Raw genomic sequence first — 72,089 nt, forward strand, 5'->3', positions numbered from 1 at the left:
ACTCACTGCTGTTCATGACCTCTTTCTCACTAATTCCTTTAATCTACTTGGTCTCACCGAAACCTGGCTCTACGAACATGACACCCCTTCTCCTGCTTCCCTCTCCCAGGGTGGCCTTCACTGGACTCACTCCCCTAGGCCTAATGGACGCAAGGGAGGTGGAATGGGATTCCTCCCATCCCCCCAGAGCACCTTCCAGGTTATTCACTCTCCTCCCTCTTTTTCCCTCACTTCATTCGAAGCCCACTGTATACGTATATTCTCTCCTACTTCCCTAAGAATTGCTGTGATCTACCGGCCCCCTGGACCATTATCGACTTTCCTTGATGAGTTCTCTGCCTGGCTACCCTACTTTCTCTCTTCGGAAATTCCCACAATCCTTCTCGGTGATTTCAACATCCCTGCTAATACAAACACTCCTGCTACTTCTAAACTTCTTAGTCTAACCTCTTCATTTGACCTGAAGCAATGGGTACAGGCTTCTACTCACTCTGATGGCAACACCCTTGACCTTGTATTCTCCTACCTATGCACTCCATGCAACTTCTCAAACAATCCTTTTCCTCTCTCCGACCATAACCTTATTAGTTTCTCTCTCCCCCTGTTTTCCACCACTTTTCCCTCCAATCGCCTAACCATCACCCGTAGAAACTTTCGCAACTTTAACTCCTCTCTCCTCTATTCTGCTACTGACCACCTCTATGACAAAATCTCTCCCCTGTCCTGCCCCAACCAAGCCACGTGCATCTACAATAAATCCCTGTCCTCCACCCTGGACAAGCTCGCTCCCCTCACTACACGCAGAATCAGGCCTCGACCCCTACAACCCTGGCAAACAGATGACACTAAAATTCTCAAAAAACATAGTCGCGCTCTTGAGCGTCTGTGGCACAAGACTAAGTCTCTCAAAGACTTCAACCAATACAAATCTGCTCTCCAAAAATACTATTCTTTCCTCCACACTGCCAAGCAAACCTATTTTACAACTCTTATTAACACCTTCTCATCCAGTCCCCGTAAACTCTTCTCTACCTTCAACTCTCTTTGTCCTCCACCGCCTCCACCCACTGACTTACTCACTGCCCAGGAGATCGCTAATCACTCCAAAAACAAGACTGATACAATACGCAATGAAATCTCCACTCTACAGGTATCTCCCCCAGCTAAGACCCCATGTCAACAGGTACAACTGACACTCCCCCTATTCAAAAAGCCGTCCTTGGACCCCACCAACCTTAACAGCCTACACCCTATCTCTTTGCTCCCCTTTTCCTCTAAACTACTTGAGCGCCTGGTTTACAACCAACTGAGTGACCACCTCATTAAAAACAACCTTCTTGATCCCCTTCAATCTGGATTTCACCCTCAACACTCCACAGAAACTGCTCTTTTAAAACTCACAAATGACCTACTAACTGCAAAAACCAACGGACGCTATTCTGTACTCCTACTTCTGAATCTTTTAGCTGCCTTTGACACGGTTGACCACCCCCTCCTCCTCAAAAAACTTTACTCCCTCGGTTTCTGTGACTGTGCTCTTCAGTGGCTCTCATCCTACCTATCCCAACTCACCTTCAGTGTCACTTACAATTCTACTTCCTCCACTCCTCTTCCCTTCTCTGTCGGGGTCCTCCAAGGTTCTGTTCTTGGACCTCTTTTATTTTCAATCTACACCTCTTCCCTGGGTCAGCTGATAGCCTCTCACGGCTTGCAATATCATTTCTATGCTGACAACACACAGATCTATCTCTCCACCCCTCAACTCACTCCATCAGTCTCCTCACGCATCACTAACTTTCTAACCAACATATCTCTATGGATGTTACACCACTTCCTCAAACTCAACTTGTCCAAAATCAAGCTTATAATATTTCCTCCCCCACGTGCCTCTTCCCCTGACTTCTCTGTCAAGAGCAATATCAAAACCATCCACCTGTCCCCACATGTCAGGGTGCTAGGTGTTATCCTGGACTCTGAACTCTCCTTTCAGCCCCACATCCAATCACTTTCCAAACCTTGCCGCCTCAATCTCTGCAACATCTCTAAACTACGTCCCTTTCTAACCAATGAAACCACAAAGCTCCTGATTCACTCCCTGGTTATCTCTTGCCTCGACTACTGCAACTCCCTCCTCATTGGCTTACCTTTAAATAGACTATCCCCACTTCAGTCCATCATGAATGCTGCTGCCAGACTCATCCACCTTACAAACCGCTCAGTGTCTGCTACCCCTCTCTGCCAATCCCTCCATTGGCTACCACTCACCCAACAAATTAAATTCAAAATACTAACAATAAGTTACAAAGCCATTCACAACTCTGCCCCCAGCTACATCACTAACGTAGTCTCAAAATATCAACCTAATCGCCATCCCCATTCCTCCCAAGACCTCCTGCTCTCTAGCTCCCTCATCACCTCCTCCTATATCAGCCTCCAGGACTTCTTCCGAGCCTCGCCCATCCTCTGGAATTCCCTACCCCAGACTGTCTCCAAATTTATCCACCTTTAGGCGATCCCTGAAAACTTTCCTCTTCAGAGAAGCCTATCCTGCCTCCATCTAACAATTGCACTATTTTCTCCATTAGCTCATCCCCCACAGCTATTACCCTTTTGTATAACTTGACCCTCCCTCCTAGATTGTAAGCTCTAACGAGCAGGGCCCTCTGATTCCTCCTGTATTGAATTGTATTGTACTTGTACTGTCTGCCCTAATGTTGTAAAGCGATGCGTAAACTGTCTAAATCCTGTATTATAATAATAATAATAATAATAATAATAATAATAATAATAATGTCCTGAGGCAGGCCAGGAAAGTCTGTGTGCATTTCCACAGGTCATATAATGCCAGTGCTCGGCTGGCTGACCTCCAAAAGGAATTTAACCTGCCCAAGAACCTCCTAATCTGTGACATGCCCACCAGGTGGAACTCAACGTTGGCCATGCTGCAGCGGCTGTACACGCAGCAGAGGGCCATCAATGAGTACCTATGCGACTATGGCACCAGGACAGGGTCAGCTGAGCTTGTTTTTTTTTCCCACGCCAGTGGGCTATGATCAGGGATGCATGCACTGTCCTGTCACCATTTGAGGAGGCCACGAGGATGGTGAGCAGTGACAGTGCATGCATCAGTGACACTGTCCCTCTTGTCCACCTGTTGTAGCACACACTGCGTGGAATAATGGACAGGGCACTTGAGGCAGAACAGAGGCAGGAAGAGGAGGACTTCCTTACCTCTCAAGGCCCACTTTATCCAGACAGTGTTCCTGCATGCCTGCCGATCACACAGGAAGAGGACGAGGAGGAGGAGGATTGTGTCAGCTTGGAGGTGGAGTCTGGCACTCAGGGATCATTTACAGTCTGAAGAAACTCATTGACTTGTACTTGGCTGGTAGGAGGTGGCTGCGGATCATGTCGTCCTTAGTGACCCAGAGGACTCCGGACCGAATGCCTCAGCAAACCTACGCTGCATGGCCTCTCTGATCCTGCAAAACCTGCGGAAGGATCCTCATATTCGAGGGGAGGGATGATTACTGGCTTGCAACCCTCCTTGATCCACGTTACAAGGGTAAGGTTGCGGACCTTATCTTGCCGTCGCAGAGGGAGCAGAGGATGAAACCTCTTCGGGAGGCCTTGCAGAAAGGTTTATGCAACGTGTTTCCAGAGCCTGGGAGGTTACAATTTCCTGGTCCTCCTGGACAACATGTTGCTGAGGCTTCGGTCAGTCACAGAAGGAGTGGTGGAGAAGGTGGCCGTCTGACTGATGCGTTCAGACAATTTTTTAGTCCGCAGCCCCAAGGTCTGATCGGTTCCAGCAACCATCGCCAGCGTCTGATTCGCAGGATTACCTAGGGGCAAGATCAGACTTGGACACCTTTCCCACCGAAAATCCTCTGGGTTACTGGGTCTTGAGGATGGCTCACTGGCCAGAGTTTGCACAGTATGCAATTGAGCTACTGACCTGTCCTGCATCCAGCGTTCTTTTGGAACGCACATTCAGTCACACAGGGTGTGCCTGTCCACCGAATCGGTCGATCGGCTGACCTTCATAAAAATTAGTCAGTCTTGGATCACCAGCTACCAAGCACCTGATGCTGATGTAACCGGTTGATTTTTTTTTAATGTGAGATCCCTCCATCTCCTCAATTTTCATGCTGATAGTTTGTTTTCTTGTTTTTTTTGGTTCTGGGCACTGCCACCAGTGGCCAAGACCCAATTTTTCTGCCCCTGTTTAACAGGGGCGTGTAATTACAATTTTTGATGCAATACTTTGCAGCAGGGCTCGTTCCTGCGCTCCAACTATACCATCTGTGAGGGGTTGCAGTGTTGTGGCACCAGTGCCTAAGAGCCAATTTTTCAGCCCCTGTTCAACAGGGACATGTAATTACAATTCTTGATCTAATATTTCACAGCAGGGCCCATTCCTGCGCCCACCAAGAGTAATTGTGAGGGCTTACAGTGTTGTGGCATCACCTCCAAAGGCCCAATTTTTCTGCCCTTGTTCAACAGGTGCATGTAATTACAATTCTTGATATAATATTTCACAGCAGGGCCCGTTCCAGCGCCCACCAAGAGTAACTGTGAGGACTTATGCCCCGTACACACGGTCGGACTTTGTTCGGACATTCCAACAACAAAATCCTAGGATTTTTTCCGACGGATGTTGGCTCAAACTTGTCTTGCATACACACGGTCACACAAAGTTGTCAGAAAATCCGATCGTTCTGAGCGCGGTGACGTAAAACACGTACGACGGGACTATAAACGGGGCAGTGGCCAATAGCTTTCATCTCTTTATTTATTCTGAGCATGCGTGGCACTTTGTCCGTCGGATTTGTGTACACACGATAGGAATTTCCGACAACGGATTTTGTTGTCGGAAAATTTTATCTCCTGCTCTCCAACTTTGTGTGTCGGAAAATCCGATGGAAAATGTCCGATGGAGCCCACACACGGTCGGAATTTCCGACAACACGCTCCGATTGGACATTTTCCATCGGAAAATCCGACCGTGTGTACGGGGCATTACAGTGTTGTGACACCAGCACCATCACCACCACCACCAAAGGCTCAACTTTTCTACCACTGTTTAACAATGGCATGTAATTACAATTCTTGATCTAATATTTCACAGAAGGGCCCGTTCCTGCGCCCACCAAGAGTAACTGTGAGGACTTACAGTGTTGTGGCAACACCAACACCTAAAGCCCCAATTTCTGCAAAGTATATATCCAACTTACAAACTACTCCTACTTGCAAATGGAAGGAGACAACAGGAAATGAGATGAAATCTACCCCTAGGAAGGGAAATTCTCTCCTGTAAGAGTTAATATGGGAAAAACGTGTCTCCTCTTCGCTGATGCTTTATCACCAATCCTTGTTTCACTAAAAACCCCAAATTTTCAAAAACATTTGTCATTGGGACAGAAAGTGAGGTGAAATCTTCTGAAGAGGTGCACATACAGCAAAACAAATGTTACAGAGGTGATAACCCTTCCCTATGTTTTCCAAAAAGCTTAAAAATAGATTTTTTTGGCTGGAGCTACACTTTAAAAATGTACCAGTTCAAAATTACAAACAGATTCTACTTAACAACAAACCTACAATCCCTGTCTTGTTTGCACCTCCTGTATACTGCTGTTTAGAGTATATAGGGCCTGAGGGCCCCACACCTTTCCTTTTTTTAATTTGGGGGCGGGGTTCCCTTTAGTATCCATACAAGATCCAAAGGGCCTGGTAATGGACTGGGGGGGGGGGGGTACCCATGCCGTTTGTCTCACTGATTTTCATCCATATTGCCAGGACCCGACATTACATTAAAGCCGCAAGCAGTTTTAAATGACTTTTATCCCTTTAAAAATGTCATTTTGTGCAGGGACTGTTCTAAGCATGGGAAACACGTGCCACTTTACAGGCATACTATAGACACCCCCCAGGTACAATATTTAAAGGAATATTTCACTTTTATTTTTTCACTTTAAGCTTCATTAAAATCACTGCTCCCGAAAAAATGGCCGTTTTTAAAACTTTTTTTGCATTGATACATGTCCCCTGGGGCAGGACCCGGGTCCCCCTACACTATTAAAAGGACAATAACTTGCATATTAGCCTTTAAAATTAGCACTTTTGATTTCGAACGTTTGAGTCCCATAGACTTTAATGGGGTTCTAAAGTTTGCGCGAACTTTCGGTCCGTTTGCAGGTTCTGGTAAGAACCGAACCGGGGGGTGTTCGGCTCATCCCTACTATTCAGCATTGACACACTGTACGCAAATTACATTTTTTAATTTTCACACAAATAGAGCTTTCTTTTAGTGGTATTTAATCACCACTGGGTTTTTAATTTTTTTGCTATATCAATAAACGTAAAAATACTGAAAATTTGTACAAAAAACAAGTTTTTCTTAGATTCTGTTATAACATTGTGTAAACAAACAATCTTTCTTTATAACTTTAGGCCAAGATGTATTCTGCTACATTTCTTTGGTAAAAATAATTTAAATCAATGTATATTATTTAGTCTGTGTGAGTGTGCAAACTATGGTATATATATATTTGAAAATTGATCAGTCCTGATATACTGATGGCCCTAAAATTCCAGGACAGTATATATACCCCCCTTTTTGGAAAACAGACAGTCCAAGGAATTTAGTAAGAGGCATGGCGAGTTTTCTTAAGTTGTAATATTCTGTGACAATTTTTTAGAAGATGCAGAAATTAAAGAATACTGTATGTAAACCCAACATTTCATATTTCTGGTATGTGCCTGCTGTACCATGTACTTGTATGAAAAAGCATCCTGTTCTCTTTGTATTGCTTCCTTTGTGTGAAATTCCTTTTGTTCCTGCCAGTCCCACTGCTTTCCTATTAAAAACTGACCACACTAAACAGGAGAACACATCATGTTCAGTTCTCTAGCTATGCTGGGAACTCAGCCTGCTTTCCTCCAATGATCAGACTTGTCCTGCCCCCCTCCTTCCCCCCCCCCCACACACACACACACACACACACACACACACACACACACACACACAGCCTTTCACTGGTAAGCCTTATGCCGTGTACACACAAGCGGACTTTTTGACCGGACTGGTCCGGCGGACCGAGTCCAGTGGACAATTCGACCGTGTGTGGGCTTCATCGGACCTGCAGTGGACTTTTTCGGTCGAAAATCTGACGGACCTTAGATTTGGAACGTGCTTCAAATCTTTACGACGGACTCGAGTCCGGTCGAAAAATCCGCTTGTCTGTATGCTAGTCCGACGGACAAAAACCGACGCTAGGGCAGCTATTGGCTACTGGCTATCAACTTCCTTATTTTACTTCGGTCGTACGTCATCACGTACGAATCCGTCGGACTTTGGTGTGATCGTGTGTAGGCAAGTCCTGTCGTTAGAAAGTCCGTTGAAAGTCCGTCGTAACTCAGTCTGATGGACAGGCCAGCGGACTTTTGGTGCTGAAAAGTCCGAGCGTGTGTACACGGCATTAGTGTGCGCCTGTTTCTCCTCCACTAGCCATTATGCAGCTGCAATCTGATCACTTATAAAAAATGTAAAAAAAGGGTACTTATAATGTTTTTTATAACTATACACAAATATTTTGACTTATATTTCTATTTTAACATGAATGGGTTGTTTTACAACATGATGATTTACAATCACTTTAAATAAAATGTGTTTATTTTTCACAATTTTTTTTTTACATACTGTCACCAGTGCAGTAAAGCGTCATCATATGACTGGTGTGGCGATGATCAGGGATACTGACTGGTGATAATATGTAAAAAAAAAAAAAAAAAAAAAAGTTATGATAATTTTATAATTCAATTTTTTTTTATTTTTTATATCCTGTCATCAAAGTAGTCCAGTTTAATCAAAGTGACACTGGACTACTCTTGGGGGGAGGGTGATCAGGGATTTTTTTTTAAGCTATTATTGCTTACAACAGTGATGCTCACTGTTATAAGCAATAGTTTTAGCTGTCATGAATGGCTTTCATTCATGACAGTTTGCTTACTATTATGATCTGTGATTGTCTACAGCTAATCATACTAATCATATGGTACAGGGTGCTGTGATTGGCCTAGGTACCATGTGATAACTGTAGGCCAATCACAGCATCACAATAGTAAGCAAAACAGTTATGATTGGAAGCCATTCATGACTGTTTTGTTTACATTGTAATCATTTGATTGATATGATCACAGTGGTCACAAGATTGCACCGATGTGCGCTGCAGGGGGCACGCCAGTGCGTATGTTCTCAGTGACATACTAGTAAATCTCTGAACACATGGGGACTGGCGCACTTCCTGGAACGTGCAGCCGCACGTGACCGCTGTTTCCACAGCACTTGGTACCCAGCCAAGTGCCGCCCGCTCGCAGGAAAAGTACTGTGAGCAGGTCAGCAAGTGGTTAAACAAGACTCGTCATTAAACCCTTTTCTGTGCTTCCATGGTGCACTACATCCATACCGCATTCAATTAAAGCCCACGATTATTTTTTTTGATCTTTTGCTTTTGAGCCCAGGTTCACACCAGTGCGATCGCAGACATTGCATGTGATTTGCACCTGCACCTGCGGTGCCAATCACATGCGATATCTGTGAGATGCGAGTTCTACCATACAGTTGTATGGCTGAGCTCGCATTAGATTCGCACAGAAAAAAAGTGCAGGGACTTGTTTTTGGGTGTTCTCACCTATACGATCCGATTCCTATGCGAGTTCACAGTTCACACTGCGATCTGTGAAACGATCTGGGGGTGTCATTAACAATGTAATGACACCCGCAGTGGTTCGCAGAGGGCAGTGTGAACTGCCTGCGGGAGAGGAGCGATGGGGGAATCGGCGCTGTAATCGCACTGGTTCCCACATCGCATCAGTGTGCACCTAGACTAAAGGTAAAGAGGAGATTTGGGGTTTCTATTGACCCCAGATCTCTCCATAAACGAGACCCGTCATCCCTTATTTCTATTACTAGGGATGTGTACATTCCTTGTAAAAGGAATAAAAAATGATAAAAAAATAAATTAATTAAAGGGACAGTGTAAAAACAAAAAAAATGTAAAGCTCCCCCCTATGTATGCATATGTAAGTCATTCATGCATATATGTAAACAGTGTTCGCACCACACATGTGAGGTATCGCCAGAAGCGTTAAAGCTAGAGCAATTATTGTAGCGCTAGGCCTCCTCTGTAACTCTGTAAAAGTTTTTAAAGCGTAGCCTATGGAGATTTTTAGGTATCGAAGTTTGTAGCCATTTCACAAGCATGCGAAATTTTAAAGTGTGACATGTTAGGTATTTATTTACTTAGCATAACATCATCTTTTTGATATTTTACAAAGAATTGGGTTATGTATTGTGTTTTTTTGCATTACAATTTAAAAAAGTGTATTTTTTTTCCCAAAAAATTGTTTTGAAAAAACTCTGCGCAAATATCATGTGACATAAAAAATTAATTAATTAATTTTATTCTCAAGGCTCTCTGCTAAAAAAAAATATATAATGTTTGGGGGGTTCTAAGTAATTTTCTTGCTTACTAATTTAAACTTGTAAAAAAAAGTGGCAGAAAAGGCTTGGTCAGCAAGTAAATATTTAATGACTTATTAAATTAATAAGAAGCAAAGAGTGCACTCCACCTTTAATATCACTTTTGTTTCCAGGTCTGCATTTTAATCACTGTCTGCACTCGCTCTTTAATCCAAATTAAACAAGCATAAAAAAACTTGTTTTTAGTTGAACAAGATTTGCCATCACAGATAATAATAACCCGGCTTGCATAGGTTGCTCTCAACCATCATGTTTTTGGTCTTGTTTGTTATTTTTGGGACTAAATCTCCCATCACAAAAACAAGGAACAAAAACAAGTAACTGTCATCTCAGTGCAGCTGGGTGCGTCCCGCCCCCCTCCTTCCCTACCGTCAGAGCAGCATGAGAATCTGGCATTTGTCTGCCAAGGACAGCCTTGACTGTTTCTATTACTGGGCAAGGTGACGATTGACGCAACTATCAGGTGAGTCCTGGCGATGCCCCCCACTATTTGTGGTGTAAGCTTAACCCCTGCCTTGCTGCCATTAAATGATTGACAAAGAATGAAACAACTTTTACCATAAAAAAAAAAATATCCAGGTATTTTTCTGAGAAAAAGCGTACCTGCTACAGGGTTAAAGTTTAGTTTGGCACAATATTAGGAAAAGAAATTGAATCCAATTTTTTAAATTGTAATTTTAATTACATTTTTTATTTTAAAAATCAGGCTACCTAGCAGGGGAAAAACATCCATTTGTGCTCTTTGTGAATATCCATTTTATTTAGCAGAAAGCTGCACTTTTTCTCTTTCTGAACAGATGAGTTTTTAGGGATGGCCTAAAGAAAGACTGAGTGGGAGATTGGATTGGGGTAAGGAGTTCCAGAGGATGGGAGAAACTCTGGAGGTGTCCAGGATATGAGCATGGGAGGGGAAGACAAGGGAACTAGAGAGCAGGAGGCCTTGGGAGAAGCAGAGAGGATGATTTGGGCGATATCTGCAGATAAGGTTGGTGATGTAGCTTGGAGAAGAGTTGTGGATGGCCTTGTATGTTGTTTTTTTTAATTCTATATATAGGGCAAGCTGGGCCAATGGAGGGATTAGCAGAGAAGAGTAGCATAGTGGTTGGTGAGGTGGATGAGTCTGGCAGCAACATTTATGATAGACTAGAGAGGGGATAGATTATGGAAAGGCAAGCAAAAGATGGAAGGAGTTGTGGATGGTTAAAAAGGGGCATATTTTTGAAATGTTACAGAGGTGACCGGCTCAATTTCATCCCATGTGCCATCCCCAGTCCACAGAAGTTTATCCTTAAAATTTTAGGGCAATTTTACCACTTTGATTGACTATAAACAGATGATTGAGGCTAGATTGGCACTATTGCGACCTAGGTTCTGCATGTAGGCAGCCCATTTATTTCAATGGGCTGCCCTACCCACAGAAACGTAGGGAAAGAAGTACCTGACTCCTTTTTTTTTAATTGCGCCACACTGAGCCACATGGTGCTGCAGCACCAGGTGGATTGGCAGGTGCGAAAGTGTGTCGATTTTGCCAATGCGTGGGGGTGCCATTACAAAATAATGGCACTCCTGCAGCTCTGCTAAAGAGCAGCACATTTGCCTACGGGTCCAGAATGCATGTGATTATGTATGCGTTCCAGACCCACAGTAATATGAACCTAGCCTTAAACTGGGTGCCCAAAACCAGCAATCTACCACCCATAAAATTAACCACTGGGATTTGGTTTATCAAACTGGACAAATTGACAACTTCCATTCAGGTTATTAAAATCAATTCGAAACAAAAAACAACTGCATTTTCGTTGAAAGTGATCTGATTTTTTCTGGGTTCAAGCATGGAAATCCATATCCCATCTTCTTTAGCTCGAACAAAATCATTTCCACATTTGCTCACCTGGGTTTTTGTTTGCAGTCCAGTTCAATAAAAAGTGATAAAAATTGCTGGAAAGTTGCCTCGTGTTTAGCCAAATTAGGAGTGCCCATAGAGGAGGAGCCACCATGGCTGTTCCCAGGCCTGTACTGGCCATTGGGACTACAGGGAGTTTCCCGGTGGGCCGATGGCTCAGTGGGCTGGTTTCAGTGACAGCCTGTCAAAGTAATGGCTTTCTTGGTTCACCCTCAACTTCAAACAGTGATGTGAGAAAGATGAGAAAAATACAGAGGAGAATAAGTGAAATAGTAAAAGAGGTTAGTGAGGACTCCTTATGTTATGCTACTTATGTTTTTTTGCACAATTGCGTATAGTTTATATACTGTTTTTGTGCTTGTTTGCACAAATAAAGTGGGCCGGTCTGGATGAAGTCCAGGGCCAAATTTTTATCCCAGTCCAGCCCTGGCTGTTCCTAGTCAGTGACCTAGCAAGTACTAAAGCCAAAGACAGCCAAGCTTAGAAGGAAGCATCCAATGGCAGCCCCCGTATTTCCATTTTTTATTAAAACAAAAATGAAATAAATTGCAACTTCTATCTATCAGATCCTTTCCGGATGCGTTTCTGCAGGTGCGTTTTTGATACATTTTTAATGCGTTTCCGAATGCATTCCAGATGTTTTTTTCCTGTTTTTATTCACTGTACTTTTTGATGCATTCCAGTGCATTCTAGTGCATTTTTTCTATGTTTTACCGCATTCCAGTACAGTCTAGTTCAGGAAAAATGCAGCATGTTCTACTTTTTTTCTGGAACTGAAACCATATAACCTACTTTCCATGCGTTCCATGATGCAGAAAAAAACACACTGGACTTGCATGTGGTGTGAACTGGCCCTTTCTCTTTCTGTTGTAGGCTGACAATGCTCACTTTTTGGTGTCTATGAAGGAGTAGCATTCTCTTTCTGAGACAGGAATAGGTTAGGGCTACAGAACACCTCCCCTTCCTTAAGAACATGTTAACCCAACATTTAAGACTTCTTATTTGTGTCTGCTGTACCATGTACAGTACTTCTATGAAAAAGTATCCTGTTCTCTTTGTATGTGCTAAGAACTCAGTTTGCTCTCCTCTAATGATCAGACTTGTGCTGACAACCCCCCCCCCCCCAGCACAATCATTCACTGGAAAAACCACTGTGCTGTTGTTTCTCCTCCCCCACCTCTCTGAGCATTTATGCTCCTTGTGCAGCTGAGAAAGAGGGAATAAAAAGGGAAAATAAGGTATTTATAAGATTTTTTTTACAGGTAGTCCCCGGGTTACAAACAAGTTAGGGACTGTAGGTTTGTTCTTAAGTTGAATCTGTTTGCAAGTCGGAACAGGTACAATTTTTAAGTGAAGGTCCAGCCAAAAAATCTATTTTTAAGCTTTTTGGATAGCATAGGGAAGGGTTAACACCCCTAAAATGTTTGTTTAGCTGTCTGTGCCCCTGTTCAGAAGATTTCACCTCACTTTCCGACCCAATGACAATTAGATTTTGAAAATTTTTGGCTGTTAGGGAAACAAGGATGGGTGATAAAGCATCAGTGGAGACACCTTTTCCCCATATTAACTCTTACAGGAGAGAATTTCCCTTCCTAGGGGTAGATTTCATCTCACTTCCTGTTGTCTCCCTCCGTTTGTAAGTAGGAGTCGTCTGTAAGTCGGATGTTTGTAAGTAGGGGACCGCCTGTATTTGTAAAATGTTATGGCTTTCATTTCTATTTTAAACTGAATGGGTTGTTTTGCAAGGTGATGGTTCTCAAATACTTTAATACCATAGTGGGAAGTGTTCTGTAGTCCTGGGGACTTCCTGATAAGGCTGCTTGAGATAAAACTACAGTGTACACAAGACAGCACTGGATTTCTGGCAGGATCCACAGGTATTTTTTGGCATTTACCAAACAGATATAACAAAAGACTTTAAATGGTATATTTAACAGACCAAATGGAGAAAATAAGAACAGTTGATCAACTGTAAAAAATGAAGATATAAACATTGGGGTCTGTTTATCAATGTTTTCACCTAAAATGTGCACAAATGTCACCCATTTTTTACCTGAAACATACAGTATGTGAGCTGGGTGAATCTTGGCTAATGAGGGCTGTGTGAATCATGGGTGAAAACATTGATCAACAGAACTTATAGTGTATTCAGTTATGGCAAAGTCCTGATTTTATTTGTAGTAACTGGCAGTTATTTACAGGAAACCAGAATAATTCAGAGCTGACGAGCACAGCTGTCATTTCCAAGACATCCTCCAGCCATGGCGATCCCATCTGTCACTTGTTTCCTGCTGATCGTATCCATTTCTAGTAAGTGAACCCAAATGTATATGCAGAATACATGGTACAAATCCATTTTATGAGGCTTGAAATATCTTTATGTTTTAAAGTGGAGCACTACCTAAAACATATTTTTTTGTTTTGTTTTGGGTGGAGGCCAGCTTTGATCCCATGCTAGGTCTTTATCAGTGAATTGTTGCTGAGCCATTATCATGACTGTAACAACCAAATTCCTGCTCCCTCTCTGAGAGCTGCATTTTTTGAAGAGACCCTGTCATCAGGCAATTCATTTCAACTATAATATGATGTAGGGATATGAGGGGAGGGGCAGAAGCACTGGGCCAACACAAACAGTAATTAGACAATCCCAGAAGAGGAGAGGGCTGTGACAGACATGCAAGGAGGGAGAAGCCTGTGCTAGTGAATTGACTGTCCTTGAGTAGTCAACTTTTCTAGCAAGTTCAGATTTCATGTGAATAAAAAGTTATTTATAGAAAGTAAAAAATGCAGCAAGTATGCATTAAAATCCTTGATTTTTCAGTAGTTTTATCTGCAATATTTTAAGTTGGTGACAGGGTCTCTCTAAGATTTTCTCCTATGGGAAAAAAGTCAGTTATGAGTCAGTGACAACAAAACACTGCTGTCGTTGGCGTCCTAGGGAATATGTGGAGCTTTGCATTGTATGCTGCATGGGAATGCAAGAATTAAAAATAAAGTCGTGCAGAAAATAGATTATGCCCCTCTTTTGGTTTAACCGCTTCAGCCCCGGAAGATTTTACCCCCTTCCTCACCAGAGCACTTTTTGTGATTCGGCACTCTGTCGCTTTAACTGACAATTGCACGGTCGTGTGACATTGCACCCAAACAAAATTGACATCCTTTTTTTCCCACAAATAGAGCTTTCTTTTGGTGGTATTTGATCACCTCTGCGTTTTTTATTTTTCGCGCTATAAACAAAAAAAGAGCTACAATTTTGAAAAAAACGCAATATTTTTTACTTTTTGCTATAATAAATATCCCCCAAAAATATATAAAAAAAAACAATTTTTTTCCTCAGTTTAGGCCGATGTGTATTCTTCTACATATTTTTGGTAAAAAAAACTCAATAAGCTTAAATTGATTGGTTTGCGCAAAAGTTATAGCGTCTACAAAATAGGGGATAGTTTTATGGCATTTTTATTATTATTTTTTTTTTTACTAGTAATGGTAGCGATCTGCGATTTTTAGAAGGACTGCGACATTATGACGGACACATCAAGCAATTCTGACACATTTTTGGGACCATTGGCATTTATACAGCGATCAGTGCTATAAAAATGCATTGATTACTGTAAAAATGTCCCTGGCAGGGAAGGGGTTAACACTAGAGGGCGATCAAGGGGTTAACTGTGTTCCCTGGGAGGTGATTCTAACTGAAGGGGGAGGGGACTGTGTAGGGGAGATGACAGATCATGGTTCATACTCTGTATGAATAGACAATCTGTCTCTTCTCCCCTCAAAGAACTGGAAACTGTGTGTTTACACACACAGATCCCGGTTCTCCGTGTGTCAGCCACGATCGTGGGAGCCCGGCAGTGATCGTGACCGCCAGGCACTCGCATCGCTTCGGGGGCGAGCAGCGGGCGCACGTGCTCCCCTAGTGGCCACAGGGCGAAGTGACAATCTGTCGCAGTAAAACTGCGGTGGCTGGTCGACAAGTGGTTAAAGCTGACCTCTGGGATCTGCAAATTTTGTCTTGAATTTTGTGTATTTCTTCCAGATCTGCGCTGTAATCTAGTGTGAAACTAACTGTTCTTCTAAAAAAGACTGGTCACTCTTTGTGCAGGGTCACTTGTCTTGTCTCTGCTCCCTCCTGTAGTTTTTTGCAGGCAACCTGTGGTGGGTGGAGCTGCTGGGCCCCTCCCAGTCCCCTTACCTCTCAGCACAGGGTATGTACAGCAAAGTGATGGGGTAGCAGCGGACGTTGAGTGGAGTCAGAAGACTCTTTACAGCTCTGAGAACATGAAACCATTGGTATTCAGAAAAACAGTCAGAAATAGTCTTTTGTGTAATACTTGGTATTTTATTGTTTGGTGTTGTTCTTAATTAGCATTCTGTTTCTAATAAATGTACACATTTTTGCATTAAAGGCACCTCCCAGTTCACAGTCAACCAATATAAACACGTTTCAGTCGCTGAAGGAAATTCGGCTATTCTGGGCTGCTTTGTGGAAGGCGAGGAGATTTGGCATTTAAGCGTTCAGTGGTTTAAACAGCTGCCGGGGAGTCCCCCCACTTATATCCTCCACCATGCCAATGACACCACCATCCACTGGGGTGACACCTCCCTGGAGCACTACCGGCCAATCAGAAACAACAGCAATACTCACTTTCTGCACATCGCTAACGCCACCACAAATGACAGCGCTTTGTACTGGTGCTTGATGACTAAGAGTCCTTATCTTCACATCTGGGGAGATGGGACCCACCTCAGCGTTTATGGTGGTAAGTGAAAATAAACTGTTCAAATGGTCTTGCAAGGCGGGCTTACTAAAAACCATTTAGTGGATCACGCTCCACACTTCACTCCACAAAAGGTTTTGTAGTTTTTTGGGGGTGTTTGTCGTGCATAGAGCACTAAGGGCAGCCCATTCAAGTGAAGTGGTTTAAACAAAAGCACATGCAAGAAAAAGTAATGGCAGTAGTGTGTATGAGGCAATCGGGGTTATTTACGAAAGGCAAATCCACTTTGCACTACAAGTGCAAAATGCACTTGAAATTGCACTGAAAGTGCACTTGGAAGTGCAGTCGCTCTAGATCTGAGGGGTAGATCTGAAATGAGGGGAAGCTCTGCTGATTTTATCATCCAATCATGTGCAAGCTAAAATGCTCTTTTTATTTTCCTTGCATGTCCCCCTCGGATCTACAGTGACTGCACTTCCAAGTGCAATTTCAAGTGCACTTTGCACTTGTAGTTTGCACTTGTAGTGCAAAGTGGATTTGCCTTTCGTAAATAACCCCCAATGTCTCATGATAGGTAGACACATACAGCGCTGAGAGGGAACCAAAGTCTTTCATTTGGGTTCCTCTAAAAATGGTGGCCAGAAAGCACAGGAAGAGATATCCCTACTACATACCTTCCAACTTTTTGAATTGGGAACGGGGGACACCTATTAGCAAAAATATGTAGGCATAGGACACACACCCTGCCACGCCCCCTTAAAGCCACGAGTGCTTTTTATTTGACCATTACACACTTTTTGATAGAGAAGTAGTGCATTTTATATACAACTATATAGATCAGACCAAAATGAGGGACAAATGAGGAGGAAAGAGGTACTTTATTTCAAATCAGGGACACTCCTATAAAGAGTGGGAGTGTCTTTCAAGGCTGGATGGGGACTGTCATGGAGGATTTGCTGGATTGTCCAAACAGTCTTTACAGCTTGAAAGGATTTCCTGCACGCCTGCTGGCCATGTACTGCTTTGCCCTAAGCTGTGTGCTATGTGTTCTCTGCTCCACATTGTCCTACTTATTTAACTGTGCTGTTGTTTCTCTATATGGCTATGCTGTGGGCGTGCTACTTGACATTATCCCACTTTGTGAACTTGGTCCACTTAATGCCACCTCACTCTGAAAGCTTTGCTCTACATTCTTTACTTGATGTTGTCCCATTCTGTACTCTAGGCCAGTGGTTCTCAACCCTGTCCTCAAGTACCCCCAACAGGCCATGTTTTGGGAGTTTTTCTTAGATTAAATAGCTGTCCAAAATACCAAGCCATTGACTGATTTAAAGCACCCGTGCAAGATAAAGGAAAACCAGCAAACATGGCCTGTTGAGGGTACTTGAGGACAGGATTGAGAACCACTGCTCTAGGCTGTACATTCTATATGCTCCAATGCTGAACTATAGTATCTTTATTTCACACTGCCCCTTTGCTTTCACAGGGTTGTGCATTATTTCCTCCATCCCAAAGTGTATGCTGTGCTGTACAGTACAAATGACACACTTTCCCACTCTGTTGAGCTGTACATTTCATACTCCATGCCACCCAACTCTAATATGCAGTGGTTCACATTCTATGATCCTCGCCAAACTACCCTGTATGGTGTTGTACTTTATTCTACACTGACCTACCCTGCATTACATGTCACTATAATACTCTATAGTGCACTACTTTGAACTCTGTGCTGTACAATCCATAATTCGAGTTACCCTATCTTGAATGCTGTGCTGTACGTTCTATAGCTAGCACTGCCCCTTCTCGGTATGCTGCATTATGCGTTCTATACTCCACACTGCTCCATTGTATACATTCTGCTATACAGTTACATAGTTACATAGTAGGTGAGGTTGAAAAAAGACACAAGTCCATCAAGTCCAACACATGTGTGTGATTATATGTGAGTATTACATTGTATATCCCTGTATGTTGTGGTCATTCAGGTGCTTCTCTAATAGTTTCTTGAAGCTATCAATGCTCCCCGCTGAGACCACTGCCTGTGGAAGAGAATTCCACATCCTTGCCGCTCTTACAGTAAAGAACCCTCTACGTAGTTTAAGGTTAAACCTCTTTTCTTCTAATTTAAATAAGTGGCCACGAGTCTTGTTAAACTCCCTTCTGCGAAAAAGTTTTATCTCTATTGTGGGGTCACCAATACAGTATTTTTATATTGAAGTCATATCCCCTCTCAAGCGTCTTCCCCAGAGAGAATAAGTTCAGTGCTCGCAACCTTTCCTCATAACTAATATCCTCCAGACCCTTTATTAGCTTTGTTGCCCTTCTTTGTACTCGCTCCATTTCCAGTACATCCTTCCTGAGGACTGGTGCCCAGAACTGAACAGCATACTCTAGGTGCAGCCGGACCAGAGTCTTGTAGAGTGGGAGAATTATCGTTTTATCTCTGGAATTAATCCCCTTTTTAATGCATACCAATATTCTGTTTGCTTTGTTAGCAGCAGCTTGGCATTGCATGCCATTGCTGAGCCTATCATCTACTAGGACCCCCAGGTCCTTTTCCATCCTAGATTCCCCCAGAGGTTCTTCCCCTAGTGTATAGATTGCATTTATATTTTTGCCACCCAAATGCATTATTTTACATTTTTCTACATTCAACCTCATTTGCCATGTAGTTGCCCACCCCATTAATTACAGGATATATCCTTTTCTTTCTTCTTTCCACCCTATTTTCCCTGTCTCTTCCCTCAAAACTGGATTATATTCACCATCATCCTGCTAGATCTTAATGAAACTACACATTATTTACCACTAGATGGCACCAAATATTTTTGATAAATTTCCAAAGGCAGAATTGATACAATCCTAATCTGTTCACTGAAAGTGTGTCTACAGTTAGAGGTTTATTTAAAATTATTTTCACAGATTTGCACAACCTTCACTTGGGATTTATATATTTTCTAAAGTCTAAAGTCCTGGGTGAAAGTTGTGCAAATCCTCTGTGAAAACATTTATAATAGCATAAAAGCAAGCTCATTTATACTTGGTTAGTGTTCTGGTAAGTGCAGTAAGACAATTAGAGCAATGAGAAAAACATCCATTTACACATTTGAGAGCTAAGGGTTTACTGTATATACAATTTAGAATATTTTACAAGAGAGAGGTCTCTTAGTGTGCTTGTACATACAATGCCAAAATTTAGGAGTACATTATTGTTTTTACAAAAAAACTTTGTTTTAAGCCCAGTTATCCATCATAGCAAGAATGGAACCATAATGTGCATGTAAAAATGTGAAAATTCATTCCTAAATTATAATATTTTAGCGCTCTATTAAATTGTATGGTTATGCCCACTTAAAGCAGTATTAAAACCAGAAGCAGTTATTATATTGCAGCTTACCAATTCTTAGATGTGATGGCTGCATTTGTTTGTTTTCTTATTTTTCTTTCCTTTATTTTGAGCTGGTGATCCTGCCAGTAAGTCTGTTGTTTTTCAAGACAACAACCTGTCATGCAGATGTAGCAGTAAAAGGGCTGAGACAAGTCATTTGCCACTGACAAGGGTGTTTAAAATAATCAGCTTTTATTCATTTATGTAAAACCTTTATCTCAAAAGGAAAAACTGTAACTGCTTATTAAGTATTAGCTGGAGATTTGGTTCAATTTGTTTAGTGTATCTAAATCTGTTAGTACATCTAACACTCCCCACCCACCCCAGACTTACAATGCTGCTGTCCAAATGTGTCTCTGGAGCAGTCCGGAGGGGCTGGGGCCCACATGGAATGGCAGCTGGCTGCTTGACTACAGGTGACAGGAGCTGTCTTGGTGCTGGGACAGGGATCTTTCAGCTACCCCCACTGCCCAGATCCAATACACAGCCCAAGACACAGATATTGCGGGACAACTGTCTGAAAAGCGGGACTGTCCCGGCAAATTCAGGACAGTTGGTAAGTATGCAAGTCTGCATGAATAAATTCATTACATCAAAATATAAAACAGTATTTTTTTTTTTAAACTCTACCTTTCATCATTAAAAACCAGCCCTTCTAGCAGTTTTAAATCCTCAGTATTTTATAGCTGAACACATTAAGCAGAATAAAATAAATATTCCCCATTAAACTATTTGTTAAAATTCTTACCCCAGCATTTGCATTTTACAACTTTCAATGCTGCTTGCACTGCGTAACCACTTCAACCCCAGAAAGATTTACCCCCTTAATGACCAGGCCATTTTTTGCAATATGGCACTGCGTCGTTTTAACTGACAATTGCACGTGCAACGTTGTAGTCAAACAAAATTTACGTCTTTTTTTTCCCATAAATAGAGCTTTCTTTTGCTGGCATTTGATCACCTCTGTGCAGCGCAGATTCCCCCTGCTGATATTTCACCAAGGCCCCCCAACAGGGCTCCTAAAAAACTGTAAAAAATAATAAATTAATAAAGGAAGTAAAAATAAAAAACTACTGCCACCATCCACTGCCCTACTGACAAGTCCACTGCTTTACTGACACCATCCACTGCTCTACTAACACAGTCCAAGTTTTAATACATTTGGGGTGCACACTCTAATGCAATAGGCTGCGCACACCTATGACTGTAGTGTTAGTGGCACAAGACATACCCACATGGCTAACAGAGGCCAGAGTCAAAGATAGACTTAGTCAGCTCAACAAATAAATCACCGGTACCAGGTGGCTTACACCCGCGAGTCCTCAGAGAACTCAGTCAAGTTATAGCCAGTCCATTGTTCCAGATCTATGTGGACAGCATAATGACAGGATTGGTACCAGCTGATTGGAGGAAAGCCAATGTGGTACCAATATTCAAAAAAGGACAGAGACATATTCCTGGGAATTATAGGCCAGTCAGCCTAACATCAGTAGTGCGTAAATTATTGGAGGGGGTGATTAGGGACTACATCCAAAGTTTTACTGAGGAGAAGAATATCATTAGTGGTAATCACCATGGGTTTATGAGGGGACGTTCCTGCCAGACCAATCTGCTAACATTCTACGGGGAAGTGAGCAGCCATCTAGATATGGGGAGGGCTGTGGATTTGGTGTATCTGGACTTTGCAAAAGCATTTGATGCAGTCCCCCATAAACGCTTAATTTACAAGCTAAGGTCTGCAGGCTTAGACCATAGGGTTTGTGCTTGGGTAAAAAACTGGTTACAGGGACGTGTCCAAAGGGTAATGATAAATAACATGTACTCAGACTGGTCTGGAGTGGTGAGTGGGGTACTCCAAGGTTCTGTCTTGGGACCAATTCTATTCAACATATTCATAAACGATATAGAGGATGGGATGAATAGTTCAGTCTCAGTTTTTGCGGATGACACGAAGTTAAGCAGAGTAATAAACTCTCGTCAGGACATGGAAGAACATGGACATTTTGCAGAATGACCTGAATGAAATAAAGGGGTGGGCAGACAAATGGCAAATGAGGTTTAATGTGGAGAAATGTAAAGTAATGCACTTGGGGTCAAAAAACATAAATGTAAAATACTCATTAGGTGGATTACAGATGGGCGAGTCAAGGATGGAGAAGAATCTAGGGGTTCTAGTAGATGACAGGTTGTGCAACAGCATGCAGTGCCAAGCTGTAGCTGCCAAAGCTGGCAGAATATTAGCATGCGTAAAAAAAGGGGATATACTCCAGGGACAAAACAATAATTCTGCCACTTTAAAAAACTATGGTTAGGCCTCATCTGGAATTCTCAGTCCAGTTCTGGTCACCAGTCCTCCAAAAGGGATGTGCTTGAGCTGGAGAGAGTCCAAAGAAGGGCAACGAAACGAATAAGGGGACTGGAGGACCTCAGTTACGAGGAACGGCTGCAAACACTTAATTTATAGTCGCTGGAGAAAAGACACTTGAGAGGAGATGTGATAGCGATCTTCAAATATCTCAATGGGGATCCCAGCATAGGAAATAAACTATTCAGTCATAGGGAGTGTAAAAGGACACGAGGCCACACAATGAGAATGGAGAAGAAGCAGTTTAACCTTAAACTGCGTAGTGGGTTCTTCACTGTTAGGGCAATAAGGATAGGGAACTCTCTCCCACAATTGATGGTGGCTGCAGGGAGTATGGATATCTTTAAAAGACTTTTAGATGTACATCTTAAAGGACACAACATTATAGACACTGATACACATGCACCCACACAGGTTGAACTGGATGGACTATTATCTTTTTTCAGCCTTACCTATGTAACTATGTAATTATGACAATTTTGAAAAAAAACACAATATTTTTTACTTTTTGCTATAATAAATATCCCAAATGTAAAAAAAAAAAAAAAAAAAAAAAAAAAAAAAGTCTTCATCAGCGTAGGCCAATATGTATTCTTCTACATATTTTTGGTAAAAAAAAAATCGTAATAAGCGTATATTGATTGGTTTGCGCAAAAGTTATAGCGTCTACAAAATAGGGGATAGATTTATGGCATTTTTATTATTTCTTTTTTTTACTAGTAATGGCGGCGATCAGCGATTTTTATCAGGACTGTGACATTGCAGCGGACAGATCGGGCACTTTTGACACTTTTTTGGGACCATTGAGATTTATACCACGATCGGAGCTAAAAATAGCCACTGATTACTGTATAAATATCACTGGCAGGAGAGGGGTTAACACTGGGGTGATCAAGGGGTTAAATGTGTTCTCTAGGTGTGTTTCTAACTGTGAGGGGATGGGAGTGACTAGAGGATCGTTGTTCCTACTTAGTAGGAACAGACGATCTGTTTCTCCTCCCCTGTTAGAACAGTGATTTGTGTGTTTACACACACAAATCCTCCTTCTTACTCTCGTGCCCGTTATTGCAGGTGGCCGGCGGTGATCGCGCCCGCCTGCCAAGTACATCGGGTCCCCCTCCGTGCAGCAGGCATGCGCGCCTGCTATGGCTCTTAAAGGAGCCACCGTACATATATGGCGATTCACGCAGGAGAGCCATCCCTGGCGCTGTATATGTACAGGAGCCGGTAGGAAAGGGGTTAATGAAAATCGCTGTACGAATTGGGGAAGCGGACCACTCATTCATCTGCCCATCCTCCATTCATAGATTTCTTTTCATTCATGGAAGCTATAGTATGGCTTCTATGAATGGGGGAGGGGACGAAAAGGACAGGCATAGTCATCACTTTCGACTTCGAGTGCCTGTCACAGGTCCAGTACTGGTAACAGGGTTGCCAACCTCCCGTGGCATTTATACTGACAAAACATGGGACATTTACTGACGGGGCCCATTTTTTTTACTGACAACCTGCAAAAAGACAGAACTCCTATTAAAAAGTAGTATTGACCACTTGCCTACAGGGCACTTTCACCCCCTTCCAGCCGAGGCCAATTTTCAGCTTTCAGTGCTGTCACATTTTGAATGACAATTGCGCGGTCATGCTACACTGTAACCATGTGAAATTTTTATAATTTTCTTCACACAAATAGAACTTTCTTGTGGTGGTATTTATTCACTGCTAGGTTTTTTTATTTTTTACAAAAAAAAAAGACCAAAAATGTTGAAAAAAATATGTTTTTTCTTAGATTCTGCTAGTAAATTTTGTAAATAAGTACTTTTTCTCCTTCACTGATGTTCGCTGATGAGGCGGCACTGATGGGCACTGATAGGCTGCACTGATGAGGTGGCATTTATGGGCACTGATTAGGTGGCACTGATGAGGAGGCACTAATATGCCGCACTTATGGGCACTGATAAGCAGCACGGATAGGTGGCACTGGTGGGCACAGATAGGCGGCACTGATGGGCGGCACTGATGGGCATTGACGGGTGGCATTGATGGGCGGCAATGATTAGCATTGATGAGCCGCAATGATGGGCATTGGCGGGCGGCGCTGATAGCCAGCACTAACTGGTAATAACCCCCCCCCCCCCCCCCCACAGCTCCAGATAAATAAAGCTTCTAAATATAGGAGAGGGGCAGAGGACTTGGATTTCCACTATTACACTCTGCGCCAGCACAAGGGACACTTCAGATTACATGCAAGTAAATGCATACATCTCTTGTGTTGATTTTTTTAAAATATTTTTTCCTAAAGGTAAACTTTAAAAACAGGTCAAAAATAAATCTTTCATAAAAAAAAACATTTACAATGATTTAATACTGAATATTCATATTCTTGCACCAGTTGTGATTGGTTCTCATTATCAAAATATATGAGACCATGTGCAGTTGCTACTTCTACTTATCATTACAAACTCCACTAATCATTGTAGGGGATGGGGAGTTTGCCCAAAACAGCCCTTCATGTTACAAGCAAAAAAATATATTTGAACAATATTGCTTCCAAAAGGTGCCTCAAGAGCAAAATGCAGATACAGGTAATTGGTAACAAATGAATTGCAAATGAAATTCTAAAATTTTGCCCTTGTCCAGAACAACTAAAAAAAAACAACAAAAAAAAAACACATAAGAATAAGAGATAAAAATAAGTGTTATTATTGGTTTACTCCTACATTTCCGGTTTGAAGAGTTCAGATCTGTCCATACAGTTTTTTGTATTAGGGTTTTTAACAGTACAGTGTTGTAATGTGTTAGCCATAGATAGTAGCTAAAAATGGTGTTAACAAGAACCTCTTTTACCTGCTACTAAAAAAGGCAGATAACAGCCCAGCGAACTAAACTTACAAACTAGTGTGCCCTTAGCAAAAGGGCCATGAATGCATATCATTTAGGAGCCGAAGAATTGTTTTTTCTGTTATTTTTCTGTTAGTTTTTAAAAATGAAAAATGGTAATAAAAAAAAAGCAGTCCGGGTCGTTCGGCTAATGAACTCCAAATCAATTTAATCTGGATCTGAATTAATTCCCACCAGCCTTCCCACCTCTAGTTTTTAATACTATACATACTTACCAATTTCTGTAAATAATGAAAAAGAAGGTGGAATGGTAAGCTATTTCACAGCTGGCTTTCTGTTCAGTTATCAAACATAAAGGATACTGCTGGGTGTAACTGATAAGCCTCCAGTAGCTGAACGGGGAAGCGAGAAATAGCAGCACAGCAACGTTATACAAGTGTCAAATATTTAATGTTTATCTGAATGCTACGTTTATGTAAATAGCTCAATTTTTGCCTTGGAAATAAAGTTGTGGGAAGTTTTCTCATATTGGTATAAATGTTTTATAAATTCCTGTTAATTCTGCTAATATCCACTCTCTCAGTGGCCCTCATTTAATACAAGGGTTCTTAAAAAATGTCCAAACTTTTTTTAACTAAGTTAGTAAAAAGTGTGGAAAAAAGTGTGTAAAAGTGTGGAAACTCTTTTGAAGACCACTCGCAGTGTGTCCAATCATGCAGGATAGTGGTCACCCCCTGTGCTTTCATCCAGTCAGCTTCAGTTAAAGCCTATTGCACACTGATATCTTAAAACGCAGCGTTTTTAGGAATACCAGCCTTTTTTTAACTGATGTAAATGGAGACTATTGTTTTCAATGTGCCTGTACACACAGGCACAAAAACATTCGCTGCATATGGATCAGTAAAATATATATATATATATATATATATATATATATATATATATATATATATATATACAGAAATCTCTGTTGTGGTATGTAAACAAGATGGTGACATCGAAGCATGAGTAGGCGACCGCGCAATTGTCCGTTAAGCGACCCAGTGCCATATCACAAAAAATTGCCTGTAAGGAAGGGGGCAAATCATTCCGGGGCTGAAGTGGTTAAACAGTACTGACTGACATATTCAAGGCTTTGGGTATCTTTTTATATCCTTTTCCTTCTTTATAAAGTTTCATTACTTTGTTACACAGGTCTTTTGACTGTTCTTTTCTACCCCCCCATGGCTTAGTATCTAGCCTTCTTAGTGCATCCAAGTGAGAGCTAACAAACTCATTGACTATTTATACACAGACACTAATTGTGATTTAAAAAGCCACAAATGTGAGAATTTAACCTTTAATTGCCATTTTAACCTGTGTGTGCCACCTTCTGTGTCAGTACCAAGGTCAAACATTTCAGGGTATGTAAACTTTTGATCAAGGCCATTTGGGTGATTTCTGTTATCATTATGATTTTAAAAGGAGCCAAAAAACTATGTGGTAATAAATGGCTTCATGTGATTACTATCCTTGAATAAAAGAGTCATATTTTAGTCATATTTTCAATATAAATGCCAACATTTCATAATTTCTGCCAGGGTATGCAAACTTTTGAACACAACTGTATTTGTGAATGCTATTGTTAGACCTTTATTGTGAGTAACTATTCTTATTTGCTTTGGTTTAGTATTGAATTTATATTTTACATATTTTTCAGGTGAAGATGTCCAGGCACCTTCTGTATCCATTATGACCAGTTTGGTGTCTCCAACAAGCTCCCATCCACTCTATCTTGCATGTTCTGTAAGTGGTTTTTATCCACCAGTCATTGAGGTTACATGGAAGTTAGATGGTCAGTCTACTCCAGGAATAATTACTTCAGACCACTCCCTGTCAGAAGAAGACAATTCTTATTCTTTGATTAGCATCCTGGAGCTTCCAATGCACCACAGAAAGAACATCTCCTCAGTTTCATGTGAGGTGCGTCACGATTCCTCAAGAACTCTGATTACAAAAGACTACCTTGACTGCTACGGGGATCAATGCAAACTGCCATGGAAAACACTCTAGGAGATACATTTTTTTATTGTGAATCTGATTTTGCCACACACGGAGTATATAAATTACAAAATTCAAAAAAAGGTTGTGCATATTGTGGGTACAGTAAAGGGCACGTCCACACCTCAACTAAATTTAAAAGACTAATCTCAGTGAGTAAACTGTTACATATGAAAAGAAAAGTGTGTACATTTTGGGTCCAGTAAATGGCATGTCCAGATCTTAAATAAATGTAAAGGTATAATCTCTAGGATGAAAGAATCAACTAATCAATGAAAATAATGTGAACTTTGGGTGCTGTAATGGGTCCACAAGACCTTGGGTGTGGAAGATGCACATTGTTTGTAAACCCACACACTATATTGTTTGAGACAGACTTAAAGTGTATACATAGCCATAACTTTTTTTCTAGTTTTGGATACAATTGGAATGGGTTAATTTGGTTTATTTTTCATGTCTGTTCCATTGAGATTTCTTTTAACTCCTAGTCCTAGAGACACAACAGGAAGTGCCAGGAAACTCTACAAACTAAGTAAAAATCCTCTCTTAAGCTCACCATACATGGATCGAAATTCAAAATTTTGATCCGTGTATGGGCACTGTGGCCGTACTGAAGCCGATCTACCAATCAACTTCTGTACAACCACCCTGTCAGATTTTCCCCACTCGAATAGCTCCCCAGGCTATAGACTGCTGGGCTGATCAATGTATTCTGACAGTGGAGAAGTTTACAATAGCTCAGCAGGGATGATTTCCCCATCCATTACGAGTGTGTGGATGTGGAAATCAGATTAATTTTTTTTATTCAACCCACTGCCTTAGACAGTTGTAACTGGAACAGGTGTCACCAGTTGAGGCGTTTTCCTCCACCTCCTGCTTCATTACCAACATAATATTTTGAATTTACTATCACTTTCTGTCACTCTAAAATGATCACCAGATCAAGGAGAGAGGGTTATCCTCCCCAGTATGGACACAGGGTTAATCTCCCCAATGGGGACACAGACAGCAATGAGACACAGACAGCGGTTCCACTAATTCCCTGCTCTATCCAAAACTAAAAAGGTTTTGATATACGGTACTGTATATATGAATGAACAATTAAAGAAAAATAGCTAAAAGCAAAGACAACAAAGGGGAACAGAAGAGAATTCCAAGTTTCATGGCACTGTAGATAATTTGAGCCATCTTTGACCAAGCAAATCATTTGCATGCCAGAGTGGACAGGCCATAGCTGTATACTATAGTAGCCTGTGTTGTGTACAGCACAGCCACCAGCCTCTACTGCCAGATTTAGAGAGAGTCTCTCATACGGAATCTTTGCCATTAAGGATCAGTGAATAAAAGGCTTCCTTTGATTGGCCGAGGTGGAGATTGTGACATCATTGACCCGCCTCTCCACCTCAGCCAGTCAGAGGAAGCCTTGCATTCTATGATAAAAATACAAGGCTTCACCCAAAGCGGAGATGCAGTACAGGCAACACTCTATATTCGTCAGTAACGGGGATGTTTCTGGTACATCTACATGTAACACAAGCTAATACAGTATACGCCAGCCTGAGCAGTGTTGGCAATCTCCTCTGGCATGCAAATGATTTTTTTGGTCTAAGCTGGCCCAAACAAATTATATAAAGTGCCAGGAAACCAGGATTGTTTTTAAATATTCTTTGTGACAACCACTCTGTACAGTGATATCAATAAATATTTCTTTAAATCTGAGGTTTAATTTGTTTTTATTTTGCCTTCCTGTTTCTTCCTTCCCTTCCTTGTCTTTATGTTAATGAAAACATTTTTAAAAACCTTTCCATTCTCATTAGGCTTTTTTTCCCAGACCCTGTGATGTCATCACTGGGTCTCTGTGATTTTCTGTGCAATGCAGACAGATCATAGCTGGTGGGAGTGGCTGTACATAACGTCCTCAAAACAGGAATCTGTGATAATGCCCACATGTGACGCTGAGCCTTCATTATTTAAAAAGATGAAACCCAGTCAATATATGGGGTATGCCAGGGACAGTATCGCTGGATGTTCTCCAGGCAGAAAATAAGGTGGGCTCCATTTAATTTGCTGCAGCTTGTAATGCACATTGTGAGAAGCTTACAGTGTGCAGTGAAATCAAAGAGAGGAGCCTGCACAACTGTGCAAGACAGAATTGCAACTTAAAATTGGCCTATAATAAAAAAAAAAAAATCATGCATCACATGAAACAATAGGTCACATGTCTGCGTTACCAAATAACATTATGGGGTATATTTATTCAGCAATTAATCTGACTTGCACCAAACATTAACTGCAGGTGAATTTTCTTTCTGTGAAAGTCACATTCAAAGTCCTGCACTTTAACCCCTTCTTCTCCCCAAAAATTGACAAAGTCCAAAAACTTATTCCAACGTAAACTCCCGGTGAAATACTTCTCAGGGCTGCGGGAGGTTGACGGCTAACAATCTCGGACTACGCCCCCACAATGCTTTAATAAACGTAAATTGAAGGAAGTAGCAGGAAAGAGGTAGAAGAAGAGTTGCAGGGAAGGTCAAATACCTTTTCTTAGTGTAGTATTAAGAATTGAAAGCTTATAGATGAATGTACTCTCTTTTTAGAGTTTAATCTTTGCCCGCCTGGATAGGTTTCTCTCACTAACCTAGCAGCCAGTACGCAGCATGAACAAAAGTCTCTACCACAGACTTGATTGGAACAAAACCCGTACGATCCTCTGCCACAGGATGTAATGGTTTACGATGAACAGCAAACACAGCACTAAAATCTTTAAGCAGTACTATGCGGTAGGATTACTTTAGGATGCGTCCTCCAACTGAGTCACCAGGCCCCTCTCCAGACCAGCACTCTGCATGATCCTTCCATGACAGGTCCTCCCCTGGGATCTTCTCAGTTGTCCAGCTTCTTCCCGTAGGACAGACAGCCCAGGACCATTCCTGTGCCGCTGTGGTAGGCCCCAGAAAGGCTTCTGGGCCCACCCACACACTGCAGCGACGTGGGCCTCCCGAACGGAGGACCACGAGGTAGTACTCCTAGCACATATCTGTTGGCCAGGAGGGCCAGCAGGTGGAACGAAAACGAACCCTAAAACAAGGCGTCTGTCCCATAAATACCCTCTCCCAGAATGCAACTCGGAGGACCACCTCCACCGAGTCATCTCCGGGACAGAGGAGCACTCATACCCTTCAACGTGTTGCCTTTCCAACACTGACCCATGGTGACAACGACACCTACAGGCACAGTGTGAAATTACATGCAACTCAGCCAAGCTGGAACAGAGGCAAATCTGACTATGTATAAACAGATAACCCACTAAATTTACCTATAAGCAGTAGATTGAAAATCTACCAGCGCTATATATATATATATATATATATATATATATATATATATATATATAGTGATGTTTTGGAGGTTATTGGAGGTTATTAGCTCAAGTGTTGTACTACTCCCCAGTGAGTTGAATCCACCCTAGTGTAGCCAAGCCCCAGGGCCCCTGCAGCCCAATGGTGACCTCCAGAGTTAAGGACAGCTGACATCCTTCAGGGCTGAGTGGGTTACAAGGCATGGTGACAAGGCATGGTGAGTGAAAAGCAAGATGAACAGGTGGGCACCAGACACTTTCTGAATGCGAAGAGATTTATTGTCTCTTAAACAGAACTGTGAGAGAGAGGATTACGGCCAGGACACCCATAAGTAGATGCAATGTTAATTGTAAGACTCCGAGACTTCTATAGGTAGATAGCGATGCAGATGAAGGCCTTCAGCAGGACACCACTTCTGTATAGGTAGGACCGCTGTCTCCTAATGCCCTGTACACACGACTGGTTTTCCCGTCGGAATAAACTCTGAAGGTTTTTCCGACGGAGTTCCGACAAAATTCTGTTTAAGCTGTCTTGCATTCACACGGTCACACCAAATTCTGACCGTCCAGAACGCAGTGACGTACAACACGTACGACGAACTAGAAAACGGAAGTTCAATAGCCAGTAGCCAATAGCTTCCGTCTCGTACTTGCTTCAGAGCATGCGTTGTTTTTGGTACGTCGGAACAGCATACAGATGAACGGTTTTACCAATAGGAATTGGTTCTGTCGGAAAAATTTAGAACATGTTCTCTTTCTAGGTCCGTCAGAATTTTCTACGTAAAAAGTCCGATGAGGCACACACACGATCGGAATATACGATGAAAAGCTCCCGTCTGACTTTTTCTGTCAGACATTCTGCTCATGTGTACACAGCATAAGGCAACAATCTTGTAGCTGCTACTAACAGTAAAGGTATGTAACTTTCTGCAACACGAACAGTTATTTTTACCCCACACTCACTTACTGTGGTTCTTCACTCAACAAGCTCCCAGTTTCTCTCATTAGACTTCAGATCCACTAACCACTGGATCCCCTGAGCTCTTTCACTATAGCAAACAGTATCTTCCTCACCCCCGCCTCACTGCTGGGTCCCTGGCTTGGCACTCACAGGTACTCTTAAAGCTTCACCTCTACTGAAAACTGCCTAGACAGGCGAGTTCAGAGGGTGATGGTAAATGGGGAATACTCGGAATGGTCAGGGGTGGGAAGTGGGGTCCCCCAGGGTTCTGTGCTGGGACCAATCCTGTTTAATTTGTTCATAAACGACCTGGAGGTAAACAGCTCAATCTCTGTATTTGCGGACGATACTAAGCTAAGCAGGGCAATAACTTCTCCACACAATGTGGAAACCTTGCAAGAAGATCTAAACAAATTAATGGGGTGGGCAACTACATGGGAAATAAGGTTTAATGTAGAAAAATGTAAAATAATGCATTTAGGTGGCAAAACTATGAATGCAATCTATTCACTAGGGGGTGAACCTCTGGGGGGGAATCTAGGATTGAAAAGGACCTGAAGGTCCTAGTAAATGATAGGCTCAGCAATTGCATGCAATGCCAAGCTACTGCTAATATTGTCATATATTAAAAAGGGGATTAACTCCAGGGATAAAGCGATAATTCTCCCACTCTACAAGACTCTGGACCGGCCGCACCTGGAGTATGCTGTGCAGTTCTGGGCACCAGTCCTCAGGAAGGATATACTGGAAATGGAGCGAGTACAAAGAAGGACAAAAAAGCTAATAAAGTGTCTGGAGGATATTAGTTGTGAAGAAAGGTTACGAGCACTGAACTTATTCTCTCTGGAGAAGAGACACTTGAGAGGGGATATGATTTCAATTTACAAATACCGACCCGGTGACCCCACAATAGGGATAAAACTTTTCCATGGAAGGGAGTTTAACCACTTGAGCCCCGGACCATTATGCTGCCTAAGGACCAGAGGTCTTTTTCCAATTTGGCACTGCGTCGCTTTAACTGCTAATTGCGCGGTTATGCAATGCTGTACCCAAACAAAATTTGCGTCCTTTTCTTCCCACAAATAGAGCTTTCTTTTGATGGTATTTGATCACTTCTGCAGTTTTTATTTTTTGCGCTATAAACGGAAAAAGACCGAAAATTTTGAAAAAAAATGATATTTTCTACTTTTTGTTATAAAAAAAATCCAATAAACTCAATTTTAGTCATACATTTAGGCCAAAATGTATTCGGCCACATGTCTTTGGTAAAAAAAATGTCAATAAGCGTATATTTATTGGTTTGCGCAAAAGTTATAGCGTCTACAAACTAGGGTACATTTTCTGGAATTTACACAGCTTTTAGTTTATGACTGCCTATGTCATTTCTTGAGGTGCTAAAATGGCAGGGCAGTACAAAACCCCCCCAAATGACCCCATTTTGGAAAGTAGACACCCCAAGGAAATTGCTGATAGGCATGTTGAACCCATTGAATATTTATTTTTTTTGTCCCAAGTGATTGAATAATGACAAAAAAAAAAAAAATATTTACAAAAAGTTGTCACTAAATGATATATTGCTCACACAGGCCATGGGCCTATGTGGAATTGCACCCCAAAATATATTCAGCTACTTCTCCTGAGTACGGGGATACCACATGTGTGGGACTTTTTGGGAGCCTAGCCGCGTATGGGACCCCGAAAACCAATCACCGCCTTCAGGATTTCTAAGGGTGTAACTTTTTGATTTCACTCTTCACTGCCTATCACAGTTTCGGAGGCCATGGAATGCCCAGGTGGCACAACCCCCCCCCAAATGACCCCATTTTGGAAAGTAGACACCCCAAGCTATTTGCTGAGAGGCATATTGAGTCCATGGAATATTTTATATTTTGACACAAGTTGCGGGAAAGTGACACTTTTTTTTTTTTTTTTTTTTTTTTTTGCACAAAGTTGTCACTAAATGATATATTGCTCACACAGGCCATGGGCCTATGTGGAATTGCACCCCAAAATACATTTAGCTGCTTCTCCTGAGTATAGGGATACCACATGTGTGGGACTTTTTGGGAGCCTAGCCGCGTACGGGGCCCCGAAAACCAATCACCGCCTTCAGCGTTTTTAAGGGCGTGAATTTTTGATTTTACTCTTCACTGCCTAACACCGTTTCGGAGGCCATGGAATGCCCAGGTGGCACAAAACCCCCCCAAATGACCCCATTTTGGAAAGTAGACACCCCAAGCTATTTGCTGAGAGGCATGGTGAGTATTTTGCAGCTCTCATTTGTTTTTGAAAATGAAGAAAGACAAGAAAAAACTTTTTTTTTTTTCTTTTTTCAAATTTCAAAACTTTGTGACAAAAAGTGAGGTCTGCAAAATACTCACTATACCTCTCAGCAAATAGCTTGGGGTGTCTACTTTCCAAAATGGGGTCATTTGGGGGGGTTTTGTGCCACCTGGGCATTCCATGGCCTCCGAAACTGTGATAGGCAGTGAAGAGTGAAATCAAAAATTCACGCCCCTTAGAAAGCCTGAAGGCGGTGCTTGGTTTTCGGGGTCCCGTACACGGCTAGGCTCCCAAAAAGTCTCACACATATGGTATCCCCGTACTCAGGAGAAGCAGCAGAATGTATTTTGGGGTGTAATTTCACATATTCCCATGGCATGTTTGAGCAATATATCATTTAGTGACAACTTTGTGCAAAAAAAAAAAAAAAAAAATTTGTCTCTTTCCCGCAACTTGTGTCGCAATATAAAATATTCCATGGACTCGACATGCCTCTCAGCAAATAGCTTGGGGTGTCTACTTTCCAAAATGGGGTCATTTGGGGGGGTTTTGAACTGTCCTGGCATTTTATGCACAACATTTAGAAGTTTATGTCACACATCACCCACTCTTCTAACCACTTGAAGACAAAGCCCTTTCTGACACTTATTTTTTACATGAAAAAGTTTTTTTTTTTTTTGCAAGAAAATTACTTTGAACCCCCAAACATTATATATTTTTTTAAAGCAAATGCCCTACAGATTAAAATGGTGGGTGTTTCATTTTTTTTTTTCACACAGTATTTGCGCAGCGATTTTTCAAACGCATTTTTTGGGGAAAAAACACACTTTTTTAAATTTTAATGCACTAAAACACACTATATTGCCCAAATGTTTGATGAAATAAAAAAGATGATCTTAGACCGAGTACATGGATACCAAACATGACATGCTTTACAATTGCGCACAAACGTGCAGTGGCAACAAAATAAATACATTTTTAAAAGCCTTTAAAAGCCTTTACAGGTTACCACTTTAGATCTACAGAGGAGGTCTACTGCAAAAATTACTGCCCTCGATCTGACCTTCGCGGCGATACCTCACATGCATGGTGCAATTGCTGTTTACGTTTGACGACAGACCGCCGCTTGCGTTCGCCTTAGCGCAAGAGCAGGGGGCGACAGGGGTGCTTTTTTTTTTTTTTTTTTTTTTCTTTATTATTTTTTTGCTTTTTTATCTTATTTTTAAACTGTTCCTTTCATTTTTTTTTTTTTTAAATCATTTTTATTGTTATCTCGGGGAATGTAAATATCCCCTATGATAGCAATAGGTAGTGACAGGTACTCTTTTTTGAAAAAATTGGGGTCTATTAGACCCTAGATCTCTCCTCTGCCCTCAAAGCATCTGACCACACCAAGATCGGTGTGATAAAATGCTTCCCCAATTTCCCAATGGCGCTATTTACATCCGGCGAAATCTAAGTCATAAAATGCTCGTAGCTTCCGGTTTCTTAGGCCATAGAGATGTTTGGAGCCACTCTTGTCTCTGATCAGCTCTATGGTCAGCTGGCTGAATCACCGGCTGCATTCTCAGGTTCCCTGTTGAGACAGGAGAGCCAGAGAAAAACACGGAAGACGGTGGGGGGGGGGGGCATTCCCTCCCACGGCTTGTAAAGGCAGTCTAGAGGCTAATTAGCCGCTAGGATTGCTTTTACATGAAAGCCGACCGCTGGCTGAAAAGAATGATACCAAGATGATACCTAAACCTGCAGGCATCATTCTGGTATAACCACTCAAAGTTGTGAATGGCGTACCTGAAGACAAAAAAATGGTTAACAATAAAGCACAGTAAACAATAAAGTATAAATAATTACATACCTGAAAAACAAACATGATAAAACATAATAACAATAACAATAACAATAACAATAAAACACTGCAGAATAGAATACAGTAAAAAAAGAGCAGAACAATAGAGAGAGAGAATAGAGAGAGAGAACAATAAAACGACAACTATTTTTTTTTATTTTATATATATTTTTTTTTTTTTTACACTTTTTTTGTAACTAACTTTTATAACTGTAACCAGTTCCAGGTTCGGGTCTCTCAAAATGCGATGGCATCTTGGGAGACCCTGTGAAAGTGTGCCTAGTCTGTGCAATGCTGTACCCTACGCTAATACTCAACTAGTGTATGGTAGCGTTCAAAACATTCACCAATGCAAGGGGGTACTCGGGAGCACATAAAAATGCCTCTCATGCAGCCGACTGCATTTCGTTGGGGGATGTGAATGGGGGAAGTACGGGCGCTGCAGAAGTGGTGGGTTCCCAATTAGGATTGGCGAATGCAGCAGGAAGGGCACTATGGGCACGACGGGCCTGTGTTTGTCTTTTTGGTGGCAGCGGGACACTACTTGTGCTTGTCACCTCACCAGCTTGAACTGCACTTATGGGACTCGCCACGTCACCAAGTGTTACTGCAGTGCTGGTTTGACTACGACCGGGGTGTACTAGGCCGCTGGTGCTTGCCAGTTCAATAAAAAGCTTCCAAAAAAACTGTTAGCGATCGCAGGGATCAGGCCTGACTCTGCGAACGCTGCAGTTATGCGTTTAGTGTTTTGTAAGTGACAGTGATCGATCGATACTGCACTTGGGTGGGCTGGACTGGGCCGGGCGGAGGGGCAAAACGCAGGTGCTAGCAGGTATCTGGGTTGATCCCGCTAACACTGCGTTTTTGGGAACCCTAAACTGCTGGGGACGCTAGTATAGATCTGATCTGATCGGATCAGATATTGATCCGTTCAGATACTATATCACTAAAGGAGGCGTATGCTGCGTGCGTGGGTGTTAGTGGTACTGGCGCTAACCTGACGCTGCCTGGGGCCGGTGCTTGCTAGTTCACCAAAATGCTACCAAAAAAACTGTTAGCGATCGCAGGGATCAGGCCTGACTCTGCGAACGCTGCAGTTATGCGTTTAGTGCCTTGTAAGTGTCAGTGATCGATCGATACTGCACTTGGGTGGGCTGGGCTGGGCCGGGCGGAGGGGCACAACGCAGGTGCTAGCAGGTATCTGGGCTGATCCCGCTAACACTGCGTTTTTGGGAACCCTAAACTGCTGGGGACGCTAGTATAGATCTGATCGGATCAGATATTGATCCGTACAGATACTATACCACTAAGGGAGGTGTACGGTGCGTGCGTGGGTGTTAGCGGTACTGGCGCTAACCTGACGCTGCCTGGTGCTTGCTTGCCAGTTCACCAAAATGCTACCAAAAAAACTGTTAGCGATCGCAGGGATCAGGCCTGACTCTGCGAACGCTGCAGTTATGCGTTTAGTGTTTTGTAAGTGACAGTGATCGATCGATACTGCACTTGGGTGGGCTGGGCGGAGGGGCAAAACGCAGGTGCTAGCGGGTATCTGGGCTGATCCCGCTAACACTGTGTTTTTGGGAACCCTAAACTGCTGGGGACGCTAGTATAGATCTGATCAGATCAGATATTGATCCGATCAGATACTATACCACTAAGGGAGGCGCATGCTGCGTGCGTGGGTGTTAGCGGTACTGGCGCTAATCTGACGCTGCCTGGGGCGACGCATATCACCGCCGGGCGATCAGGGGGCTAAACCTTTATTAGGTAATAAACGGCGGGTGTTTTGTATGCCTGGCATGTTCTACTGTGTGTGTGTGTGTTGTGCACTCACATTGATGTCTTCTCCCCTCGGCGCTGGAACGGAAACTACCGAGCCGAGGGGAGATGACATCATTTCCTTTGCTGCTGTTTAGCATACAGCAGCAAAGGAGTGTTCCCATTGGCCGGCGGCGATCGCGAGGGGGGGGCCACGAACGGATGGCCTCCCCCTCATCTCGGATCGCCGGGGAACAGAACGGGACCGCTTCGGGCACCGGGGGGGGGTCCGATCGGACCCCCCACCCGCGAGAGGCAAATCACGTACATGTACGTGATTTTGCCTGCCCGTGCCGCCTTGCCGACGTAAATCGGCGTTAGGCGGTCCTTAAGTGGTTAATAACACATGTGGCCACTCAATAAAATTAGAAGAAAAGAGGGTGCTTTACTGTAAGAGCGGCAAGGATGTGGAATTCCCTTCCACAGTGGTTTCAGCGGGGGGCATCAATAGTTTCAAAAAACTATTAGATAAGCACCGGAACGACCGCAACATACAGGGATATACAATGTAATACTGACCTATAATCACACACATAGGTTGGACTTGATGGACTTGTGTCTTTTTTCAACCTCACCTACTATGTATGTATGTATGTAACAGACACGTTAGGTCCCTGGCTTGGCACTCCACAAGCATCACCTCTGCTGTCCTGCTGGGTCCCTGACTTGGCACTTGCTGATGCTTTCCCATTTCTTCTTCGTCCCCAGTTGGCGAGAAGTCTGCTCTGGTACTGGCCTCAGCTCACTCACTGTGGTCTCCAGTAGCAAGATGCATGGTCACTTTGTGGTGACAGCTTCCCCTCTACCTCCGACCATGACTGGTTCCCTGGCCAGCGGAACTTTTACTTCTGGTTGGACTACAAGTCCGCAGTCCCAACCCTGCACTACTTCTGGATAGGCTCTCAGATAGCCTAGCAACCAGATGTTCCAGGGATAGGCCTTAGGTTTCTGGCCTAGCAGCCCAGGGCAATACGACACACGTCTACCCAGATAGCCGTCCAGGTGGCACAGAACCCCGATCACCTGACTCCACCCAAATAAATAGGTTCTCCCAGCAGGCCAAGGGACCCAAAAAAATCCCTACCTATTGGCTGAGACAACCCATTCATTCCTACTCTGTCCTTGCAGTGCCCTTGTCTTATCTAATGTCACCAGATACCCGGCCATCTAGTGACAGGAGAGAGAAGTGCAGCAATTCCAGAATTAAGGCAAAATCAATTGACCTCCTAACAATTGAAAAAGGCAACTATCACTTGGCAAATACATTTTATAGTAACCCTGCATAAACATCAAAGTTGGTCATCCTCTCCCTGCCTACAAAAACTATGTCTTGGAGTTTGCAGAACATTTTTCTTTAGCTCTCAAGCCTGAGAACGAATGCCCAGGCAAAAACTGGGATGGGTGGGGGAAACAGGAAAAGAATAATAATAACAAACAATACACTTGGCATACCACATGGAGTAAACATGTATAACATATACATGAGCGAATGGCAGTTCACACAGGGCAGATAAATATTAAACATTATATGCAATTTTACATGTGACGCACCACTCAAACATTTAAGGGAAAAATGTAAACAGTAGCCTTATATACTAACTATCTATCTAATATATATACAGCAGTAAAGGGCATGAACAGTTAGCATTGTTATCCATGTTGGGTCAGTGTTTCTCCTTGTCCAAGGAAGACACAATGGGTGTAGGAACACCTGAAAGAGAAAATAAACAGCAATGCAAATGCATCCTATCCCTATGATAACACAGTGCAATATATGCATAAGTGAATCATAAGAAGTTGTTATTGTCCTCAGCCAAGAACAGCGTAGCATTGTAATTACACCCTATGATATGTCTAAACTACACACATAGTTACATAATTAGATAGTAGGTGAGGTTGAAAAAAGACACAAGTCCATCAAGTCCAACCTATGTGTGTGATTATATGTCAGTATTACATTGTATATCCCTGTATGTTGTGGTCATTCAGGTGCTTATCTAATAGTTTCACATATAAATGAAAGTGGGCCCCATCCTCATCCGAAGATGCTACCCCCTTCCACAACTAGTCTACAGAAACTTTCCTTAGCATGTTCTATCAAATATACACATAATATGAATAAAGGCTCACTCAGGTTGGCACTACTCTGGCCACCTGGTGACCAGCATAAGAAACAATCCTGGTACATTGAACAGTCCATCATTCAAAGGTAAGGTGAGAATTTGCCCCTTTGCCACAGCTTTTCTACCTAACTAGCTAAGCAACCCAGTGTCCTTGATGTTTCACAGTCCATCAAATTTTTTTTTACTCGGGGTAGAACAATATTTCCGAGCAGTTTCCCTTCTTCTGAGGGATAACTCCGGGGACAGGAGGAACAGCTGCAATCAGGCAACAAAGAGCCAGGCCATGGTGCAAGGGACCACACTTCTGAACACAGGTCCTCTTGCAATGGTAATCTCAGTCTGTCGGCATGACAGCCAGGAACTGAGAAATATGCCCTCCTTGGATGAAGAACAAACAGGTTGAAAGTCACATCACAAGGTTACTTTTCAGAGGGAGGCACACTGGCAACTTCACAGCACTAGCCAGCGGGACTCAGGTGGCCACTTCCTGTATCTGCTGGCAGCATTCAGTCCAGCACAGTGCCAGCAATACAGCCAACAGTGTTCCCTACTAGCAACAATTCTTGTACAAAAAGTGGAGTGGTCTCTCAGCATAGTGCCTTAACTCCACATAGCACACATTTGTAATCCACAGTGTCAGGGAAACACAGTCCCACATCATTTACCAGTAATACCTGGGATCCGGTAACGTCAAGGTCTCTCCTGTAGCGTTTATCGTGGTAATGTAGTCCTGCAGATGATCAAGCTATCAAGTTAATTTTGCGACCATAGCCCCAGGTGTGCAGCACTGAAAGATACTTCTCGGCTATCTTGGGGAACAACTTTGGGGAGTCCACCCTCAGAGAGATCCGAAGAAAACTTCGCACAGCTTCATCTATCTATTGGGTTTCCTTGTCCTGAATCTCTTCCTCTAGATGGGCTGGTATATAGGGATATAGATATCTGTATTCCTCAGTCACTTTCTTAATTATGATGCATTGCACCTTGGACAGCCTGGGAAGTGTCTTAGGGTCTCCATACCCGGGTAGGACCCGTGAGTCCGGAGCACGCTGAGCTAGGTATCCTGCAACAATATCAAGTTTGCAATTGGGCATAGTTGCCTCTATCGGTTTAGTGGAAACAACTTTAGAGACCCAATGTTTCCAACGATCCTCCTCAAAAGACTTCATGATACGCACAGTTGGGGAAACACCAGCAGACAGTTCAATATTAACACTTGGAGTAGGCCCAGGAGGAATCTCATCCTCCTCCACATCACACACTTGCTCCTCTTCACTATCACTCCACTTTCCAGTCCAAGACAAATTGTCTAAGAACAGTTTGGAGATCCCGTCAGAGGGGATACTTGAATTAGATATGGTGGAGCATTCTTCAGCCGGGAGATAGTTGCGCTTAGAGCTGGCTTTAATTGGCACAACTGCATTATCTCCTTTAATGGCCACTGGTATCACCTCCCCCACTTACTGACTCCGGTACCCTTTTCCTTGGTAATTCTGCCATCAAGGAGAGCAGGTGGGCCTGACCATGGCCTCGAGGGACGACCGGAGTGCTGGGTCCTGGAGCAGCCACAGAAGCAAGAGGGGCAGCTTCTCTCACTAGCTGGGTGATAGCAGGTGGATTCTCGATGCCGTTCCCAGCCGGGACAACAACTTTCTTGTCCCACTCCACTTGCAGTATTCACAGATTGAGCAGGGGTTCCCCGCAACGTCAGACAATTCAAGGCCTCAGATGCGTGGCCAAACTTGAACACTTCCCGCAGAACAGTCCCAAGGCCTCATAGTCTCCTGCCGTGTACAGGGCATGCCTTTTGGCTTGCTCAGTCCAAAGCTGGAGCATACATCTTCCAATCCGCCACAGTACTTCCAAACTGTGCCATCTTCTCCAGCTCACAACCAAACACACGTGGCAGCACCTTATCCTCCTCTGCAGAGCGGGGGCTCCTCCCCTTGACAATGGTTTGGTGCAGATACTTTCTGGAAACTTCAGCGCCCACCTCCCCCACTGGCACATCACTTTCACCCCTTGCAGGCTTACCGACTCCGGTACCCTTTTCCTTGGTAATTCCGCCATCAAGGAGAGCAGGTGGGCCTGAGGGGATGACCGGAGCGCTGGGTCCTGGAGCAGCCACAGAAGCAAGAGGGGCAGCTTCTCTCACTAGCCGGGTGATAGCAGGTGGACTCTCGATGCCACTCCCAGCCGGGACGATGACTTTCTTGTCCCACTCCACTTGCAGTATTCGTGGATTGAGCAGGGGTTCCCCGCAATGTCCGCAGACAATCCAAGGCCTCAGATGTGTGGCCAAACTGGAACACTTCCCGCAGATCAGTCCCAAGGCCTCATAGTTTCCTGCCGTGTACAGGGCGTGACTGCCCTTAGGTGTATACCGCACACTCCGGTGTCAGTCAGAACGCTTTTTGGCTTGCTCAGTCCAAAGCTGGAGAATACATCTTCCAATCCGCCACAGTACTTCCAAACTGCGCCATCTTCTCCAACTCACAACCAAACACACGTGGCAGCACTTCCTTATCCTCCTCTGCAGAGCAGGGGCTCCTCCCCCTGACAATGGTTTGGTGCAGATACTTTCTGGAAACTTCAGCGCCCACCTCTTCTCCTTTGCAGCGTGCCAAATCTTTAATGGAGTCTGTTTTTACCCTTGCAGCACTGGCGTAAAGTGTCAAAAGACCAGGCTGATACTCTCCCATGAGCAATGAGACATGCTGGTTCTTCCCCACGTTGTTGGAATGCACAATAACACAGTCTATACAGAGTAAAGATGTTACTTGCCACTTTCCCACAGAGCCAGATAAAATCCAGAGTCACCAGTCGCTAGGGGCGACTACTGTAGGATAAAAGCCTTTGCTCCACATTGAGCGCCAAATGTAGCAAAGTCCTGGGGCTCCTGAGGCCTAATGGTGACCTCCAGAGTTAGGGACAGCTGACATCCTTCAGTGTAGAGTGGGTTACAAGGCATGGTGGGTGTAATGCAAGATGAAATGGTGGGCGCCAGACACTTTTTCGAATGCAAAGAAATTTATTGTCTCTTAAACAGAACTGTGGGAGAGAGGATTAGGGCCACAACACCCTTGGGTAGATGCAATGTTAATTGGCAGACTCCTAGACTTCTATAGGTAGACAGCTATACAGGTGAAGGTCTCCAGCCGGACACCACTTCTGTATAGGTAGGACCGCTGTCTCCTATGGCAACAATCTTGTAGCTGTTACTAACTGTAAAGGTATTCAACTATCTGCAACACAAATAGTTCTTTCTACCTCACACTCATTCACTGTGGGTCTTCACTCAACGAGCTCCCAGTCTGTCTAACTAGACTTCAGATCCACTAGCCACTGGATGCCCTGAGTTTTTTCACTGTAGCACTCAGTATCTTCCTCAGGCATCACCCCTGCTTCACTGCTGGGTCCCAGACTCGGCACTCACAGATACTCTTCAAGCTTTACCCCTGCTGACACGTTAGATCCCTGGCTTGGCACTCCACAAGCATCACCTCTGCTGTCCCGCTGGGTCCCTGACATAGCACGTGCTGAAGTTTTCCTACTTCTTCATCGTCCCCTGCTGGCGAGAAGTCTGCTCTGGTACTATCCTCAGCTTATTCACAGTGATCTCCAGTAGCAAGCTGGATGGTCCCTTAGTGGCAACAGCTTCCCCTCTACCTCCGACCACAACTGGTTCCCCGGCTGGTGAAACAATTACTTCTGGTTGGACTACAAGCTCGCAGTCCCATCCCTACGCTGCTTTCCTGCTTCTGGATAGGAACTCAGACAGCCGAGCAGACAGATTTCCCTGGGATAGGCCTTAGGTTTCTGGCCTAGCAGCCCGGGGCAATACAACACACGTCCACCCAGACAGACATCCAGGTGGCACAGAACCCGATCACCTGACTCCACCCAAATAAATAGGTTCTCCCAGCAGGCCAAGGGACCCAATAAAATCCTTGCCCATTGGCTGAGACCCATTCATTCCTAATCTGTCCTTGCAAAGCCCTTGTCTTATCTAATATGACCAGATACCCAGCCATCTAGCAACAGAAGAGAGAAGTGCAGGAATTCCAGAATTAGGGTGAAATCAATTGACCTCCTAACAATTGGCCACAGCAACTATGGCTTGGCAATAAATTTAGAAGCAACCCTGCCTAAACATTAGGGTGCTACAGAACCTTCTCTCAGAGACTAGAATTCTTCTCTCTTAGAGGGTGTGAGGTGTGATTTTGATGCCTGGTGTGATCAGATTGAACTATAGAGCACTCTTAACGCTTGTAATGAAGGAAAAGAGGAACTCTATCTCAGCAGGTTTGAAAGAAAAACATCACAGCAACTCCTATCCCTGTCTGTGGATATGAACTGAATCAGAGCACGTGTCTGGAGATCCAGAAGAGGGCGCCCTGGGTCTCATAGTTCTGGTAGGAGAATAACATTGCACAAAGGTAATCTGTTGTCTGCTGGGACCTTATGTGCTTTCTTCAAGGGCCCCAACTTTGCTGGCTAAGAGTTTTCTTTTTTCATCATTCACTGATCAATATGATGAAACAGACTGATAAAGCAATTTAGGACTGTCTTTATATAGTGTTGCTATGTAAGTGCAGCTCAGTTCCTTTTAATTATTGTTAGTCAGAATACTGCAGGTGCATACCTCCCAACTTTTTGAGATGGGAACGGGGTACACCTATTAGCAAATGTATGTAGGCATAGGACACCCCCCTGCCACACCCCCTTAAAGGAGAATTTTACAAAAAATATTGGTCAAACCCACAAGTGCTTTTTTTAACACTACTATTCTTTTATATTGGCTTTTTAACATTTACAAATGCAGCAATTTAGAAATCAGATGAAAGGTTTAGCACTGGGAAACACTTTTTGAAAGATAAAAAGTGCATTTTATATACAACTATATAGATAAGACCAAAATGAGGGACAAGTGAGGAGGAAAGAGGGACAGAGAGACTTTGTTCCAAATCCGGGACAGTCCCTCAAAATCAGGGACAGTTGGGAGCTCTTTTCTTATTAATTGTTGTATAGGTACACTTGCTAATCTTCTTTTAAGCTATGCTTGGCCTAATAAATTCTTTGAAATACCTTTACACTAAAATGTCAATTTACCTTTAAGCCCACATTCACACCTGAGCAGAGTGTATTCCTGGTGTATTCCTGGTGAGTTTTCAAAGCATTCTTTTCAGACATTTTGCAGGCGTATTACAGGTATTTTTGCACATGTATCCAGCTTCAGGAGTTTGTTTCCTGGACTGGGCAAAGGGAGATGGGCAGAGTCCTTGAAATTTTCAGACGTAAAAGGCATTCCTTTTGAACTCTATGGAGCCAAAAACACCTGGCTATGCTAGTAAAAAAGGTCATGTACTTTTTTGAGTGTAGCATGCAGGGTGACGGAGCATATAAGCGTGGACAGGAAAAATTAAGAAGAATGGTATCTGTATAATGAGACATATAGCTCGTTTCCACTGAGCGGAACGGTTCGAGTCGGTACAGTTTGAAAGGGTTAGAATGGTCCGGCCTATTCAGGTGAGCGTTTCCACTGCAAGTCGGACCGCCAGGGGCCATACAGGGTTTAGAAAAAATGCCTAGCGTGGCATCACACTAGTGTGACAAGAAACGTGACACTACAAACAACAACAATGGAGGTCATCCAGCAGCTTGTCTTTTCTCTACTTGTCTTTTGGTTCTTTGTACTTAAAATACATGCCGCACTGTTTGAGAGAAGGAAAAAAAACTACTAGCTTGGATATTTAGCCAGGAGGAGAAGTACACCTTTGTGCGGCAAAGATAAAGACGACAGCGCTATAGGGTAAGCAACTGTAAGCCATTTGTCATGTAGTTCTGCTCGTATTAAAATATAAATACGAAAGAATAAGGAAAAATCTAATATAAGATGTGAAGGATATACATTATGTATTGAACACCATACATGTTGCACACAAAGTGCACATTTCAAGTATTACACCTTATACATAAATACTCCTTATGTTATTATGTTGCTCGCTTTTATACATGATGCTATCTGTCCGTGTAAAGTATATTATATATGTTGTATTAATATGTTGTATTTTTTGTGATATGTTACCATCTGTGTTTTTTTTTTTTTAGATGCTTCTCCTTTTGTCAAAACAGCACCGCCGACCAGTCATTTGGGCTCTCCCCTGCGCAATGAGTGGTGGGATGTGATCGTCCTGGGATTCACACACACACAGTGGGTGCACAATTTCAGAATGTCGGAGGAAACCTTTTCATACCTTTGTGCAAAGCTACTTCCAACGATGGAGAAGCAAAGCACCAACTTCAGAGCCAGTTTGCCTGTAAGGAAAAAAGTTGCCATTGCACCGTGGAAGCTGGCTACCAACAGTGAATACAGAAGTATAGGTCATCTTTTGGTGTCAGTAAATCATCAGTGTGCCGTTGTGTGCAGGACTTCTGTATGGCTGTCTGGACATTGCTAGCTCCTGAAATTGTTTATTTTCCAGACAGGGAAAAACTTAAAGACATGGCTGACTACTTTGAGAACAGGTGGGCCTTCCACAGTGTGTTGGTGCTATTGATGGCTTACACATACCAATAATAGCACCACAAGAATACCACACTGACTACTTCAACAGAAAAAGCTGGCATTCCATCATCCTCCAGGGAGTAGTGGATGGAAAAGTACTATTCTGGAGTGTGAATGTAGGAAAGCCTGGGAGTTTGCATGATGCTCGGGTTCTACAATTGTCCATATTTTGGGATTGGGTTGGTCAGGGAGGCCTGTACCCTGTTTGCACTAAGAACATTTGTGGGGTGAACGTTGGCTATTATGTGCTCGGGGACTCTGCCTACCCTTTACAAAATTGGCTCCTGAAACCATTTCCTGACAATGGCCGCCTGACACCAGAACAGCAAACCTACAACAAGAAAACATCCAGGGCATGGGTCGTAGTGGAAAATGCATTCGGAAGACTTAAGGGTAGATGGCTGTGTCTTATGAAGAGGAATGACAGTGACATTAAACTTGCCAAATCCATGGTGCCTACTTGCTGTGCTCTTCACAATCTTTCTGAAAGTCATGGAGAAGACTTCCACCAGGATTGGAATACATATTCAGAAGAGCCAGTACTAGTAATAGCAGCACAGGATATCAAAGAAGAGTGCAGTGAAATACGTCAGGCTCTGATGCGTCACCTCAACGTTTAATTTCTTACCATGAATTTTTTTAAGTTTTACTAAAGTATTACTATAGTTTTACTAAAGTGTTACGTTAAATCAGACATACTCAAAAAAGTCTCTCATGTTTTTTATTCCACAAAAAACTAATCTTTCTATATATTCTTGAAACTGAAAAATTTGAAAAATATATTAACAAAGAAACATTTTTTACAAAAACTTAATAAACAATTTTTTCACAAAAACAAGTGTACAGGTCCTGTGCTGCCTGAAAGGCACTACTGTCTGGGTGGTGACCTGGGATCACGACTGGCTCCAAGCACTTGAACAAGCTGACCAAGGACACTGAGGAAGGCTTGGTTGAAGGTAGCCAACTGCTCCATCTGCTGCTGGGCAATTTCTGCCTCCTGGCGCATAGCTTCCTGTGCATCCTGACGCAGTGCCTGAAACCACCTATCAAAAAGGTTCTCAATCCTTTCCAGCTGCCTTTCCTCTGCTGCCCGCATATCCTCCATGACTGTGCGCAGATCCAGCTGCAACCGTCACCTTTCACCTGGAATATACAAAAGACCAGAATAGAGTTTTTGGTAGCAATTGGTACAAAAACTGGGTGGATAAATATTAGCTGTACCCCCCTTGCTCATCTGCCCCACTACTGCTCATCTGCTCCACCAATGTAACCCCCCTGCTCATCTGCCCCGCCAATGTTTCCCCTTTCTCATCTGCCCCACCACTATACCTCCATATCTCATCTGCTCCACCACTGAACCATCTTCTCATCTGTCCTAACACTGAACTTATCTGCTCATCTGTCCCACCACTGTAACCCTCTTTCTCATCTGCCCCACAAGACTATACCCCCCTGTTCCTCTGCCCCACTGCTATAACCCCCTGCTTATCTGTCCCACCAATGTGCACATCTGTCTCACCTCTGTTCCCCCTGCTCTCCTTCCCCACCTATGTTCCCCCTGATCTCCTGCCCCACCTCTGTTCCCCCTGATCTCCTGCCCCACCTCTGTTCCCCCTGCTCATCTGCCCCACCAATACACCTCCTTTCACTTCTGTCCCACTGCTGAACCCCCTTCTCATCTCTTCCACCACTGTACCCCCTGCACATCTGCCCCACCGCTGTACCCTCCTGCTCTTTTGTTCCACCTCTGAACCCCTCCTGCTTATTTTCCCAACCCCTGTACCCTCTTCTCATCTAGGATATGCGTGATATGCAAAGTGGAGATTTTTTTTAAGAAAGTGCAAAATTACAACTTTCACTATTATCGTCATGTCTTACCAGTGTGCTGGGGTGCATTGGATGTGGTTGGCTACTCTGTGGTTGGCTAGATGAAATTGTACTGGTGCTGCTGAAAGACGTTGAAGGACCATCGTCGGAAAAGTTTGATGCATCATTGGAGAGTCCATCAACTGTATCTGAAAATGCACATATGGTTATATATATTTTTTAAATGGTTAGCAGAGCGAAATCCTATGCCAAGTATAAAAAAAACACTTACCAACAGGCTCTATCATGGATTCGAGAAGTGCAGTTGCAGAGTCCAGACCTCCCTCCCTGTCTTGGTTTGCCGGCCTATGACCGTAAATGGCGTCCATGTCGTCGTACCACCTCCAAGTACTCCGACTGTTTCCACTATGGCTGTTGGCATCCTTAATTTTTTTATATTGGCCTTTAAGCTTCTTAAGCTTTGCCCTACACTAAATCCCTCAGCTGCCATCCGCTGAGAAATATCTTTATACACCTTTTCATTTCTCACTGATCCATCAAGCTCACTCTGAATAATGATATCACCAATTATAGTTAGGAAAGTAGATCGTTCTTGAGACGACCAGACCCTGCTGTTGTTTGCAGGCATCCTTCTCCTATTATCTGGACTGAACGGCGACGTGATGTTTGTTTTGCGCTTTCCTTTGACGTGAGCATTGACATTTTTCTGTCTGCCAATCAGTGGAATGTATCGTGTGACGCCAGTACCGTACCATTTTCTATGGCCCCACATCTGAAGCAGGACCATGAACGGTTGTATGGGCCGCTTTCATAATGGAAACACTCAAAATAACGTACCGAACCGAACCGCTCAGTGGAAATGAGGAAATAGTCTGGCTTAGGGAAACGAGCAAAAAAAAGCTCAAGTGTTAATAGCGGGTTTACTGTACCTTTCCTGAATACTTAACACTGAAGCTTCTGTTTAACCACTTAAGCCCTGGACCATTTGGCTGGCCAAAGACCAGAGCACTTTTTGTGATTCAGCACTGCGTTGTTTAACTGACAAATGCACAATCGTGCGATGTGGCTACCAATCAAAATTGACGTCCTTTTTTTCCCCACAAATAGAGCTTTCTTTTGGTGGTATTTGATCACCTCTGCGGTTTTTATTTTTTTCGCTATAAACAAAAAAAAGTGACCATTTTGAAAAAAACGCATTATTTTTTACTTTTTGCTATAACAAATATCCCCAAAAAATATATACATTTTTTTTTCCCTCAGTTTAGGCCGATACGTATTCTTCTACATATTATTGGTAAAAAAAATCGCAATAAGCGTTTATTGATTGGTTTGCGCAAAAGTTATAGCGTCTACAAAATAGGGGATAGTTTTTAGTAATAATTTTTTTTTTTACCAGTAATGGCGGTGATCAGCGATTTTTATCGTGACTGCGACATTATGGCGGACAGATCGGACACTTTTGGCACTAATTCACATTTATACAGCGATCTGTGCGATTAAAAATGCATTGATTACTGTGTAAATGTGACTGGCAGTAAAGGGGTTAACCACTAGGGGGCAGAGAAGGGGTTACGTGTGTCCTAGGGAGTGATTCTAACTGTGGGGGGTGGGGGGGGGCTGGGCTATGTATGACACAACACTGATCACCGCTCCCAATTACAGGGAGCTGTGATCAGTGTCAGTGTCACTAGGAAGAATGGGGAAATGCTTGTTTACATCAGCATTTTCCCGTTCTTCCTCTCCGTGAGACGATCACGGGTATCCCCTCGGACATCACACTCGCGGAGCTTGCGGCGCGCCCGCAAACCACTTCTCAAAGGGCAACATACAGGTACGATAACATGCCTGTATGTGCCCTTCTGCTAACGTATATTGGCGTGAGCCGGTCGGCAAGCGGTTAATTAACCCTAACACTTTACCACCCCAGAACTTAAGCGCTAAAGTAAACTCTTAACTCGTAATTCCCACAATGCTAAAACTTAAAACTTAAAGCGGAACAAAGGTTCCACTGTCACAAACTGTGAGCAGGCAGGCTATTTACTGCAGAAGGGACAGGGCTTGCTGTCTTCTTCTTTATGCACAGCTCAGCTTACATTGCCAACACAGTCCATGTGTGCCAGGACGACTGACTCCTGCGCATGCGCAGGAGTGGCAATCAATGAAGACGGCCAAAGGCTGGCACCCAGAAGAAGATGTTGGCTCCAGCAAGGGATGGGGAGTGTTGAGGGAAAAATAAGTTTAGCTCCACTTTAACCTAATTCCTAAATCAAGCTTTTAAAGCCCAGTTCTAGACAAAACTTTTTTTCACTTTTTAATACTCAATAGAGTGTGGAAGAGTTAGGACCTTAAGGTCTCATTCACATTCAGCTGATTAGGGTCATAGTGTAGAAATAATCAGTGTAAATATACAGCAGGGGTCATGGGTGTGTGCAATCAGTCATGGCCAGGAAGTCACTGGCCTGCTGTTCACATGTAACCACACATTTGGCAGTTAGATTTGCGTCCAGGGCTGCTTATCTGTCTCTAGTAGCATGCTGAACTCAAAACACATAAACTTTCATTCAAATACATTCCTAAATAGTCATAAAGGAGATAAATCCACATTGTGTGCATTCAATGCCTTTGCAAACCCAAAAATATACTTGCAAAGGTAGTGATGACATCATTATTATGTGATGTACAGCCCATTACTAGGCCCTTTGGGTCTTGTATGGATATTAACGGGAACCCTGCATCCAAATTAAAAAAAGAAAACGTGTGGGGCCCCTAGGCCCTATATACTCTGAACAGCAGTATACAGGCGGTCCAAACAAGACAGGGACTGTAGGTTTTTTAAGCTAATCTATTTTTAAGCTTTTTGGATAACATATCACCCCTGTAACATTTGTTTTGCTGTCTGTGCCCCTGTTCAGAAGATTTCACCTCACTTTCTGTCCCAATGACAATTGGATTTTGAAAATTTGGAGTTTTTAGGGAAACAAGGATTGGTGATAATAAAGTATCCGTAGAGACACCTTTTTCCCATATTAACTCTTACAGGAGAGAATTTCCCTTCCTAGGGGTAGATTTCCTCTCACTTCCTGTTGTCTCCCTCCATTTGTAAGTAGGAGTCGTTTGTAAGTTGGATGTTTGAAAGTAGGATACCACCTGTATATACTATACGGCCTGCCTTATATACTCTGTAGAAATTTGGGCCTTGGGTGTTGGTGGCACCAAAACACTGTAAGCCCTCACAGTTACTCTTGGTGGGTGCTGGAACAGGCCTTGCTGTGAAATATTACATCAAGAATTGTAATTACATGCCCCTGTTGAACAGGGTCAGAAAAATTGGGCCTTTGGTGGTGTTGCCACAACACTGTAAGCCCTCACAGTTACTCTTGGTGGGAGATGGAACGGGCCCTGCTTTGAAATATTATATCAAGAATTGTAATTACATGCCCCTGTTGAACAGGGTCAGAAAAATTGGGCCTCTGGTGGTGGTGTGGTGGTGTTGCCACAACACTGTAAGCCCTCATAGTTACTCTTGGTTGGTGCAGAAACGGGTCCTGCTGTGAAATATTAGATCAAAAATTGTAATTACATGCCTCTGTTAAATAGGGGCAGAAAAATTGGGCCTTAGGCACTGGTGTTGGTGCCACAACACTACAGCCCCTCACAGATACTCTAGTTGAGCGCAGGAATGAGCCCTGCTGCAAAATATTACAGCAAAAATTGTAATTCCACACCCCTGTTAAACAGGGGCAGAAAAATTGGGTTTTAGGCACTGGTGCTGGTGCCACAACACTGCAACCCCTCACAGATACTCTAATTGAGCGCAGGAACGAGCCCTGCTGCAAAATATTACAGCAAAAATTGTAATTACATGCCCCTGTTAAACAGGGGCAAAAAAATTGGGCTTTAAGTACTCCTGCTGGTGCCACAACACTGCAACCCCTCACAGATACTCTAGTTGACCGCAGGAACGAGCCCTGCTGCAAAATATTAGAGCAAAAATTGTAATTACACGCCCCTGTTAAACAGGGGCAGAAAAATTGGGCTTTAGGCACAGGTGCTGATGCCACAACACTACAACCCCTCACAGATACTCTAGTTGACCGCAGGAATGAGCCCTTCTGCAAAATATTACAGCAAAAGTTGTAATTACATGCCCCTGTTAAACAGGGGCAGAAAAATTGGGCTTTAGACACTGGTGGTGGTGCCCAGAACCAAAAATGTTCTTAGAAGCTATCAACATGAACATTGAGGAGGAATAGGATAGTCACTCAGCATAACAGGATAGTCACTCAGCATCAGCATAGGCAGTCTTCAAGGGATCTCACATTCATAAAAAAAAATAATCGGTTACATCAGCATCAGGTGCTTGGTAGCTGGTGATCCAAGACTGATTCATTTTTTATTAAGGTGAGCCGATCAACCGAGTCTGTGGACAGGTGTACTCTGTGATCAGTTACAAAGCCTCCAGCAGCACTGAATGTGCATTCAGAATGCTGGATGCAGGACAGGCCAGCATACTGTGCAAGCTCTGGGCAGTGATCCATCCTCAAGACCCAGTAACCCAGTGGATTTTCAGTTGGAAAGGTCCCCAAGTCTGATCTTGCCCCAAGGTATTCCTGCACCATGTAAATCAGACACTGACGATGGTTGCTGGAAGCGATCAGACCTTGGGGCTGCAGACTAAAAAAATTGTCTGAACACATTGGTCAGACGGCCATCTCCTCCACCGCTCCTTCTGTGACTGACCGAAGCCTCAGCAACATGTGAAGGCTGGATAAGTTCCGCAACCATACCCTTGTAACATGGATCAAGAAGGGTTGTCAGCCAGTACTGATCCCTCTCCTTGATACCACGAATCCGAGGCTCCTTTCGCAGGCTTTGCAGGATCAGGGAGGCCATGCAGCGTAGGTTTGCTGAGGCATTCGGTCCGGAGTCCTCTGGGTCACTAAGGACGGCATGATCCGCAGCCACCTCCTCCCAGCCACGTACAAGTCCATGGGTTTCTGAGGACTGAAAACGATCCCTTGAAGACTGCTGCTGATGCTGAGTGCCAGGTGCCACCTCCATGCTGACACAATTCTCCTCCTCCTCTTCCTGTGTGATAGGCGGGCCTGCAGGAATACTGTCTGGATAAAGGGGGCCTTGAGAGGTAAGGAAGTCCTCCTCTTCCTCCCTCTGTTCTGCCTCAAGTGCCCTGTCCATTATTCCATGCAGCATTTGCCAACAGGAAGACAAGAGGGACAGTATCACTAATGCATGCACTGTGACTGCTCACCATCCTCGTGGCCTCCTCAAATGGTGACAGGACAGTGCATGCATCCTTGATCATTAGCCGCTGGCATGGCGAAAAAAAGCCAAGCTCCCCTGACCCTGTCCTGGTGCCATACTCGCACAGGTACTCATTAATGGCCCTCTGCTGCATGTGTAGCCGCTGCAGCATTGCCAATGTTGAGTTCCACCTGGTGGGCATGTCACAGATGAGGCAGTTCTTGGGCAGGTTGCATTCCTTTTGAAGGTCAGCAAGCCGAGCACTGGCATTATATGACCGGCAGAAATGCCCACAGACTTTCCTGGCCTGCCTCAGGAGATCCTGTAAGCCTGGGTACCTGCACAAGAACCCCTGTACCACCAAATTAAGGACGTGAGCCAAACAGGGAACATGGGTCAAGTGTCCCTGTCGGAGGGCGGAGAGGAGGTTGGTGCCATTGTCGCAAACCACCATTCCTGGCTGAAGCTGGCATGTCGTCAACCACCTCTGAACCTGCCCGAAAGGGGGCAGAGTCTACCAACTGAAAAGGCAGCAGTTGGAGTGCTAGCAATTTAGCCAAACTAGCATTTAGCCGCTGAGCATGTGGATGGCTGGGACCGAATTTCTTTTGACGGTTTAGCAACTGGGGTAGGAAAATTTGCCTGCTACAATCGGATTTAGGTGTACCGCTAGCAGATTGCCCGCAAATGCTTGTGACACCTAATTCTACACCTTCATTCCTCTCAGTGCAGGTCTCTGGGAGGACTGAAGGTATAGTGGGGTTGGAGATCCCAGCTGATGAGGAGCAAGGAGTGGTCCACCTTGTTCTTTGGTGTGGGTCTTTTAAGTACTGTTGCCAACGGACTGCATGGGAGCTCGGCATATGTCTGGTCAAGCATGTGGTGCCTAAGCGGCTGCTGTTTTGGCCACGCTTGAAACGCTTCAGAATTATGTTGCAAACAGCAATGGTGCGATCTGCTGCACACGTCTCCAAAAAGGCCCACGCCAAAGAACATGAGGAGCAGAAAAAACATGCGGAGTCAGCAGCGCCGTGCACATGTGGAGCTCTGCGGTGTGATGCAGTCGGCTGGCTGTCCTTAAGCTGGCCCCTGGAGGGCATTCTGCCTTGCTGGAGATGTGCCGCCTCCTCCTCCACCTCCTCCTCCTCCTCTCTTCTATCAGGCACCCACGTAGAGTCAGTGACCTCATCATCCCCTCCCTCCTCACCACTGGAGCAAACCTGGCAGTATGCAGCAGCTGCATCTTGTCCTTCTTGGCCACCTCCTCTCTCTGGGCTCACGTTACTGCCTTCATCCTCAACCTGGGTACCATCATCTGAGCCTTCAAAATGCTGCGTATCCTCCTGCAGCTTGTCCCCGACACTGTGGTCGAACAGTTCGGGGGACTCCTCAGGACATGATGGTGGGGCTAGGGAAGGAGCGACTGATGCCATTGAGCCGATGGAATAGGCCGCTTTGGCAGCCAAACTTGTTTTAGCCTGGGTGACAGAGGATGAGGACGAGGAGGATGAGGACGGCTTTGTGATCCACTCTACCAACTCTTCTGCATGTTGTGGCTCAACATGGCCAGCTGTCGAAAAAAAAAAGGACAAGTGTGCCAAACGGCCATGTGCTGAGGATGCACCGTGTCCATGACCAGCACTGTTGGCTGTAGACACAGAGCCTGCTTGCCCTCTTCTAGTGGCCTGTGAGTATCTGCCTTTCCTTGGTGGCCTTCCAGACATGCTGTAAAATTGGATTAGCAAAACACAGCCTGAAGTTTACTAGAAAAATTACACTAGGAATGGCCTGTAGTCAGGTATAGGCTTGGCTAGACTAGAATGCAGTGGATATACAGTGGGGATGGAAAGTATTCAGACCCCCTTACATTTTTCACTTTTTATTATATTGCAGCCATTTGCTAAAATCATTTAAGTTCATTTTTTTTCCTCATTAATGTACACACAGCACCCCATATTGACAGAAAAACACAGAATTGTTGACATTTTTGCAGATTTATTAAAAAAAGAAAAACTGAAATATCACATGGTCCTAAGTATTCAGACCCTTTGCTCAGTATTTAGTAGAAGCATCCTTTTGATCTAATACAGCAATGAGTCTTTTTGGGAAAGATGCAACAAGTTTTTCACACCTGGATTTGGGGATCCTCTGCCATTCCTTTCCAGTTCTGTCAGGTTGGATGGTAAACGTTAGTGGACAGCCATTTTTAGGTCTTTCCAGAGATGCTCAATTGGGTTTAAGTCAGGGCTCTGGCTGGGCCATTCAAGAACAGTCACGGAGTTGTTGTGAAGCCACTCCTTCATTATTTTAGCTGTGTGCTTAGGGTCATTGTCTTGTTGGAAGGTAAACCTTCGGCCCAGTCTGAGGTCCTGAGCGCTCTGGAGAAGGTTTTCGTCCAGGATATCCCTGTACTTGGCCGCATTCATCTTTCCCTCCATTGCAACCGGTCGTCCTGTCCCTGCAGCTGAAAAACACCCCCACCTGCCACCACCATGCTTCACTGTTGGGACTGTATTGGACAGGTGATGAGCAGTGCCTGGTTTTCACCACACATACCGCTTAGAATTAAGGCCAAAAAGTTCTATCTTGGTCTCATCAGAACAGAGAATCTTATTTCTCACCTTCTTGGAGTCTTTCAGGTGTTTTTTTAGCAAACTCCATGCAGGCTTTCATGTGTCTTGCACTGAGGAGAGGCTTCCGTCAGGCCACTCTGCCATAAAGCCCCGACTTGTGGAGGGCTGCAGTGATGGTTGACTTTCTACAACTTTCTCCCATCTCCCGACTGCATCTCTGGAGCTCAGCCAGTCATGTAATACTGTACCCAAATGAATTTGTTGTCCTTTTTTTCATACAAATAGAGCTTTCTTTTGGTGGTATTTGATCACCTCTGGGTTTTTTATTTTTTGCGCTATAAATAAAAAAAGACCGAAAATTTTGAAAAAAATGCATTTTTCTTAGTTTCTGTGATAATATTTTGCAAATTATTAATTTTTCTTCATAAATTTTGGCCACAATTTGTACTGCTACATAGCTTTGGTAAAAATAACCCAAATTAGTGGATATTATTTGGTCTTTGTGAAAGTTAGAGAGTCTACAAGCTGTGGTGCAAATCATAAAAAAATGATCACACCTGATGTACTGAAGGCCTATCTCATTTCTTGCTACCCTAACAAGTCAGGAAAGTACAAATACCCCCCAAATAACCCCTTTTTTGAAAGTAGACATTCCAAGGTATTTAGTAAGATGTATGGTGAGTTTTTTGATGTTGTCATTTTTTCCCACAATTCTTTGCAAAATTAAGATTTTTTTTCCCCACAAAATTGTCATTGTAATAGGTTATTTCTCTCACATGGCATGTATATACCACAAATAACGCCCCAAAATACATTCTGCTACCCCTCCTGAGTATGGGGATACCACATGTGTGGGACTTTTTCACAGCCTGGCCACATACAGAGGCCCAACATGCAGGGAGTACCATCACGTGTTCAAGGAGCATAAATTACACATCTAACTTGTTGACTACCTATTACACTTTTGAAGGCCCTGGAGCACCAGGACAATGACACGTGACACTGACGTGGCACTGATGACAGATGGCACTGATACGTGGCACTGATGACACTGATGTGGCACTGATGACAGATGGCACTGATACGTGGCACTGATGACAATGACGTGGCACTGATGACAGATGGCATTAATATGTGGCACTGATGACACTGATGACAGATGGCACTAATACGTGGCACTGATGACATTTGGCACTAATACGTGGCACTGACAGATGGCACTAATACGTAAAACAGGTGACACGTGACACTGATGACAGATGGCCCTGATGACAGATGACACTAATACGTGGCACTGATGACAGATGGCACTAATACGTGGCACTCACGACAGATGGCACTAATACGTGACACTGATGACACGTGACACTGATGACAGATGCCACTGATACGTGGCACTGATGACAGATGACACTAATATGTGGCACTGATGACAGATGGCACTGGGGACGGATGGCACTGGGGAGGGATGGCACTGGGGAGGGATGGCAGTGGGGAGGGATGGCACTGGGGACAGATGGCAGTGGGGAGAGATGGCACTGGGGAGGGATGGCACTGGGGAGGGATGGCACTGGGGAGGGATGGCAGTGGGGATGGATGGCACTGGGGAGGGATGGCACTGGGGACAGATGGCACTGGGGAGGGATGGCGGTGGGGAGGGATGGCACTGGCGACAGATGACAGTGGGGAGGGATGACAGATGACACTGACGACTTTTTTTTCCGTTTTTTTTTTTTTTTTTACACTCACCGCTGCAGAGGTTCGCTCTCCCTCCTCACACGCTGTCTCTGTGTGAGGAGGGAGAGCCAGCGATGAGAGATGATCTCATATGTTTACATATGAGATCATCTCTCATTGGCACCGCCGATCGCACTGTAAACGGCCGCTGTGATTGGCCGTTTACGGCGATCTGTGACTGGCTGTGTCCAAGGGACACGGCCAGCACAGAACTTCCCCGATGCGCGCCCGTGGGAGCGCGCATCGCGGAAGTAAACAGCTGGACGCCCAGGGACGGCCACCCGGCAGGTAGCGTCCGCGCTGCAGCCGTCTTTCGGCTATAGTGCGGGCGCGAAGTGGTTAATAAATCTGCAAAAATGTCAACAATTCTGTGTTTTTCTGTCAATATGGGGTGCTGTGTGTACATTAATGAGGAAAAAAATTAATTTAAACGATTTCAGCAAATGGCTGCAATATAACAAAGAGTGAAAAATTTAAGGGGGTCTGAATACTTTCCGTCCCCACTGTATATGTAGGAGACTGTATATATATATATCTTTAGGCACTGCAGATCACTGAATCACCTGCCTGGCCTGCCTGTCTGAAAGTGTCTTTGAATACGTACACCAGGAATGGCCTGTAGTCAGGTATAGGCTTGGCTAGACTAGAATGCAGTGGATATATATTTAGGAGACTGTATATATATATCTTTATGCACTGCAGATCACTGAATCACCTGCCTGGCCTGCCTGCCTGAAAGTGTCTTTGAATACGTACACCAGGAATGGCCTGTAGTCAGGTATAGGCTTGGCTAGACTAGAATGCAGTAGATATATTTGTAGGAGACTGTATATTTATCTTTATGCACTGCAGATCACTGAATCACCTGCCTGGCCTGCCTGCCTGAAAGTGTCTTTGAATACATACACCAGGAATGGCCTATAGTCAGGTATAGGCTCGGCTAGACTAGAATGCAGTGTATATATATATCTATATATATATATATCTATATATATAGATATATAGATATATATATATATATATATATATATATATATATATATATATCTATCTATATATCTATATATATATATGTAGGAGACAGTATATATATTTTATGCACTGCAGATCACTGAATTACCTGCCTGCCTGAAAGTGTATTTGAAAACGTAACATTGTCTGAAACTCTGGCCCAAGGGACCTACGGACCATCTTTTGCGTCTCCCTTGGACGTTGAGGTACCACATTTCCTGTGTCTTTTGATTGTCGAGGCCCCACTCTGACTGGTTCTTTCGGTTGTGGTGGCAAAGCTCTAACAGTTTCCATCTCTCTTATTCTCTCCCTTATCCTTTTCAAAGGGCTGGCTATTGAACTTTCTTCCACAGGCCAAAACCAGGTAGGCACCGTCACCATATCTTCCTCCTCAATTTCTCTTCTTCTTGATGAGAATGAAGGCACCGAGCTAGGAAACTGAGAGTACACATACTCTTCCCCAAACTCATCATCTTCTTCATCCACTTCAGCTTTAGTTGTTATTTCCTTCTGTGAATGTGTACGAGGTGGAGTTGACTTTTGAGGAGGTAATTGAGGAGCTTGAGGTATTCTCACTGCATCTGATAGTGGTAGCAAGTGATTCCAGTGCCACATCTTTCTTGGTCCCGTCTCCCCTTCAGGTCTGATCTGATACACCGGTAAGCCAGGAATTTGTTTACACACAATATAAGGCTGCGGCCTCCACTGATCTGCCAGCTTATGTTTCCCAGGTACTGGGAATAGTACTTGTGACGGGAGGGCCCGTGGAACTCAGAATACATCTTATGTCTAAGTCACCCTGTGCCATCCTGGCACAGGGTGAGTAAGAAAATATATCTTGGACTACTTAAAATGGGACAGTAATATTTGTCCACAATATCTCCCAGGATGTATGTAGAGACTATTATTGGTTTGGTTGATTCTGAACTCAACCTGTTAATTGAGTGAGCTGATCACATTAGCCTCCAGGACTGGCTAGGAGACGAACTGTTGAGGAATAGGCTGAGGGGGGGGGGAGATTGTTGTTTGTATTGTTAATTGTAATTAGCTCCAGCTATTGTGTTTATACTACTGTGTGAAGCTCGGTGCCCACAAGTCTGTCATCTGGTCTGGGTAAATTTTTTAGTTAATTAGCTCATGTTAATTATGTTAATTAGGTTACAGTTGTATTGTTAGAGGAGGTTCCAACGGCATATAAAGTCTTGTAATTTTGATTCTAAATAAAAACAGTTCATGTTAGCAACAAGCAAGTGTCGCCTTGTTTTGTGCTCAGAGAGGTTGGGATATCTGTATACATACTGGGAGGAAGTGGTATATGACGGAAGCACTCAAGCGGAGTGTGGGACGTTCCGTGACAGTACTCGATCACCTGGTTGTAAATCTTGAATTTTTACTCTTGCATCAAAGTTTCTCTTATTTCGGGATTCCCTAGTAGCAACATGTTCCATCACTTTGTCATAGGCCTGTTGCAGATTCTTTCACAGTCTATTCACTTATCCCTTATGCGACGTTAAGGCAGTATCATCCAGGGAAGTGCCAAAAGCCAGGTCAGCAGGGAGTCTAGCTTCTCTCCCGAACATGAGACGGTAAGGGGAGTAACCGGTGGCATCACTCTCTTTGCAATTATAAGCATGGACTAGTGCTGCAACGTGGTTCCCCCAATGCTGCTTCTTGTCTGGGGTCAAGGTTCCCAACAAATTTAACAGAGTTTGATTGAATCGCTCTGGTTGAGAGTCACCTTGAGGGTGATAGGGCGTGGTACGAGATTTCTTGATACCCAACAAAGCACCCAACTGATGCACTAGACGACTCTCAAAGTCTCTCCCTTGATCTGAACGAATTCATAGAGGGAGTCCATAGTGCACGAAAAACTTCTCCACAAGCACCTTAGCTACAGTACTAGCCTTCTGATCCTTAGTAGGGTAGGCCTGTGCATAGCGAGTGAAATGATCAGTCACAACCAGGATACTGTTTCTTCCACCTGTATCGGGTTCCAGGCACAGAAAGTCAATGCAAACCAAATCTAAGGGCTCCTGACTTTGCAAATGGCCCATTGGAGCTGCCCTAACTGGCAGGGTTTTCCGCTGGATACAAGTTAGACAAGAACAACAATAACTCTCTACTTCCCCTCTTAAATTGGGCCAATAGAACCTATCTCTTGATCAATTGAAAAGTTCTGTCTGTTCCCAGGTGACCATGTTCATCATGTAATGACACTAGGATGGTACAATGGTGTTTTTCCGGAAGAAACAGCTGCCACCTTTCTTCCTTGTTTTCAGTTGGGCAAAGTTTTCCACAAATCTTCGGTAATAGGAGCAGAAACCCAAAAACGATCTCAACTCAGTTACAGTTCTTGGTCTAAGCCAGGTAGTGACAGCCTCCAGCTTCCGAGGGTCTGTGGCAACTCCTCCTGCAGAAACCACATGACCTAAGTAGGTAACGAAGTTCTGCAAAACTGACATTTCTCTAGTGACAGCTTCAGTCCTTCCTCATGAAGGCGAGAGAATACCTTTTCCAATCAGGCCTCATGCTCTTCTAGGGTCTTCCCGAACATGATGATGTCATCCAGGTACACCAGAACTTCTACCAGATTCATGTCTCCAACTATTCTTTCCATTGAACGTTGAAATGTGGCAGGGGCCCCCGCCAGGCCCTGAGGCATCCGAATGAACTCGTAGAATCCCAATGGGCATATGAAAGCCATCTTCTCTTGGTCTTCTGAGTGCATGGGAATCTGGTAGTATCCACTCTTAAAGTCTAGCACACTAAAGCACCTAGCTCAAGTAAGACACTGCAAAGCATCTTCAATGCGGGGTGCAGTGTACTGGTCTGGCATGGTGCGCCAATTCAGGGTTCGATAGTCAATACACATGCGCAATGACCCATTCTTTTTCCTTACCACCACAATGGGAGATGCATAAGGACTCTGAGATTCCTGGATGACCCCTGACCTTTTCAACTCCGCAAGCTGCTCTCTTAAATCCTCCAGGTCACTGAGGGGTACCCTCCTGACCCGTTCATGAAAAGGTTTTTCTTCCTGAAGGTGAATTCTGTGTTTGGCACTTCTTGCACATCCCATATCAAAATCGTCTTTAGCAAACAGCTTCTCCCATCTCATCAGCTGGGTCTTCATCCTGTTCTGCTAAAACAGGAGACAGGACTTCTGCACATCGCTGGAACTCCTCTTGTAGTTGTTGGCCATTCTTCAAGTCCTTAACTTCTTCAGGGATTACAGGGGTGGTAGCGTTCACCTGCCCCACCAACATGCGGGCTCCCAACTTAATGGGCTGATCAGTCACATTCTTCAACTGGATGGGTACTTTCTTCCCTGTTCTGTGCAGATTTCAGATAGGAACCAGCTCAGGAACCATTTTCAATCCAGCTGCCCTAGCTCGCTCATCCGTCTCCGACACCACGAATGGGCCTGGCTGGTCCCAAGTCAGCTTAATGGTGGCCTTCACATGAGCAACCTCCCCCGGCTGCAATACCCTCTCCTGAGTCCCCAACTTCCACAGCTGCCCCACTCCTCCTTTAGGGGCCTTCTTCTCTCTTGCCACTCGGTGACAGGCTTTCGTTAACTGTGGGTGAATCTTATTGGTGGTGGACCCATCCTCCTTCAGCACTGAGGACAGCAGCCTTCTCACTAGGTCGGTGTTAGTCCCCACCATTATGGAATTTCGCCCAGCCAAGGGTGTTCTGGGGCACACTACAGCCAAAGTGTCAAAAGCTTCTTCTTTCCCGACAGCTGCTGGCCCAAAAGATATCTGGATAGGAATGTAGCCATCATATGGACATATGGTGGTTCCAGACCCCCAGATCTTAAGCTCTTCAAGTTTGCGGATGTGGCTCAGGTATTTGTCGTAAAAGTCCTGATATAACAGTGTGAACTGCGCCCCTGTGTCCAGTAAAGCTTTGGTGTACACTCCCTCAATTTGTACTAGTACAATCAGGGATGGCCCCACTAGCTTTTCCGGGAATTCTGCAGAAGCACCCCGAGTGCGGTTAGAGCTACCATTCTTCCTCTTCTTAGTATTCTCTGAGACTCTAGCAGTGACCCTAGGTGGTGTTGCCAAGCCATTTTCAATAGGGCTAGGCCAGTAGTCTCTCATAGGGGTGTTCTGGTGGGGCGTAACTGGGGTCCTGGGTGGTGTTGCCAGACCTCTTTGAATTGTACCAGTCTGACAAACTTTCTTAGGAGTATTCTGATAGGACCTAACTGTGGCCCTAGGGAATGGTAAAGCATTGACCCTCTGCGCTTAGCTCCCTGACCCCGGTGCCGGGTTACTTGACCGTCGGTATGGCCCAGATGATTGAACCACTTTCCCTTTCTGTGGCCTCGTTCTGGCCCCCTTCTTCTTTTGTTTGCTGGAGCTCTGCTTTTCAGCGGGGTTCTCAGTTGGCTCCCTCACTGAGACCCCCTGGAGTTTTCCGCCGGTTGATCTTTCAATAATATCTTTAACATCCTCACTAATTCCTCCAGTAGTTCAACATTCATTTCCTTCCGTGGGCACTGTGCCTTAACCGCTTCCCTACCCGCCTATAGTCAAATGACGTCCACAGATGGGATCTCCCATCCTGGGTGGACGTCATATGACGGCCTCGGGTTCCCGGCCGCCTACGGGGCCCGTGCGCGCCGCCGGGAGTGCGCGCACGCGCGCGCCGCGTTGCTCAGGACCCGATGCGTGTGCCCGGCGGCCGCGATGTCCACCGGGCACCCGCGATTGCCCATTAGCCGGGCCGGACCGTGGATCTGTGTGTGTAAACACACAGATCCATGTCCTGTCAGGTGAGAGGAGAGCAATCTGTGTTCCCAGAACAGAGGAACACTGATCGGTCTCCTCCCCTTGTACGTCCCCTCCCCCTACAGTTAGAAGCATTCCCTAGGAAACACATTTAACCCCTCCCCGCCCCCTAGTGGTTAACCCCTTCACTGCCTGTCACATTTACACAGTAATCAATGCAATTTTATAGCATTGATCGCTGTATAAATGTGAATGGTCCCAAAAATGTGTCAAAAGTGTCCGATGTGTCCGCCATAATGTCACAGTCGCGAAAAAAAATCGCTGATCGCCGCTATTACTAGTAAAAAAAATAAATAAATATTTTTTTTTAAAAAATGCCATACGCAAACAAATCAATATACGCTTATTGCGATTTTTTTTACCAAAAATATGTAGAAGAATACGTATCGGCCGAAACTGAGGAAAAAATTTGTTTTTTTTTTTTTTAAATTGGGATATTTATTATAGCAAAAAGTAAAAAATATTGTATTTTTTTCAAAATTGGCGCTCTTCTTTTGTTTATAGCGCAAAAAATAAAAACCGCAGAGGTGATCAAATACCACCAAAAGAAAGCTCTATTTGTGGGGAAAAAAGGACATCAATTTTGTTTGGGTGCAACGTCGCACGACCGCGCAATTGTCGTTTAAAGTGTGACAGCGCTGAAAACTAAAAATTGGTCTGGGAAGGAAGGGGGTGAAAATGCCCGGTATTGAACCGGTTAAAGTGTCCTGGATCACCGCACTTATAACACTTCCGAATACCCGTCCATTCAGTCTGGTTCTTGGCCTGAACTTCCATCACTTGTAACAAAACTTGCTGCACCTGCTCCTGGACTTGGGCTCCATTTTCCGGTGACTTGATTGGAGTAACCCTTGGGGAAGACTGCACTATAGGAATCTAGGAACCCAGTTGAGTTTCTTTCAATAAGGCTCTCTGGTAGTGTCCTCGATGATTTCTCTCCCGTCTCCTCTGACAACTGTACTGGAATCACCTGGCCATCTAGGCCTTCTGCTAGACTCACCATTCCCTTTTTGAACTTCCGCCGGAACGTACTCTTTCCATTCTAGAAGGGTGTAAGTGAAGTCCTCCTGCAAGTCATGTTTCAGGTCCATGAGGTAGGACCCCTGTTCTGGGACCGCCTTCCTCATCAACTACCGTACCTCTCTGTCAAACTCTGTCAAACCATTGGTCCCCTGGTAGCCTCAAAACTGTGGTTTTCTCCAATTGGCTCCCATACTCTTGGCTCCATTGGGCGGCCATGGCTGAGTCCATAACCTCTTCAATTTTGGACTCCTCTACTGATCTGCTTGGCCACCCCAGATGGGATATCTTGGTGGGACCTCCAAATGTAGCGGTACCCCCATGGGAGCTGCTGATTGACTGGCTACGCTGACTCTGCAGATCCTCTCTTACCTCTGACGCCTCGGGTTCCATGCTGTAATGGGATGTAATCAATGAAAATCACACACAAAATCACTGAACCACTTAGAAAATTTACTGGAGCAAATATTAAACACAGGAACAATGCAATTAAACATACAGTAAACAATAAGTGGCAGTTGATAACAAACAGTATAAATTTAAAAGTAGCAGATTCAATAGTTACCGCAGGGGAGTATATGCAGACAGGTACAAAGTGGGACAAATGCTCTATATCACCAAGACCTATATTAAACACCTTCCCACTAAGGCCTCAATACACACACCAAACTGCACCATAATACTTCTCACATGCAATAATACAATGCAATATATACAGTATGTATCCTGTACTCAAGGGCTCCCCCTAGGTTGCAATTCAATATTCCAAAAAATATAAAGTAGGACCCCTTGCAGAAGATGATAAAAGTTCCTTATATTCAGTTATTCTTCAGCTAGCATGTGATTTAAACTGCAGTATTTGTAATCCAACAGTAAACAGGGAGAAAGCAAACTGTAGAATAGTTGATGCTCTAATAACTGTTTTAAATGAAGAAACAGAACACCTGTAACACTTCTTCTTATCTAATAGTGTAATGCAGTACTGACTTAACGGGGTATAACAAACCCCAGAGTTCCACTGTGTGTGGCCTGTGAATAAGTAGAATCACTCCTGTGGAACTACAAGTTTTACCAGCAGTCTGCAAACAACTCACTCAGCAAACAATGCACTTCACTGGACTGGGCAAGTGCCTGCTCACCACAATAGACTCAGAACTGTAAGGCTCCATCTGGATTCTGTTCCTGATGTCTCAGTCTGATCCAAAGATGGCACCGTCACACTGCACCGCTCCTCCGGATTACTGATGGCTGAAATGCAGGAAACCTTCAAAGACCCTGGCTCCTCAGGTCCACCCACTCACTAGGCTCTGGACTCTGGAACACCTCAGAGGCCGATCAATTCCACTCTGCGCTGTACAGGCCGCAGTCTCCTGGTCACAGACCTCACTGCAGGCAGGTACTGAACGGCCTTCCCAAGAGACCGAAAAATGGCCTCGCTGTCTCTTTTATTCCTGCTCCCAGCATGCAGCCTTGTAGGTCTGTGACTTGCCATTGTGGGTTTAGTTCCCAAACTAAGTTCACACATGAGTCACTTCCTCGTTAAACTACACCTCCCACAATGCTTTGTAATGCTGCTTCAAAGAAACTAAACAAAAGTCTAAATAGCACAAAAAGGACACTAGAGGGAGCCAGACTCATGTGCAACCATAATAACTGTAATGCCTTATATTAACAAAGCATGGCTACACCTGCATTTAAGTGGATGTAAACACGATTCATGATATTTGAGCTGGGCACATGTATCTGCAGTGTTTTTTTTTAATCTCTCTTCAAAGTCCTATAGCTTTGTCCTGCTCCGTTCTTCTGTAATCAGCCTGATAACTTTTGACAAATTCACTGAGACGGGAGCCCGAAGTGTGTCGGGGAAGGTTGCTATAAATAGATTAGTGCACAGCTAAACTTTTCAAAAGCAACCTCTGTATGTGTGGGGAAGGGTATGTGCCTTTCCTCCAATCAGCTGTCTCACAGTGTCTCACAGTGTATGGCAATAATCCACTCTACAGATGAATTAGGAAGAGAACATTCTAACAGGATGTGCACTTTCTAAACAGTATATACAGATTAAGACAGAAGATATACATGTAAAACATATGTAGGGATATTTGTTTCATCTCTGTGTGTCATCTGAGGCTGTTCACTTCACTGGGTATATGTGTGGGTTTACATTCACTTTAAGGTACAAAATATCCCACTACTTGTTTCCCCCCATCTCCCCCCTAAACAGGGTGCCACTCTGCGCAATATCATTGCAAAGAACAGGTAAATATAAACCTCTTTTAGCCTTTAGAATTACTTTAACCACTTCAAGACTGCAATACGTGTATATACATTGCGGTTTTTAAGTGGTTTACCAATGCCATGGCTGCAGCTGTCAGACATACCGTAATCCTGCTTTCTGGGCTCTTCCATCCCACCAGAGAGCCCCGGATCTGATCCAGCGGTTGGGGCCAATGACAAGAGTTGATCAGGGACTGGAACATTCCCGATCATCTCTCTGGTCTATGGAAACCGGAAGTGACGAGCATTTCCTCACTTTCGGTTAGGGAAAATGTAAACAGAGAAAAAAAATAGTAGCCAGCATATTCTCAAGATCCTCTATCCTAAGAATCTGTTCACTGCAGGACACTGAGAATCTTGTCAGTTGCTGTCCCAAGTTCCAAGTGATGCTGAAAGACCAACACCCACCTAGCAACCCATTAGGACCACCCAGCCACACCCTACTATCCTCCAATGGGGTACTGTTAATCATATCCCTCCTAATTCTTATCCCTCCTATAAGCTGTATCTATTTATTAAACAACCCCCACCTTGCTATAGCCTTATAGGGAAAACCCCATCATGTAGGCCCTACTCTTATGCTGCGCTTCAGCTCCAGGCCTGTACTACATTAGTGCTCACCAGTTATATAACATCAGCTGTATATAGCTTTCAGCAGTCACTCGCAATCTCACAGAAGATTTATTACTGTACCAGCACCCACGGCTTCATCTGCCTGTTTGCAAGACATGAATCGCTGGGTACACTTTGTGCTAATGGACCACAATGGCTGCGTGATCAAATTGCTGGACTTTTGCCGGGGTCGGGGCAGGTGAATGCTGCCCCTGCCCCTACACTTCCATGTGCTAGGAGGTCACGGCCTCCTGTGCGTTTGAGCCCTGAAATGACCCTGAGGGGGTGTCGCCGCGCTGGGAGCCCAGACATGGACCCTTCAACTTCCGTGGCCAAGAAAACGCCTTCTCAATCGGCTGGCAGGGCTGGGAGGAATCCCCTTCACAGGTGTGCCCCCGGGGTAAAAAGTGGGTCATCTACACGCTCCTACCCCCCCTGCAGAAGTGCGGGACCGTGCGGCTGTCTCTGCGGGTACTCTGCCCACCGATAGAGCACCTCTGTGTGGGAGAGGAAGATCGCCAAGTGTCGGCCTGATGCCTGGGACGGCCAGGACTGCCAGTGGGAGAAGTGGAGGTACGAGGAGAGGTGCCGTGTCTACTTCACAGCAGGACTAGCACACTGCTTCTGTCAGAGCAGCACGACAGAGAGCGCAGAGGGGGAGGAGGAATGTTCGGGAGAATGGAGCAGCGGCCTCCAGTGATGGCATCGGCCGGTGCCTGTCGCCAGATAGGAGTTCGGGAGGCCGCGGGCTGCAGGAAAGGGCTGTGCGGTCGGAAGGAGAGCTGACGTCTTCAGAAGATGGAGAGGTGGGGGCGGTTGACGGCTCGGTGAGGGGACCTGACGATAGGCTGCAGGGATCCGGAGTGATGGCTGCGCTGTCTGGGCAGCCTGGTGAGTACACTCCCTATGTGTCTCCTTTGTCGTCCGTTGTGTTGTCTGGGTCTGATGTCAGTACAGGGATCCCTTTCCAGGGACAGTCTCTGGGAGGGGGGGCTCTGTTGCAGAGGGAGGACAGCAATCTCTGGGGGGGGGGGGCGCTGTGAAGGCTACAATGCAGGGCACTGCTGTGAGGGAGGGCGCTATGACAGGGGTGACTCAGGTGGTGCCGGGGACGGCAGCCGGGGTGAGTAGTGTTGCCAGCTTGCTGCAGGCATTTATGGTCGGATTCAGCAAGGTTCTGGCTCAGTGCGACACGGGGGCAGGTACAGCTGGGGTGGTTTCCCCGGCGGCAGCATGGACGGCTGCGCTGGCTCCAGTATTTCAATATGGGGCGGTGGCCAGCCAGGGCTCGCATGTGGGCCAAGAAGGAGGGGTGCTGGTAACGTCTCCTCAGGCGGGGGCGGGGCAACCGGTAGTGGCTACGGCTTCCGAGGTGGCTTTATCGCAGGCTCCGGTCATGGCGGCTGACGAAGGTAAGAAGTCGACGGGGGACACGGAGGGTGTGCGTTTGGCAGATGCGGCAAAATGCAAAGTCTACGTGTGCTTCGAGGGACCGCTGGGTGCTCATTTAAAACAGGAAGTGCGAGAATGGATTTGGAAAGGTGAATACATGGAGATATTCTCCCTTTTACCCCTGGAAAAGTTCAACCTGGATAAAGTCAAGCTGGATGAGAGCAAGAAGGAGGAAGAGGAGAAGAGGCGTTACCGGCTTATTCCCAGGATGTTTGGGAATTGGCTACAAGCGTTCAATATCCTTGCTAGCGTGATTGTCGAGAAGTCTCCAGAACAGTGCTCGGCGAGGTTTTGCTATGCGGATGCAATTGGTGATGCCTAGAGGGTGTATGGGGGAGTTTCCTGGTTGCGTTACGATGAACAATTTCGGCAACGCAAGGCACTCAGGCCATCGATTAGGTGGGACCACAAGGATATCAGCTTGTGGATGAAGTTGATGACCCAGGCGCGGGCAGCCAACACTCCCTTTCAAGGAGGGGCTGGTGGGGGTGCAGGCACCTTGTTACCATCGGTCGGAAAGCGTAAAGGTTTCTGTTGGCAGTTCAACAAGGGAAACTGCAGATTCGGGGGAGCCTGTCGGTTCCACCATGAATGCTCCGGCTGCGGGGGATCTCATCCGCTCGCGAAATGCTTCAAGCAAAACAAAGGTAAGTCCAGTGAAGCTGGCAAGAGGGAGGACTCCAGTGAAGGTGGAAAAGCTGGCTCCCTTCCTAAGTGTCCCGGTGTCCCTCTGGCGCTAGAAAAAACTGAAGGGCCGGTCACCACGCTAAAATTCCTGGGGATCGTGATTGACACAGGGCTCATGGAATGCCGGCTCCCCCTTGACAAGGTGGAGGACATGTGGGCAGTAGTGTCCGTTGCCCTCGGCAGCAATAAGATTTGATTGCGTTCACTGCAGTCATTCCTGGGCAAGCTAAATTTTGCGTGCTGCATTATGCCCATGGGCAGGATTTTCTGCAGGCATTTGGCTGCAGCCACATTGGGGGTCAGGGCTTCGCACCATTATGTGCGTTTGTCTAAGGCACACAAAGACGACTTGCGTGTATGGCAGCTGTTCCTGGAACAGTTTAATGGAAGGTCCTTGTGGATGGACAAAATGATTTCTGCGTGTGACTTAGAGCTGTATACTGATGCAGCCGGGGCGGTAGGTTATGGGGCAATCCTTGGGGGTCAGTGGAGTGCGGGAAAATGGCCGGACTCGTGGCGTAAGGCGGACTTGCTGGGCAATCTGGTCTGAATTGTTACGTTTGTGCTGTACATGTGCCGGGTGTGACCATTAGAGTGGCTGATGCGTTGTCTCGCCTACAGTGGGACAGATTCAGAGTGTTGGCGCCGGGAGCGGAGCAGCATGGCAGGCCTTGCCCGGACCACTTATGGGACATCGCCTTCGAATGCTAACGGGTCTGATTAGGGATTCAGTGTGCGCTGCCACGTGGACTGCGTATGAGAAGGTATGGGGGGAGTGGCTTGCACTGGAGGAGGAGGTAGGAGGGTGTTCTAGCGAGGGTGACAGTTTGTGTGTTGTGCTAGAGTTCATTGGCAGGAACGTGGAAGTCGGATTTTCCACCTCCAAGTTGGGTCAAAAAATGGCCGGCTTAGCTTTTTGGTTTCAGTTGTCGGGGGTTGGGGATGTGGAAAGACCACACGAGATGCTCGCCGCCCGGTCTCCTTCAGCATGCTAGGTGCTCCCACAGGTACAATGGGTGAGGTTTGCTCATCGGCTTATGAGGCTGCACTTTTTAGGACGACGGCCTTTATATTGGCGTTTTTTGGAGCGTTTAGAATTGGAGAATTAGTGTGCAGGTAAAAACGGGGAGGTGGTGGGCTGGACATGGCTGATGTGGTTCAGAGGGGTGAGGTGGTGTCAATTTTCATTAGTAGGTCCAAAACTGACCAAGGTGGTAAAGGTGCGTGGGTTACTTTGGGAGTCGTACGGGGCTCACCAGTGTGCCCTGTTCGGGTGGTTCAGGAATGGTTAGAAAACAAGGGAGCAGAACCCGGCCCTTTTCGTAAACATCAGAATGGGTCCGCATTGTCTAGGTTTCAGTTTGGGGCAGTTTTTAAGAAGTGTCTCCTGGCTGCGGGTTTCTCGACACAGAACTACTCCTTCCATTCGTTCCGAATTGGAGCGGCCACTGAAGCGGCCCGAAGGGGCCTGAAAGACAAACTGGTGCGTCAACTCGGTCGCTGGGAGTCGCAACGTTTCAGGTTGTACGTGCGGCCTCACCTGTTGTGAATATTAGGGTGGGCTGCAGGAAGGCACTTGGAGTGAGGCAGGGATGGGTAGTGAGGTTATTAAGTCTTTTTTCTGTTTCTTGTTGTTTTTGTGTTGGTGGTTTTTGTTGGTGTCAGTTTTGTTGGGTTCATGCTGTGGTGTTTTGGTGCTGGGGATTCGTGTTGTTGATGTTTTTGTGTTGTGTTACAGGTACTGAATGTTTGGTGTGGATCCTGGGCATTTTTATGTGTTCTGGGGGGTTGAGAGGGCTGAGGTTAGGCACGAAGGTCATCAGTTAGGCTTCCCCAGAGAACAGGTCAGGATCAGGTGGATTGGGGTCCCGGGCATGTTGTGGTCCAGGTTTCTTCCAGAAGTGCACCATTATGCCAGGCTAGACAGGCCCCCCGCGTTGCTTCTGCTGCATGTGGGGGGAAATGATTTGGGGGCTCCGGGCCTCCAGGGAGTTATGCAGGGACATTAAATTTGATTTACTAAGATTGCATACCCTGTACCCTGACACCATTGTGGAATGGTCGGACATGGTGGCTAGGGCCTCCTGGCGTTTGGCGGTCTCTGTGGAGCGAGTTAATAAAGCCAGGATTAAGATTAATAAAGTGGTAGCAAAGTTGTTTGTCCGCAATGGAGGTTTGGCGATCCGTCACAGGGAGTTGGAGAAGGAACCGTGTTTGTTCTTGAGAGGGGACGGGGTTCATTTGAATGCGGCGGGGATTGATCTTTAGTTCTGGGGCTTACAGGACAGTATCCAAAGGGCCCTGTGGGTGTGGTGGGCCACCCAGGTGTAAGGTTTCACGCCGGGCATCTTGGCAGAGGGTCATAGGGTTTTTGAAGGCTGGGATAGTAAATTTCTTTAGAAAAAGATGGGTTGGGCCCATCTCTGGTATGGGTGTACCTGCCCTAAATAAGGGCTGAAGTAATAGTTGGCTGTATTGGCTGGTGAATTTTCCAAAATTTGTCCCAGAGCTGACGTAAGGCACGGTTGGGGGCCGTAATAGGCAAGGTGGTTCCAGATACAGAGATTTGAGCAGTCAAGGGTGCCTTCAAAAATCCTATGCAGTTTTTCACTTCAGTTATTTCTTATTATTGAATTTTTTTGTTATGGTTTGATTTTGTGTAATAAAATTGGCTGCTATGGCCATTTTAAAGCCAAAACAAGTTTGTCTGGCTTAATTATTGGGATAAGATAAGGTGGTAATTGGGTATTTGGTTATGGCATACAGCCGATAATTGGGCAATACCCCAGGCATGTTATACTTGTTTTTGAGAATTGTTAATGTAGCAAGGTCTCTAGCCTTGTCCAGCCTAATGAGAACTTTCCAGGCCAAAGCTAGGTGACATCCTTCAATATGTGGTGGGTTGTGAGGCATAGTGGTTGCAAAGATGTTGAAAGTCATTGGGTGCCAGATACTTCTTGGATGTAAAAGAGGTTTTATTTCTTTTGACCGTCCTTTTGTATTTTTGAGAGAAAGAAGGTTCGGGCCAGGACACCCTTAGGTAGTTGCAAATTCAATTGACAGACTCCGAGAC

General features: G+C 44.6%; 1 protein-coding gene across 1 annotated transcript; it reads left to right on the forward strand.

The window, feature by feature from the left end:
* The first annotated feature begins 9,761 nt into the window (after window positions 1–9,761).
* Window positions 9,762–28,604, forward strand: LOC141108342 (immunoglobulin lambda-1 light chain-like). The gene is made up of 4 exons (XM_073599873.1): window positions 9,762–10,007; window positions 13,649–13,757; window positions 15,857–16,210; window positions 26,459–28,604. The coding sequence occupies exons 2-4, from the start codon at window positions 13,709–13,711 to the stop codon at window positions 26,809–26,811; spliced, it is 756 nt and encodes a 251-aa protein (XP_073455974.1). The 5' UTR covers window positions 9,762–10,007; window positions 13,649–13,708; the 3' UTR covers window positions 26,812–28,604.
* The last annotated feature ends 43,485 nt before the right edge of the window (window positions 28,605–72,089 follow it).

This window comes from Aquarana catesbeiana, linkage group LG09 (genome assembly GCF_042186555.1).
Source record: "Aquarana catesbeiana isolate 2022-GZ linkage group LG09, ASM4218655v1, whole genome shotgun sequence".
Classification (NCBI taxonomy): Eukaryota; Metazoa; Chordata; class Amphibia; order Anura; family Ranidae; genus Aquarana; species Aquarana catesbeiana.

Coding starts and splice junctions, on each gene's coding strand:
- LOC141108342 (XM_073599873.1), top strand. CDS start 13,709: ATGGCGATCCCATCTGTCACTTGTTTCCTGCTGATCGTATCCATTTCT. Junction 13,758..15,856: donor GCTGATCGTATCCATTTCTA/GTAAGTGAACCC, acceptor TTTGCATTAAAG/GCACCTCCCAGTTCACAGTC. Junction 16,211..26,458: donor CCACCTCAGCGTTTATGGTG/GTAAGTGAAAAT, acceptor CATATTTTTCAG/GTGAAGATGTCCAGGCACCT.